The sequence below is a fragment of the Silurus aristotelis genome (genome assembly GCF_946808225.1).
Source record: "Silurus aristotelis genome assembly, chromosome: 4".
Taxonomy (NCBI): Eukaryota; Metazoa; Chordata; class Actinopteri; order Siluriformes; family Siluridae; genus Silurus; species Silurus aristotelis.
This window is the reverse complement of record NC_139577.1, coordinates 17,829,269-17,901,357: the sequence shown is the minus strand read 5'-3', so window position 1 is coordinate 17,901,357 and position 72,089 is coordinate 17,829,269. Positions and strand designations below refer to the sequence as shown.

The 72,089-nt window shown below is 36.7% G+C and overlaps 2 protein-coding genes across 6 annotated transcripts in view; both read right to left on the bottom strand.

Annotated features, from left to right (window-relative positions):
* The window catches only part of crtac1b (cartilage acidic protein 1b), an 18,969-nt gene extending 18,817 nt beyond the window's left edge, over positions 1-152 (bottom strand). For 2 of the 5 annotated variants that reach the window (XM_083539700.1, XM_083539704.1), the window contains exon 1: positions 1-124. This exon is cut by the window's left edge and continues 77 nt beyond it. In XM_083539700.1, coding sequence (XP_083395826.1) covers positions 1-10 — 10 coding nt within the window. In that variant the 5' untranslated portion in view covers positions 11-124. The other 3 variants (XM_083539701.1, XM_083539705.1, XM_083539702.1) reach the window with 3 other exon arrangements.
* Positions 153-13,888: 13,736 nt separating this feature from the next.
* Positions 13,889-32,773, bottom strand: loxl4 (lysyl oxidase-like 4). Its single transcript, XM_083540583.1, has 15 exons — positions 32,688-32,773; positions 31,440-31,738; positions 30,445-30,713; positions 29,867-30,081; positions 24,723-24,761; positions 24,343-24,556; positions 23,988-24,168; positions 20,860-21,014; positions 20,224-20,391; positions 19,546-19,708; positions 17,994-18,237; positions 16,965-17,080; positions 16,747-16,883; positions 15,803-15,914; positions 13,889-15,697 (listed from the first exon to the last, which is right to left on the bottom strand). Exons 2-15 carry the CDS (start codon positions 31,723-31,725, stop codon positions 15,627-15,629), a joined length of 2,370 nt encoding a protein of 789 aa, XP_083396709.1. The 5' UTR covers positions 31,726-31,738; positions 32,688-32,773; the 3' UTR covers positions 13,889-15,626.
* Positions 32,774-72,089: the final 39,316 nt, after the last annotated feature.

Here is a 72,089-nt window from a genome sequence, read left to right as displayed (position 1 = left end):
TCACACACATGCATGAACAAGACGTTGTCACTCAGATAAACGAGTTCCTCCGATGCGATTCCCAGCGGATGTCGTGGGACCGATCTCGTGTGCTAGACTAGAGAACACTCTCTCCCTCTCTCTCTCTTTCTTTCTTTTTTTACTTACACAACTTAATACGTATCTGAGTTTATGAAAGCAGTTGTGTAAGAATCTGGCCAATAATAAGAGCTTAGAGTGAATACATAAACAGATAGCCAATGACGCGCTCCGAGGGCTGGGCTTAAGCCTGCGGCAGGAGATCTTCTGCGCTTTTCCTCTGATCTGAGATCAGGACTAGATCACTTTCCTTTAAGACGATATATAAAACGAGTTGAATTATGCTGCTAAAACCATTAGTAAAAAAATAACTAAATAAAATCCAGTTGACATCCGGATATCTTTTGTCATAGTTTTTTAGAATTATGTTGAATAATTCATGCACTATAACATTTCATGTGCGCAGGTAAGTTATGTGCATACTGTATGTGCAAATAATACCTAACCTTCTTATAACTGTTGTTCCAGGCGTACTTTAGCTAAGTGTTATATTTTGAAATTATTTTATAAAATTTACAATTGCTTACTGATTAGTATTTAACATGAAATAAAACTGATTATATAATTGTAAAAGAAAAAATAAGTGCGCAGTACTTTTTGCGCAGTAATTGCGCTATAATGATGCCTATAAAGGTTTAACGAGGTGCTTGTGCATGCATATAATAATTTTTAATTGGCTGCAGCTGTTTTAGGTATTGGCAAGATTAACCAATCATTGTTGTCCCTGTTTCGCTGAAGCTTGTCAATAAAACTTTCTCAGAGCAATTGTATTGCTCACAGGTCGCTTTGATGAACTTGTGGTGGTGATTATATTTGGTTTATGATACACACATGATAGTAATGAGAATAAAATAAAGAATTGGAATTAACTAACTTTTCTTTTATTACAGCACTTGAGTATTTAGTTTACTGTCATTGTAATATTATTAAATCATAGTGAATGCTGAAGAAAAAAAAAACATTCAACTTCACTACATTTGTCAGCAGCAGAGAAGTCTGTAATTTGGGAATTGTTGTACAGGTGTTCTAAACTGCCATGACATTTATTTTTAAAAAAGCGGAACCCGTTTATGTCGATGTCCTAGGGGGTTGCCAAAAAGCATCGAGATAACCGATGATCGAGATCAATATGGCGGCAATATATTAACGTGCTTGAAATTTCTTTATGTACATGATGTGCGCTATTATATGAGAATGTGCATGCACGTGTTTTTGGAGGGTTTTTTACACAACAGCGTTGCCGCGATTTGTTTGATGAAGGCATGCTATAAAAATACATACAGTACATGTTTATCTGTCAGGAATCCCCCTGCCAAGCCCCCTTCAGCGCCCCCTTCAGCGTGTCAGGTGCTTTCTCGGCCGCTTTCTCTGAAGCTCCCTGCTTCAATCGCGCACATATGGTGCTCGTTTAGCATCATCACCAGCTCCTATTTAAACTTCCACACTCTCACCGTCCGTTATTGTTGGTATATGTTGGTCCACGGCGGTTGTTGTTATCGCTCATGCGTATCCCGGTACGTGTCTTCCCACCGGCACTCTCTCAACGGCTGCTCTTTTCTTCCCAAAGCGCATCGCGGATCCCCCCCCCATCCTGCCGGTGTTCATTCTATGCTTTTGCTGCTCATCCCACGTTCCGCGCTGCGCTCCTACCAAGCGCACCTTTCGCCTCCCGTTCATCGCATAACATTTAACAACAAAAGGCATATGTGCACTAACTAACAGCAGAGATTTACCAGTATACAATACAACACCTGTAGCATCTGTAAGGTTTGATTTTTCCGCCACTTTTGCGAGTTCTTCTGTGGCTGCACAGTGACGATCGAGATAACTGACGTTAAATGGCAAAATTTCCCCCCTTGTGCTCGAGATATCAGGGTTCGGCGACATAAAAAAGTCATATATTTATTTATATTTTTATTTATATCTATATATAAACAAAGTTAGCAAAGGACCTATCTGCTGAGACACCTAAACATTTTGGTAAGTAATACTATAGATTGTATATACAACCGAAAAATTTGTGATTTTCTTATAAACCCATATTGTATTTAGAATAGAACATAGAAAACATATCAATTGAAAAGTTCAAACTAAGAAATGTTTCATTTGAAAGAAAAGAATGAGGTAATTTTATATTTACAAAACATCTAAAAATGTTGGGAAGTGGCAAGAAAAATTGGAAAAGTAAGTTTTACTAAAAATACCATTTTGCAAATAATCTGGGTTTTTTTTTTTTTTTTTACAACAGGCCAGTAGCATGATTGGGTATAAAAAGTGTATCTTAAAGAGGCAGAGTCTCTCAGAAGTAAAGATGGGCAGAGGTTCACCAATTTGCAAAAGATAATTTATTTATAAATAATAAATAAAATAATCTGTGTTTACAAAGTGTGAAACAATATAGAAATAATGTTTCTAGAATAGAAAAAATCTGGAGAAATATCGGATGCCTGTGAGTTTGGGGCACTGCATTAAAAACAGGTATAATTCTTTAATGAAAATCTCTGTATATATTTAAAAAAAACACCTGAATTTTACAGATATTATTGTCTGTGAAAACAGTTTACCATGTCATTAACAAATACATTTAAAGCTCTTAGGCAAATTAGAAGCCATATGTAAAAATGATATAGAAATGCTGCCGTCATGCAGATGGTCAAATGAGCCAAAGCTTATTTAAAATAGTTTTGGTTTTGGAAACCATGGATGCTGCATCCTCAGGAGTAAGGAGGAGAGGGATCATCTGCTGGTTAGTGCTCAGTTATAAAAAAAAATTATATTTCAGACAAGATATGCATGTGACAATATTCCTCTCCCCAAACTATGGCAATTGGTTTCCTCAGTTCCCAGATGTATACAGACTGTTCCTAGATGTATAGTGGATGGTACACTGGGGTAAACGTGTTGTGGCCACCAAATTAATATATTACCTTATTTTTCTTTTTTAAATTGTAATAATTTTTTTTCACATTAAACATTTGCTATGCTTCTTTGTTTTGCTGTGCATAAAATCTGGGTTTATAAGATTTGCTTTGGCTCATCCACAATTAATAACAGCTGGTCCACATATCTAGAAAGCGATACAGATAGATTTCTTGGCTGTGCTGTGATTACTGCCATGTAAAACTTTACAGCTAATGAGGAAATTCAGCTGAATATGTTGCAAAAGCTCTACCTGGCAAGTTGAATACAATTCACACAACAAAGTCCCCCTAACTGCTGTCTTCATATGATAACTAAAACGTTAATTAGCAGTTAAAATTGCTGTGTTATCTGTGTATTCTTTATACAATATTATCTTCTCAACATATTCTTTCAGTCTGTGTCCTGTGAATCAGTATCAGGATGTATTTATTGATAGAGACTTTATAGTTCTTCTGTTAAGTTGTTCTGAATAAAGGAATTAGCCAAATGCCAGACAGATTTGACCTGGGATTTTCTTTTGTCTTTACTTGAGGCTAAAATTGCTTAATGAACATTACTCTACATTGCATTATCTTTTTACTTAAATCTATTTAAATCTATAACAATTGCAATGCTTGGCAAATGTGCATTAACTAATACAGTAAGTATTTGTGCACTTTTGTTATTGTGTCTACTATTTAAATTTAAGCGTTTATTTAAGTCAGCTCTAAACATTCGCCTAAAAGCGCTCAAAAATTGCAAAAAATAAACTCATTAACAAAAAAATCATCAGTAAACCTCAGTAGCCACCAGGAACATTTTGTTTGTGTCACTTAGATTTAGGAAAATGTTCCATGCTGTATGTGAATAGATCAAAAGTGTTAACTTTGCAATTCAATTATTATTTTTGGTGGTATATTTTGTGGTGTATATTATATCATTGTAATTGTTGCTTCCTTAGTTCCCCATATCTACAAATACACTGGATTGTTTTAACAGTAGATGCAAACTCTTGCGAGTCTAAGCTCAGAGAGTAGTAGAGAAAATTTTTTGGGATTTTGGTTTATTGCTAGGTCTATACATCACTGAAGTCTGGCAGCACACTAAAACGTCCTTGGCAGAGTCTCTCTTCCACTTGCTTCTTCTGCCTGCCTGCCTAGCTTCTGATGGATGCTGTCATATTTCTCCCGCCCTCCTGAAGTGCACCCATCATCGTTGGTCCTTATAATGTGCGACATAATCCTCTACTATAGATGCTGATAGGTTTTGTGCAATGAATGAACCCTGTTCATTGCTTCAGCACCTTTGTTTTTATTTATTTATATACCTGGTATCAGTTTTTATGTACAGGTATTGAGAACATTGCCATTCTAAAGATTTTATTCAGCTCTAGTGTCTCGCTTTAGGTTTAGATCAGCAACCACTCTTTTTGTTATAGTTCAGGTGTCAGTCTCCAGTCCTAAAGGGCCACGTTAATGCACATTTTATAATTCTAACTCATTCAACACTCAATTCACCTAGTGAGCTAATTATCAGGACTTTCAGAGAGTAGTCTGCTCAAAAATACAAAACTAAATTTCTGTTGCTGTCCTCTAGCACTGCAAGCTGACATGCAACTATGTTATAAGGTTTGTCAGTATGTCAAATTCCCATTAAGATCCACCTTTAGGCATAATGATGTTTGGATTATTTTCAGAGGCTCCTTATTTAGCCCATATTACTTAATGTTATCTCTGCTAAAAATATAGGCAAGTTTAGAAAGTAAATACAAGCATGCATACATTCTTTTGGTGAAATGTACGCACCTTTAAAGTAGAGGTATGGTTGAATCATTGCTTTTTTTGTCTTTTTTGTTTGCTAGTTTGTTTTTTGTATTGTCCTTGTGAGAAATAATTCGGAGCATCCACATTTTATAACATAAAACAAAAATATTTGTTTGTTTGTTTGTTTGTGTTTGTTATAAGCCATTTGAGTTTTACATGTCAAACATTTCTTGTAGAAGCATTATAATTATTATGCTTACACTTTGTCCTTTCTCTCTCACACTAATACAGTAGATAGTTTATAGATGTAAATGACATGATCTGCAGTGTGTGACAGCAGTTGAATTTGTTTATCTACAGTTTCTCATTAGATGTTTCTTAGTGCTCTTCTTGCAATTCATCATAGAGGGCCACACACAAATAATCAGACGATACAAAATTTAGTACAGAGAGTATGAAACAATATTGGAGTATATGCAATTGTGCTGTCCATTAAATGACATAATAATTGCTTATTATGTCTCTGCTTAGCAACCAAAACATAATGATAAAAACTGCATAGTGCTCCATAATTATCAGTAAAAAAAAAGTTTTTTATTGAACACAATTTTATATATATATAAATATATATATATATATATATATATATATATATATATATATATATATATATATATATATATATATATATATATATATATATATATATATATAACCATTTTATAAAAGCTATACACTTCTTGAAGGCATGCATTACAGTGATTTCATCACAGGTAAGGGAGTTGGCAATGACATTTTCCTGAAACAAACTCACTGTAGCGTACACTCTCAGGTGGATTATTGCTCTATTCATTCATTATTTATTATTCTAACAGCATTATTCTGTTCAGAGTATTTGTCCCGATTTTCTTTCACACATTCACATTTGAAAGATGTAGAAATCCACATAATCTAGACACTAACCCCTAGTTAAGTCAACATTTGTAAATGTGTATGCACGCACGCACGCACACACACACACACACACACACACACACACACACACACACACACACAATATATATATATATATATATATATATATATATATATATATATATATATATATATATATATATATATATATATATATCATTTTTATTTATCTAACTTCAAAACGTTGAGTCCTTTAGAGCCTTTCCTCACCAGCTTCCTGAATATTTTTTTTTTACTTGAACCAGTAGTTTTAAAACCACCTTTTATACCTACTTTCTCACCCCACTATATGTCACTCTTTAATTTGATGTATGAATATATGAGTTATGCGTCAGTTGAAGGACGCATAAATCTGTTTTGTGTTTGGGAGCAATAATGGCATTTATGTTCCTTGTATTGATTGATATCCTTAATAGTGTTTGTTCTTTATGATCTGAGAAAATAAAGGAATTCTGTAGTTTAATTCCACATGAACATTCACAGTGAGCACTGTGATGGTTAGGGTCTGTATGTTTATAAGTTCTTTACATTATTATACATTATGCTAAAATATACTTTTTTGTTTAAAAATCTAAAATATCATTTGAAGAATGTGTAAATTGAATATCATGTTAATTTATCTTGTAATTATTGCTTTTGGCTCAGTAATGGACTGGCATTCTGTCTATAGTGTATTCTCACTTCACCCATGCTTTCTGAGCTGAGAATATGGTCCTGTGGTTACTGAAGATGAATGAATGAATGACTCATTGTTTTGTTTGTGCTGTTTTAACAAGAAACTAAACTAAAATATTGCACAGCATATCTGAATACGAGACATATGTAAAGTTTAATATAACAGTATAGATTGTGAAAGAGCAAGTGACATTTTTCCTGTTTTGTCTTGTCCAGTTTTGGCAAGTCTCTGCCTACTGTAGCATCAGATTTCTGTTTTTTGTTGATCGGAATAGACTCAATGTGGCATTTTTTTTGTATACCATCCACCTCATGGTGTGGCATGTTCTGGGATGCTTTTCTGCACACCACATTTGTCAATTTGTTTATTATTTTAGCAGGCTAGTAGTTTCTAATGTGAAATGTAAAAGCATATACATTTTAATTCATAAATAATATTACTCATCTCTGTAAATAATGCATTCTATTCTTCTGTAGACAAGAATCTTAAGATATAATTATGCCAGTGATGAATGAAACATTACAACTTACATTTATTTCAAAGTTTTTCATGGGAGAGAAAGAAAGGCAGAAACCTGTAATATAGCTCTGTCTACCTTCAGCTTTAAACCATATATTACTTCAAATATGGGCTATAATAAGAACATAAAATGCTTTTAAACATTCAGAAGATATGTACGAAACCCAAGAACTCATCCATCATGACAGATCTGACACATGACTTTCATGTCCCCAGGATTTGTCAAGTCAATAAAGGAAATCAAACAGTGATTTTTTTTAACCATTTCGGCTTGTACAGGCTTTTTTATGGAGCATGTCCCAATTGTCTTTACAAATCAGTGTCAGATTGTCAGCCAGAAATGTCTTTAAATTAAATCCACTACATATAATTTGCCACAATTCAGTGGTGAATTTGCATGTTTTTCTATTATTGTGTCATGTGCAGAATGTGTGAATGTCTCCTCCGGTGTGGACTGGGTGCTAAAAAATGAGGAGGAGTAGGACAAATAATTCAAAACAGTTACATCTGAGATTTAAACTGACAGTTTACAAAAATTGCTTTGCTGAGATAAAAAGGCATGTCAGTCCAAGGTGCTTAACTCTCACTTCTGTCATATTTATCATTCTCTCAAATTAATTACAAATCGATTCCCAGAACTCTTATAAAAGCATAGAGAGAACCTGTCTGTCTATGGTGATGGGGGTGTGAGGTAGGGACCGGATGCCAGCATGGATATGTTTAGCAGGATAAGTTTCTCTGCAATTAATCTCTGCAACATTCCTCTAAAAGTATAATTGCTTTTAGCCATTTTTCCACAATACAATCAAAATCTCCTACGGTATACACGTTAGATGGCAGGATGCATTACTTGCATTCTTGATTTAAATGTTGCAACTCGGTCACTATAGCATTTGTTTCTTCTTCGGAGCAATTTATTTTATCTGTTAAGGCCTACTAATGCACCATTACACCTCGTGCGGAATGCAAAGCCACAGTGACTCACATGATAAGAATTTATTTTGCACTGAATCTAAAGGCTGGGATAAAGCTGGTGCTATTCCCAAACTAATGGACTATTGATTTAAAAGAAAGTGGTCAAGTAGGATCTCACAAAACAGATCTTCAACCTCAGCACACTGTTTTCTGCACCTTCAGTAATTCAGTGTGTAAAATTGATTGTTTGGTCAGCTAGGGTTTTTAAGTAAGCTACATAAGCTCATACTTACTTAAAACATAAGTTATTCAAAGTATGGACTAAATGGGATCAATATGACAATAGTACTATTAAACATTTGTGAAACTGTGTAATTCTAAGAGATTTCTTTTCACACAGAATAGAATTAATCAAGCTAGCATCTCACTCAAAGTTAGACATTTAGAGTCTCAGTATTACTTTTAATGATGTCTAGCTGTCTCTAGTCTGCAGGCTAAATTTATGATAATTCATCCAGGTAACTCCTGCCACCCATGAGTATGGCCAGCTGAGGAAATGCACTTTTTTTTTTTTTGCTTTAATTTAAGAAATATTGATCCCAGAGGGGGTTTACCACCGTATGACATTAATAATCACAACAACAGTGTGACAGAGTAGATAAATAACAAGGGAGCATCAAGGAGGGGGCATGCCACAGAGAGAGCTGGGGGTAATTTTTCATACCACTGTATTAATTATACATTTCCTTGACCTTGATTGATTTCTCCTAACACCTATAAATTCCTTTTTTGTAAACTTCTATGACTTCTGTTTGTTGAACATCACTTGAGCAAATTGAAATTCCGCTTTAATAAATCAGAATACTTTTGTAATTACATAAAGTATCAGCAAGCCATGATGACAAACAGATATTTAACACCTTCCACATAAGGTTCACTTCACTAGACACTGAGGCATAGGCTGACTCTCTAGTGGGGAGTGGTAGGTCAGTGTTTAAGGTGCTGGGTAACTGATCGGAAGGTTGAGCGTTCAAGCCCCTGTATTGACAAGCTGCCACTTTTGGGTCCTTGAGCTTAACCCTCTGTGTTCCAGGGGTGCTGCATCATGGCTGACCCTGTGCTCTGTCCCCAGCTTCCAAACAAGCTGGGATATGTAAAGAATATCAATTCACTTTTCTGTAATGTATGTATGACAAATAAAGGCTATTCTAATCGCTTGTTAAATCCTAAATATTATTAGGCTAGACAATTGTTCAAATGTGCCCATTTTGTTCTTCTCAAGAATAGACTTGAGCTGAGTGGTGTGAAGTTAAAGAGCAATGCTCAGAGGACTAAAATGTCATTGGAGCTCTGTTCTCCAGTATGGTAGAGTTATATATGTGTGTGAGCTTTGAAAAGCCTTGTTCAGGATTTATTTATTGTGCAGTAAAACCTGGCAGCAACTACTGATATGTCTCTGCATTCAGTTTTGCATATAAAGTTCAGGGTTTATCTGCACCAAGGGTGAAAAGAGACACAGGACTTTACTTTATCTTTAGAGTCAGGAAACTGTTAACCTTGAAAAAAAGGTATATTGGACACCTTTTTGGACATTTCTTGCTAAGAGTCAGGATCTGGTTTAAAATTGGACATTCCAGAACATTTAAATAACGAATCAGTATATGTCAGTTTTTGACTTTTTATTTGATTAGCAAAGAAAAACTAGAAAACCAGAAAAGACAACATATCTACACCACCTACAGCATACAGTTTACTGTATTGGTCACATAATTTATACTAAACGTGTACCTGCCTTGGTCACATAATTTATACTAAACGTGTAATCTTTTTTTTTTTTAAACCATTAAACAGCTTCACGTTTTTTTATGAGGGTATTAGGTGGGTTTAATTGCTTGCTAATGTATTCAAGATTAATTATAGAATCATTTCTTTACAGGTGTAACACTTGCCAAATGGTAATTTGCACTAAAATGCATGATTAATAAAAACCTGCAATGCTGAGTGAACAACTGTAATGCTGAACAGAAATGTAGCTGAAAAATGAAGCATTCACTACCTAATCAAGATAGTGTTTGGCTGCTTTCAGAGCAATGCTCTGCACAAAGCCTCATAAACAGCACATAGTTGATGGAGAAGTTGGAGGTCATTTTATATAGTAAAAGGTTTAAAGTGTAAGAGATGATAAAAATTCAGGACCTTTTTATGTTGGATCACTCCCCTCATATATTCAGGCACAATATGGGCCATAGTAGAGGCAGAAATATTTAATTAAAATCACCATTGCAAGTAATTATATAAGTAGTTTAGCATACATCTGAATGTTGTGTTGAAAATGAATAGCAGTTAAAGCTATAAAGAACTTGTTAATAGGTTTTAGTAAATTTTACTAAATGTTTCATGCACACTTTATAGGATCTTTTGGTATAATTTTTTTAACTTGTCAAAGGACATCTTATCAACATAACCTGTTAAGAAAATCCGCTTTATGTAAGGATAATTTCAACTTTGATATGCGATCTTGGCTGTGTCTTTATGCAACTGCAATTCTGTCAATTCTGCAAGTCAGTGGCATGAGAACAAATATGTGATAAATGATTGAAAGACCAGCCGATATTTAATGTCCTATTTCTTTTGCCACAGGAAACAGTTTTACACATGAAAGGTGGTTAAGGGGAAATCTCTCCACTGTCCCGGTTTCCATTAACTTTTACACTGAGCACAAAGACAGGCCTATGTGTGAAGATGGAGTGATACCTTAAAGAACCTCCGGTGCAGTGTTAGATATCTGTGTGATTGCTGTTTGCACTGGAGCGAATGGACCTGAACAAGTCCTGACTCATGTAATTCAATACAGGGAAAGCCAGTTGCACAAATGACTAGAATGCAAGCATAAGCTAAAGCAAATGCAAGAATAATAAAATAAGAAAAAAATTACAAATATTTCTAGACCTTTAAATTTACCTTTGCTAAGCACGTTTTAAAGTTATATTACTCAAAATGGAGATTACTAAAATATAATTTTAAAATTTTAGCCTTTTTTTAATGTCTAGAAATAATGATAAAAAATTAAAATAATAATAATAGTATAATATCTCAGTGGAAGGCAGTGCATTTCACACCTAGGCCTTCAGTGGTGTCCTACCTCAGTCAATCCACCTCTTAATACCATCATTATGATATCACAGCTATAGAAATTATCAATATACTACACAATTGCATATAACAGATCGTTGAATTGCAGTGAGTATCAGTGCTATTACTAAAGCAGATAACCCAGTAAAAACAATTAAACAAGTCTGCTTTCACATGCAGTACATATATATGTGGTGTGTGAGGTAAGAGACTGGTTTTATGATATTTCTCTCTTGTTCCCAGTTTTTAAGATTTTCAGTTCTACCATGACCAGAAATAAGCAGTGCAATAAAGATAAATAAATTATAGTGATGCTCCAGTTCATGGTGTCCTCTGACTGGCATCCCAATCTGGTTGTATTTCCACATAAATCTCAGTGATCCTGAGATAAGGTCCAAAACCTCCTGGACACTAATCAGAATAAAGCAGTTTCTGAAAATGAGTGAGCGGGTAATGATGCTGCTTTCACATGACACCACTAGATGGAGACACATTTAAAATGATCTACAAGTTCCTGTAGGATTTTTATTTCTTTTTGCCAAATTACCTTAAAATGTTGTATTTTTGATCAAAGGAGACTAAATGATTTGGAAGGAGACTAAATAATATACTCTATATAATGCTACAAAATACATATATTGTATAGACGTACAAAACTGTAATTTATTAGAGAGACAGTGCATGTAGGACATTTTGGAGATAAGGTGAGGGAGGCGACATTGAGATGGTTTGGACATATGCAGAGGAGGGACATGGGGTATATCGGTAGGAGAATGCTGAGGATGGAGACACTAGGACGGAGGAAAAGAGGAAGACCAAGCAGGAGGTTCATGAATGTGATAATGTAGGACATGCAGGTAGTTGGTGTGAAAGAGGCAGGTGTAGAGGACAGGGGGGGTATGGAGATGGATGATCTGCTCTGGCAACCCCTAATGGGAGAAGCCAAAAGAAGAAGAAGAAGATGTACAAAACTGTACTAGGACAGCAACAGTAAACACTTCCTCCAAGGACACACTATAGCCTAAGATTATGGCTGCCATGGACTACACTTCCCAACAACAGACTTTGTCACATTCACATAATTTCTTATCATCTTCGAGTATCCACAGTACTGGGATTTATTATGGCTATAATGTTCCTATTATAATGTTTGTCACAAATCTGTTGCTTTACTCTCTATTTGCACTTCTTTCCCCCATTTCTTTATGTGACAGTGAAATTCACAGAATAAATGAGATTAGTTATTTGGTCTTAGGCCTGTACCTTCTCTTACTGCATTATTGAATATTAATCAGATAGATAGATAGATAGATAGATAGATAGATAGATAGATAGATAGATAGATAGATAGATAGATAGATAGATAGATAGATAGATAGATAGATAGAATCATACATACATACATACATACATACATATGGTTTAAATATTTCTGCCATTGCCCTGTCCGAAATTCTGTCTTTGCTTGTCTTATCTGTCCTGATTCCTCTTATCTAAAATGGTCTAAAGTGTAAATCATAAAAAGAAATATGTTCTGTTTGTAGGAAACTCTTCTAAGTAGTCAGATCCATAAAACTGCAAATCAGTCAAATTTAGTGAACACCTCTGCTGCCCTGTGCCAGCAAGATTTTTTTTTTTCATTCTAAGAGTACAGACTCTGTTCCCTTCACTGAGCCTCATGACCCTGCTAAATCCTTCCCTTTGCCATCGGCTCCTTCCCCAATCCACCCTATAATCAGCACTTTTAACAGCTCTCATTTTCTTCAGTGTATATATAGCTGTAATTGTTGGGACACCCTCCCAGGCCAGGGTGAAGCTATAAGAAGCAAGTTTTCTCTCTCTCTCTCTCTCTCTCTCTCTCTCTCTCTCTCTCTCTCTCTCTCTCTCTCTTCTCTCTTTCTCTCTCTCTCTTTCTCTCTCATACACACACCTTTAGACTCACACACCATATATGCACATGTATGCATTCAGTAGATGCATGTAGTTCATATAACAGTGGTCCGAATGCAAAAAAGGGTTTGATGCATGTATATCTGTACGTTAATCTTTACAACATAGTGGAATTAAAGATTTTAATGTTACTGTTTCTTTTAACTGCATTTATGATTATTACATTTTAATTATGCCACTCATGATTATTACATTTAATGCCCTTTATTTTAATGCTTATTACACAATTATTGCCCAATGAACAGCGTAGCACCCTAAAACCTCACACATACACTCAAACAGCATATGTCAGTCCACTGGATATTGAAAACAATTGAAAATGTGTACATTATATGAATTTAGTTTCATGCAAGCAAATGTGCAGGTTATTCTTTATTTGTTGGCTGTATAACAGTCTCATAGGATGGGAAAAAAGGGGGGAAAGGGTGTTTTTAGTAAGGTATTCATAGTCATATTATAAGAATGCAATTTTGTAACGAGTAATTTAGTGTACTAGGGTTTTTTTAAAAAAATAGTCCTTTTATTTTTTTAAGCTTCATGTGTTTATTTGCTGTGTGTATAGTCACGTAGTAGTTGAAGGTTTGTCGAGGAAGGGCAGGGTGGAGAGAATTTGGCATTCCATATGCAAACATGTTTGGAAACAGTACATACTTTTGGTTTGCACGGGTAAAAAGAGAACACAGTGGCTGTCAGTTTACTCCTGCGTGTTGATGCTCGGTGATAAGCACCACAGCAGTGAATCAACCAGGTGCTCAAATCCACCCACTTATTAGGAAGTTTTCTCAGCTATGCCCTTCAGTTAAACTCCCTGTTTTGCAATAGTAACTAAGGTAGCACAGACAATTAAACAATTATATTTGCATTAACAAATTTTTTTAAATGAATGCAAACCTAAGACAGTAAAGAGAATACATACAGTACATATCCATGCATCTTTTCGTAGCTTGTTGCCAATACAAAATAGGAACATACAGTTAGATCAAAAACATACTCATATATTTATTGATCATTTATTCATTTAGCTGACTTGCACCTGATTAGTTATTTCCATTCACATTAGAACACAGTCTTTGCATTAATTTTAATATTAGTACAATGACTACCAACCAGTGAGAAGCCACTTTTGTGGGAAAGAAAAAATCAGCACCCAGTTCTACAGCATCTGAAATGACCTGGATTATAAATTTCTAATCAATATCTGATCTGCTTTTGTATGCTTTAGAACCCTCAATAAAACCAATGTCACACAAACAGTTCATCCCTGAGAGCAAATGGGATAAAATAGTATTTGTTTAGACTGAGCTGAAGACAGAATATGGGTTTCAGGAACCATGTACATTGAGTATCAAATATAACCTTTGCCTAGCGACAGTTCACACAGCTTCCTTATAGTGGAAATACAGTATTGTGTGATGATGGCTTTTAAATAAACATCAACTGGAAAATAAAAAGATTCAGAGTACATTATAAAAGCATGTAAAAGTAAATAAGTAGAAAATATTTTCAGAATCCTAGAACACTCAATACACTAAGGAAAAAAAAACAGTAAGTCATTTTGCACCTTTTGAAACATGATAACTACAGTATGTTGTAAAAGTGTATCAAAATAGGCTTTTTTTTTTTAAATAAGCAGACATATAAGCTGGTGAAAAGCTCACTCAAATGTACACGTCTTTAAAGATAAAAATGTCATTGAGGTTACAGTTACAGTTCATGATCTAAAATGCTTATACAGTTAGTGGCTGCTAGTAAATTTCTTCAAAGGGAAGCTAATGAGGTAATAAACAGACCAAGGTGTCATAGCTGTGACATGATAACACAATACTCATCAATAAAGGTGTGTTTTCCATTAATAAATACATTAATGCTTCAGTCAAGCAAGTTGTTTTACTTTAAAGCAGATTTTTTTTCCCCCTCCATATTCAAATAAGCAAAGCTTTACTCTGTTTACTTGCACTTTTTCTCTTGCTTCAGGCTCCTGATGGTTCAAAAGATGAATACAAACATTATAAATGTTTATTAAATGTAAAGATTAATAAAAAATAACCTTTCCTAGATTCAAATATAAAATGAGCTCAACAAAGCATTAAATAAATTAATTAGCATTTTGTACTGTACAAATGACTGTAATAATATATAACCATTTCAGGAACTTCCCAAACACATTAGCTTGATGGAAAGGCAGAAAGACAAGAACAAAAGGGCAGGGAGGTATAGAGTTAAATACTGAATAAAACAAAAATAAAACAATAAAAACAATAAAAACAATAAAAAATAAAAACAACAAAGACCTCAATTCTGACCCTATGGTGAAGATAGGGCAATTTATCTATAAAGAATACTGATGGCCAACATGTAAAGTGCAACACTCAAAGAATATTACTGAATATATTGTAATAAAATTCACTGTGCTGGAGGTCAGCGAATAAAATGTAATCTATATATTCAGATAAAAAAAAAAGAGTAAATTATGTATATACCAAAATCTATCTATTCCGAGATATCGCTATATTAAAATTTTATATTGTTTACCTCCATTGACCACTAATTAATAAACTTATCAGCAAATATAAATAAATCTCCATCTCTTTTTGTCATTTTCAGTAACTGGTTAGCACTGAGGTGCTAACTGAACAGTTACTACATCTCCACTTATAAATGCATTTTGACTTTTTGAAATGATGGTTTATCCTCCGTAGTGGAACAGGTCACACAGCTCAGAGGAAGTTATTAGTGATCTGGCGCTGGTGTTCAAACAAGTCTTCAATCTCAGCACTATAGGCGTCCCCTGTGCAGGGAAAATTAGGCAATTTCACATTAGTGACATATAAATATAGTTTGTGAGATTAATTAATGAATGCTTGAGAGTTGGTGTACAATAATATGACCATACCTGCATGACAGCCGTACATAAAGACTCTGTGACCATCATATCTGCACCTACAGCGCATTACATTATTCATGAAGTCTGACTCTGCCATGTCCAGTGACGGATTTACTTCCACCTATGGTGACAAGTAATGAGGAAAAATCATTAATTTATTATTTAATAATTAATCATTATAATTATTTATAATTTATTATATAATTACACATTTAGCTCATTACCCCAACAAAGAAAATTAATGTGAAATATTAAGCATTAATTGTTTATGGTAGCATAGGATTTGGGCTACTGATCAGTGAGGTCTTTGAGAAAGACTAATAATTTACTTTTCACATGCACCCTTTATCAATTGTAAAAAATATATGCAACATACATACATACCAATAAGCATTTCAGAGCTTGTATGGGGCCTTTTAATACTCAATAATCTAAACAGACTAAATAAATTAAAAGTATTTTTGTCTTGCTATTTTTGGACCTATTGTGTATAGCGTTCAGGGTACAGGTTTATACTGTATCTATGATCCTATTGAGAAAGGAATGTGAAAAAACAACAACAAAAAATACTCTCCATTGACCAATTAGCTGTGTCAAATGAAGGGATATTGTTGACCCACCTTTTACTGCAGCAGTATGGGATGTATAAAAAAATTAGGTCCTAAAGTGGTCATGTAAATTTTGTAGTTTAAGTTATGTCTCACAACAGGGGTAAACAATCACAAGCTAAAAGGCAGTAATTTCAGTGGCTATAGACCATAAAGATTTTTCTTGATTAGCATGTAACTATGTTAATGACAGAGAGAAAGTGCTCAAAAAGTCTTGCCTTGACTGCAGGATGAGGGGAGGTTTAGGGTTTAAAGGCAGGCCCATCATGAATGGCTTTTCCAATTTTTACAGTACAATATTATAATACAATAAAAAAAACAGTATCCAAAGAATATAAAACTTACATGGAAGATATAATCTCCTGGCCTGACATCTGTGATATCTACCCATTGGCAGTCAATATCATGACGATATGTATCCCAACAACCCACTGAAATTCCTTGATCTCCATAGTTGTAACAGGAAAAGCGTTTCTGAAGTCCTAAAGGGAAAGATGGGAATTAACCTCACATCGATATGTAATGCTGAAGATTTAAATGGTTAAAATTTATGATGTATTTACCATCAGGACAAAATGTGTCCTCCAGACAAAAACTGGCTTTGTGTCCTTCTGCCACTTTGGTTCCGTTAAGTGTGAGAAGGTCATAGTGTGTAAACACTTCGATGCTGTGGTAGTGCCTGTGAACACACCATCAAATCAATCTGTCACTAATGACGTAAGTTGTAATTGATTACTTGCCGTATTCATTTAATAGAATTGTGTCTTGGAATTGTGTCTCATGGATTGAAACACTTTATCTTAAGGAAGCTTGGTATGTGAGTACAGAACACTGAGCCACTATAGAGTGTTTGTGAATGACCTCACTGCTGCAATATGAAGGTGTTGGCTGCAGGGTAACACCCCTTACTGAATGCTGTTGACGTCCTGGCAGAGTTGTGTTCGCAGCTCTGTTTATTCAGGTTGCCTGAATGGACTGCTTTGAAATGCATACCTCTGTGGTGTTTCTTTAAGAGATTAATGAATAAAGTATAGAAAAGGGCTATCCTGGTCCTGAACAGTTTACCTTGTTCCAACCGACTGGGTTGCTATTATTTTCAGATAGTATTCAGTTAAAGTTGTGTATTTACCAAAAAGAAAAAAAAAGAAAAAAGGTATTTAATTTATTGGCTGATTATAGATTTGACAATGTTAGTGACATTCTATAGCTGCTTGTACATTTGTATATGCACTTGAGTCTTTATTACTTTATTAGTTTAGTTGACTATTGTGAACAAAAATTATTTATATTTGTGTGGTAAACTTAATGGGAAATTGAAATGAGTATTTCTTTAATAAAAAAAATAAATAAAAAATGTCGATAGAGTCTGTCTAATAACTGGTATACAGCAACTGAGTAAAGAGTGAGCACTTGCAAACATTTGTTTGGATTAATATTAGATAATCTCCTACCTGAATACTTCTACAATGAAACAGGAGACCAGGGTGATCTTATATCAAAGCTTCCACTTGAAAATACCAATATCTTGTATAGCAACAACAAAACAATCTTGTTTTTTAAAACCAAAATTTGGTCTGGTTCCTAAGTCTTACCTATGGCATTGGTGCCATGTCCAGGATTCTCGTGAAGCTTTGGGCCTGAAGTCGGCTCTTCCCAGGTTCATGATACGGGAGGAAAAACGCAGCAGACGCCGGTGGCCATAAGGCCAGTTCATACTTCTGGCTGAAGAAGACAGGCAGTTCTCCTCATGAGCACAGGTGAGCAAGTGAAGTGGTCGATCCTCCAGATATGCTGATTCCTGCACCAGTTGTGAATCCAACACCAGGTCGGGGGCAACTAGAGCAGGTGCAAAAACAGAACATGTAAAGACAAGTTGTGTTACGATAGTTAATCTAGAACACTAAAACCAGAGATGAAACGTAATGAAGTACAAATACTTTGTTACTGTACTTAAGTAGATTTTCCTGGTACTTTACTTCACTATTTATTATTTAGACAACTTTTTACTTTCACTCATTCCTTTTTTTACACAAATATCTGTACTTTCTACTTTCAACATTTTTAAACAAGGCTCATTACTTTTGTAATAATCTATTTGGTGAGATGATCAATATTTTTCTCATTGCGCACCATTTTCAGCCAATCAGCCTGTTTCTTGTCATTGCTCAGCTTTTTCAATTTACCACTGGTGTATCATTCCTGGCTATCAGACACCACAGATTTAGGCTAGTTTACGAAGCTAACAACAAGCAGGGCAGAAGGCAACAAGAAGTATGTAGCTAACATGGATTAAAGAGAGAGAAAGTCAGCAATGTAAACATGACTGAGAACAGAGACATTCCTGATCACCTGATCATAATCATCTTTTCTTTGCTTGTGTTTTATATAGTGTTGTTCGGCCTGAATTAGATTACAACATTTGAAAATATTTTGTATTAATATATGAGTATGTTACCAGCATGACACTAAAACAGGAAGCAAAAAATTGATACTTTTTTAAGGAAAAGGTGTAGTCAGTACTTCAACTTTTACCAGAGTTTTTTAAAACATAAGTATCTGTACATATGATCTACAATAAAAGGCACCTTTTATGCTGTGGAAATCATTGATGCTTTGAGGCTGGTTTAAATCAGGAACATGACATCATGAATTCCACAGGTATTTGATCACTAAACCTTGTTGTCTCTACCAGGAGGTTAAATCTATATCATAATCAAAACAAAAATGCTTGTAGAGACAGAAAAACTGTTTGGTGAAGGCCTTCTCAAGTGTCTGGGTTTAAAGAGAACTGCCATAATGCACAAATTGATGAATAAAAAGGGGAGAGTGGAGCAACAACATATTCTGCATGGGAGAGTGGAATATTATCCTTCTACTAGTTTTGCCATTTGTGTTTGACTTAATGCTGTGATTATCTTCAGATTTTTTTTCCACAAAAAGGGAAATAAAGCACATTTGTAAAAAGTTTGATCATTTGTTAGTATAAGACTACACAGAGTGGTTGTCTGTTTAAGATCAAAACTTCACTTATTAAATTACTATGGGTCAGTAATTTTGGATTTTAATATGATACATTTTTGTTGGCTTTAAATCTTCAGTTAAACTTATATTGACTGGTCTTTTAGTCACTATAAGTTACATTACCTTCTGAGCAGGTGACTCCGGCTGCTTTGGTTCCTCCTCCACGGGGACAATATACATTGCTGTTTCGGCGACATTGCTGAATGGAGAGTTCAGTGCCCACGCAGTGAGTCCCACTCAGTAGCACTTCATGAGCATTAGGGTCCCCGGGCCAGTAATATGTGTCCTGTTCAGGTTCAGTTACTGTTCTTTAAATACTGAATAATTTGTATGGTACATTTTCCACAAACAACTACCAGCTATGATTACAGTGACCATTTATTTATTACAAATGTCCTGCTCAAAAGTTCTGCTCTACTTTCAGTATGAACAAAAGCCTGTGTGGCTGAATTAAATATAAACTTCATTATGACACAGATTGCTGTCAATTGCTACCTGGTTTTGCAGGAATTTGTTCTATAAGATTTCCAGAAGCATGACCAAAAAAAAATACAATTAACATCGTAATATGCACTTCAGAAAACCTGTGTCTTCCAATCCAACCCATTCTACATGACAGAACAACCAGTGTATAAAACGTACGTGTTTAAAAGTACACTTCCTCGAAAAATATGCACAACACAATCCACCCACAGACGTAACTGTGGCAATGTTTAGAAAGGAGAGAACAAGTAATGCATTCAGTGAATGCTGGGAAGTGTTGCATTCTTAATCAGTACCATGTGCTACATGTAAACTCACCTGATGGGCACGTGCAGCAAAGCCAAAGCCCAGCTGTCTGCACACTACCATTGCCTCGTTAATGCCCCAGTTCTCACTGCACACTGCTCCCCAGCGCTTCCTGCCCCCAACCTCCATTAGCACTTCCACCCGGCCTTCTGACACATCTCTGCCTCCTACTAACCGCACCTGACACACACACACACACACACACACACACACACACACACACACACACACACACACACACACACACAGAGATTTAATGTATACATATTGACAGACATATATTCACAATGAATCAACAAAAATCATTATTAAAGTGCAAATGCAAGGTGTTAAAATCAGCTATGGCCCATGCTTCAATGAATATTTTAACACTCTATTAAACTTTCCAGTAGCAAAGGAAAAACATACATAAATACCCCACATGAATTTAAAAGCAATACACAGACAATAAAACTTCTGCTGACCAGCAGTAGCTTAATAACTGCTATTTTTACTATCAGTCTTAATCACTGAAGGCTTTCATAATTCTACATTTGTCATGCTTAGGAATTTTTTAATTGTAAAATAAAGATACAGATTACTTTTTTTTACAAGCACCAGTACAAACATAATGTGACACCCAAGAAGTCTGGGAGAAAATGTACTCACTGTGGTTTCAAAGCCTGTCTTGGGAACATTACATTTGACAGATGCATCTTGGGTATGTTTGAATGTCCAGGGCTGAACTTGTTGGAAATGGCAATCCAAGATGGAGCGCTCTCTTCCTGTACATTGAACCGAGTTTATATGGATTGGCCCGGTTCCTGTAAAATATCAGAAAAGAAAAACTCAAATATGGTTTCCATCACTTTTGTGGATTCTCCCAGCCAGATTAGTAAAATCTTGTGCAGAGCTGGAAGACATATATAAAATAATAATCACTTATGTACTACTTAAATAATGAACTATTGCTGCTAGTACACTTTGCAATAAGAATGCGCTAAGATTCTACTGAATATACGTAAGAAGTGTTCAGGCATAAAGTCTATTCTGTATGATATTTGACAATAAAATAAAATGATCATGTGTGCACTTGAATTTGTTTAACAAGCTCCTTTTGTGTAAATCTTTGTGATCTTTATTTTATATCTATATACACATAAAGAAGATACGATATGAGAGATGAGTTCAACATTTGCCAGTTAAAGAGAAACAATGGCAGCCGATAATATTCTTCACATCTCTTGACATTCAGTTAGTATCATTTTATGTATATAAAGCAAACAATGTCTGCTTCTTCGTGTTAATCATTTTTGTTCTTTCAGAACTGTGCCTAATAAATAGTAAGTATCAGCTCAGTCTGTCGTCCATCTCCGTTATAACTCACAGATTATTTTCTTTATTGGTTTGCTTTTAACGAATACGTGGCTAGACAACCTTTTTAGAAGGTGGAGGTCTGAGAGTGGAAATCATCACAAGTTACATGGTGCAAATGAGGTGAGATGACTATGAATAAGATTAATGTGAGAGAGGCGTAATCATATGTTTTCTTTATCTTCCATTGCCGCAGAAGCAGTTAAAAAAAAATGCTGGTCAGAGCTATGGGGAGCGGCTATGGACAAAAGCGGTTGTCTCAAATTGCAGTATGGTGTGTTTTGTTAAATTCTACAACTCATCAAAAAACCATTTTCAACCCAGCCAGTGAAATCTCTACCAGTTGTTTACCTCCTGGGACAAACACAAGAACCACACTATCTAAATGGAGACTGCACAGAGACAAGTTTTTCCATAGTTCTGGGAAACCATTTGAGCAAGAAGGGAATCACAAGAAACCGGTTAAGGACTTGAGGTTACAACTGGATGTATACTTTATTGAGGAAATTACATAAGGACAAATATACACCATTGGTAAGAAGTGGAAACTGATTCTCATCCATTTTCCCTGTAATTTTGGCAATTGATGATGTAATTAAGAATAGCCTTATGAAGAATGTTTCCTCCAGTAACTTTACATGAATTTTACCTTAAAAATAATTAAGAAAAAAGTGATATCACAGCAAGGGATGATGATTGGATTCGAGAAATACATCACAAATTACTAAACAGTCCGAATAGTTGTTTTGTTCAACTTTAACCAATAATTCTGAAGAACAAACATGAAAATTTTTTCTATCTATAACCGTGAACAACTGGCATTCCGCTTCCAGTAATAGCTGAGTATACAAACTCTATACAAGTTGTGTTTCTTTTGAGTGAATGTCATGTTAAAACTGTTAAACTACACATTAGATTATATTTATTTTAAGATTATTTGAAGACTTTCTGTGGTTTGCTGGCATCAGAACCAGTAAGTAACAACTATGTAAGCATGTTATCCCAACTTTCACTTTCATCTTGAGACTCACCGCTACAGAGGGAGCTTTCTACAAAGTCCAAAATGTGTATGCACCAAAGAAAATGCTTGTGCAGTGCAACTGTTTACCTTTTATGAATGCAACTCAGAAAGACCAATTCATGAATCCACACCCAAACACTCACACCCACTTTTCCAATAATGACCACAATTGGTTAAATTTTGATTCAGTTATAGGCAGCTGAGTCAGACAAATCCAAACAAAATGACTAATTAATCCGTTACAGAAATACATCTTAACCTGCCTGTAGAAAATGTGAATGTGTTGGATCATTAATTGCAGAAATGGTGGCAATGTATTTTAAAATAATCACTTAATCTTTGGGCTACAGACTAGCCAACATTTTATCCTAATTAAAACCATGGTTTCTGAGAAAGAGTTATTTGAAAGTCATGGCTATTTTAGTGTAATATCTGTACAACACTATAAAGATCTGCTGAGTACAAATACCAAATTTAATAAATTGTTAAATTGTCAACAATTTTTATTTAGTTATATCGTTGTTAAAATAAATATGCCACATTTAGTTATTATATAATTATGTGTAAATTCAGTGCTAAGTAATAGCACTTAATTTTATTTCAATTGCTAATTTAGTTGGAGGCTGGAGTAGCTACAATCTCATTTTGGCTTTGTCTATGTGGTCTAGTCTTTTTATATTAATTTAGTTTATTTCATTTGCATTCCAATTTCAGCAATAATTATGTTCACAAAGGAGCCTAGAATACCCTAACCAGCAAAATAAAGGTGACAGTGGCATGGAAAAAAAATATCTCTGAAAGAGCACAATGTTAAAACTCATATACGCGTCAGTTTCTACATGGTTTCTACACGAAAATAACAATTCCACTACTGTGTTGCTCTAATTGGGTTGGATTGAGAAAACAAACAAAATGTGCAGCAACACAAATCACCTTTAAAAAAAAAAAAAAAAAAAAAAAAAGGTGGTTCATTTAATAGCCATGAAATGTTACCATTTGGATGACATAACTAAGAACTCCTTCTACAATAGCAATACACTAGTCAGGGTCATGGTGGACTGAAGGCCTGTTCAGTGCACATTGTGTATGATGTGGGAATATACCCTGGATGGGCATATACCTGGATTGACACATAGGAGCAAATGAATGTCATTTAACGGCATGTTTTTTTCAAAAGTGGGAAAACAACTTTCTGAATTGCTCCACCATTGTGTCACATTGTGTAGTAATAATAGAAAGTGGAAAAAGTGGTCATGATCTCAATGAAAATGTCATGAGCTCAAATCCCAAGCTGCCAGTACTGTGCACTTACCTCTAAACTGCTTATAGATTAAATATATGTATAAATGAATTCATCTAAAATATGATGCTACAAATGTCACTTTAAAACAAAATAGCTTACCTTGTCCCATGTAGGCTCCAGTTAGGGCTTCTTTGGCAGTACCAAAACCCAATTCTCTGCATACCACACTGGCAGAGACACGATCCCAAAGATGATCAACCACAGTTCCCCACTTTCCTTCACGCAAAACTTCCACCCTGCCTTCACCCAAGCGAGGTCCTGACTTCAACCGCACTGCCGGCTAGGACAAAATACACAATGCAGTATTTGTTTGTTATTACTTCCTTATTGAGAGTCATTATAATAACTCAGGCTTTGAGCTTTAGAATTATCCAAAAAACTAAAAAATTCCTCATTCTCACACCCTGTGTTTTACATAACATTTTACCCCAGAATGAAAGTAAAATAGGCATACCTTGATCAGATGTGAGGCTTGAGGTCTCCCTGAGGACATGCGTGAAAATTGTGGCCCAGGTTTGCAGTGGACCACGACATAGCGTCCATTCTTACATGGGGTAGTACCATGAGGAATGGAGAGCTGGGCACGGCACTCTGCCAGGCTGGGTTCTGTACCAAGGCAATGCATTTTCTCCACCCAAAAACTCTTCTTTTTGGCCATAAAACTTAGCCTGTGGGAAGTGCAAGGGAGCGGTCGAGTCTGGTTACAATGCGAAAAAGGTGCAGAGGCATGACATTTATAGATGTTAGTTAGTGCCCTGTGAGATTTAGCTCATTAAAACATATTTTTACTACCTTGGAAAGATAGAAACACCTATGAACTTAAAGAAGTCATACCTGGTTGATGGATCCTTGACTTTTTCATCCCATATTTTTCTGTAAGAACATAAAGACAATGTACTGTATACTGCAAGTCAGGGTGCCTTTATTTTGATTGTGCTGCTTACAATCACCCAAACAATAAAAAAAAAAAGGATTGTCACTAATTAAATGGATACATATATACATATACTCCCAAACAAAACCATCTAGGAATATGAAAGGATGTGTGGTTTTGTGGTAGACAAAGTATGTAGGTGCATGTGTGGTTTTGTGGCAGACAGCTTCAGTAAAGACATGTTGTTCTTGTGTCTTGACCAAGTCATTCCCAGTTATACTCTTTTATACAGGATATTTTTTGATACAGCCAAAATGTCCTGTGTTTGCATGAAAGGGTTTAAATAGGTTTTTGGAATTTTCAATGCCTAAGGTCACAAGTGCAAAACTATTAAATCTCTGTGTACATGTGGAACAACTGTCCATACCAACAGTTAGAAAAGTTTTTAACTCTCAGTTTACTCAAAGTCCCATATCCGCTCTGTACTTATCAAATGTTCAACTGTAAACCACATAAGTGTTATTTCTAGAAATGGCAGTTGAAACGGTAACACTTAGCAAGGATAAGATCAAGCAGTTTAGTTATGTTTATATTCACCTGAAAGAACAAACAGAACAATTCACTTTGCAAATATGGGTGTCACTGCTAGGAAATAGGATAATGTAAATACCATTTTATACCAATATACAGCCAAATAGACATATGCAGTTTTAGTCTACAAAATCGTTTGGTCTGGGAAAAACTTTGGTCTGAGAATGCTTTCAAAGTTGTTGATTGAAAAAACAGACATTTCTAGCAGCATGAGTGTCCTAGAATGGGAACGGCAAGACTGCCCACAAAACAAACTGACCTTCAATGAGTTTCAGATGACCGGATTTTAAGTGAAAAAAAAGAAATCACAAACAATCCTGTGTAAGGGAAAACTCCTTTTTAGAGAATCCGCTGCCAGTGCAATACACATCAGACACGCAGTGTGCGTCATAATTCTTTATTATCCTCTGGCCAGGAAAACTTTCTCTGTTATTGTGCTTTATATGATTTTATCATGTTTAATCTACTGACATTTTGTAGGACAAGTCACAAAAATGTATCAAATGCTGGTTAAAGTAGATATTGTCTGGTGCATGATAAAAAATAAGTATGCTACAGTCGATACTGGAGAGCCACAGAAAACCCATGGCTGCTAAATTTGCATTATTGGCAATAAAAATTAGGCATTATTGTAAATTTAGTTTTCAGGAGGCCTTTCAGTTAAATTATTCCTATAATATATTTCCTAGTTAAAACTGACTAGACAAATGAAGTTTACAGCTGCCAGAGTTTTTGGCAGAAAATCTCTAGGAAAAGTCTGTGATCTCTGAACAACATAGCCAAATGAATCAATCCCACACACACACACACACACACACACACACACACACACACACACACACACACACACACACACACACACACACACACACACACACACACACACACTCCCTCTGATTCCCTCTGATTGTTTGTTCACAAACTCACAAACTGCAACCTCCTTAAGTGTTAAGGCTTAAGGGTAATGTGAAGAGCTGAATGAACTATTCAGTCTACAGTCCACCAGACATATCTTCTCACAGGATTGTGTTTAAATTTGTTCTGACAGTCTTGTCCTTGAAAATACCCACCTGCTCATGTAATTAGTCTTAGAGTTACACCCTTACTTTATTACTGAACCAGCAAAGCTTAATGATAGGGAGGGCTAGTCTGTTTTGACGCAACAATCACGCTACTGTTTTTAGGCATCATTTGAAATACACTCACACTCTCTCTTCTTTACTGAATCTCACTTACATTGTCTGTTATTGCATGTATCACTGAATGTCTATTCTGAGAAAATCCTCTGTAAATGTTTAAACTGTAAATGTTTAAATATATGCATAAAATAAATTGATAATTTTATTTTTACATTTGATAGTTAGGCAGAAAATGTCTTATGTAATATCATATTGAGAAAAAAAAAATTCTGTAGCATGTTCTCACTGCAGTATCATAATTACCAAGCTGTTTTAGGCAAAGTAATAAGTAATGCAAATATCCAATGCAGCAGCCGTAACACTGGTAGAATTGTTGACCAGCTGTTAGAGTACATGATCATTACATCATGAGTGTTAGTCTCAGTATGTTGCCTATAGTTAAGTTATTGTAGACTCACCTCACTAACTGTTATATAATTTGCTGACAGCAGTCTTTCGAATTCAAATCCACAGTTGACAGCTACTTTAAAGCAGCACACAATGAGATACACATAACCCAAGAAATTTTAGCTTAAACCAATAGCATACTTTGATTTTAGGAAGGGACAAATCTTCCAGCTCAAAGTTATTGCCAGCCGAGCCATTTAAAAATATATACATACATTTATATACATATAAACAGTGCTTAATTCTTCTATATGCATCTAATTTGTACCCAAATAGATATCCTAGGCCTGAAATCATGAGTAAAAGGTATGACAGAATCCATTAAGTACTGCAAGCCTACAAGCAGACAGTATTGGCCAACAAAAATGTTAAATTGATACCTGACTATAAAAGAACTTAAGCAATAGGATAATTAAAGCAAACAGTGGTCTAAGTCTTTCAATCTCTATGTGGTGAAACCAAGAGTCTGGCGCTGACACAGCAGGCCATACAGCACAGCTATAATTGAATCTCCGTTTTCCCTGTACACGAGAATCTCAGAAATCCTCAGCTCCTTAACATGTAATTACAGTATCTTCAGCAAAGCACCCAACAGAAGGTGGGTGGAGCTACCTGGATTGAGACGCTGAGTGGGCGAATGAAGAATTTGCCCTGTCTGCCTTGGTCGAGTCTGGAGCTACGTGGTGTACAGACACGTACAACATGGTGAGGTCAGGAGGTGGGTGAATTTTATAATCCAAACTCAAGCAGTATAAATTGAGAATGCCATTAAAAAGTCAGCCATTTGTATAACTTTAGAATACATCAGATTTCACTGACCTCATCATAAGCTCTCATTGTAGATAAAACACTCCTGCCTTTCTAAAAGAAAGACATTTCATTATATCTGACTTAAAGTAAATCTTTGTCAGATATAAAATTAGTTTTTCCATACTTCTTTATTTAAAGAGAAGAATGCTTTAGGGTGCAAATTCAATGTAATAACTACATCCAAAATAAGACCCAAAATTACAAATGTCTAAACTCCAGTAGAAATAATCACAGTTTTCAAGAGAAAGTTAAGGGATATCCATCTTAACATAAAACACATAAGATCATCATATTTAACATATATTTATCTTTAACTTCTCTAATTGCAATAAGTATTGCTTAATTGTTGGAAATTACTGTATGATAGAGAATTCTATGAATAAATACTATTTAAAGTGTGGATATTTCTAAGAAAAAAAAGGCCCTGGCCTTCCTCAGCTGCACTTCTATCCTGTATTTATGTTCTAGAAAAGGGATCATTCTAAAGGCCTAAAAATACATTTCCTGTCCATGTGGCACTAAGAGTGGATTCTTGGGCCACCACACACTGCCATATATTGCCACTTAAGCTTTAACATATGTGCTCATGAACATATTAGACGTCCTTTAAAAATCCTAAATCACAAACCATTGCTCACAGAGATGTGCATATTGGTTTTTACCAGAGCCCAGATACTAAATTTAACCAATTATCTGTTTTTAATGTTTAGCAAGTACAGAGTTAATATATTGCCATTCCTTTTTGAACTCTAGCTGAAAACAAGAATCCTTGTTGAATCCTATGTGATGCTGTTGTATTATATTCCATACCAGCATTCTAAATGGCCCACGACAAAATGTAGCCACTGATACTTATCACTTTTTGCATACTCTAAATGACTCTACTCTTTTGTTAACTTTAAAGCCTTACCACAAAAATGATTGTGAAGAAAGAAACACTCAGTATGCTGATTTAGGCAAAAAGCTTATACTCTTACTAATGCTTTTATTTCCACAATTCCAGTTATCATCAACCATCCCTTTCTGTATATGAGCCAGCTAGATAATATAGTGTATGTCCTGTCACTTATGTTTCAGTCACATGCTTTAAGAATGATACAACCTTTGCAATTTCTAGGTTGCCAGAATGCTTGACTAATAACTTCAGCTGAACTTGCAGCTTTTCAATACTGCTGTGCACCATAAACTTTCAGTTGCAATTGTCAATTATAATGTACCTAAATGGACCATAATTACTTTTTAGAGTAAAGCTGTGAAGGTAAATTGACTTTAGGTAAAAGATGTGTACTACAGCCACAAAAGATATTCCCTTGAGGATAACATCGTGTGTGTGGGGGGTATTGGAAAATTCATCAGTTTTATTTCAAACTGATGGCTATAATGAATTCATACTAAAATGTGAATGTGGCTTGAAATATGATGTGTTCCTAAAGTCTATATATTATATATATAAAAGCATTATATCATAGTTCTGTGAGAACGGAAACAGCAGATTGCTGGCAAAGTAAATGCAGGTAAATATAAAGCTTGAATGTTTATTTTAGAATGAAAGTCAGGAGGGTCACAGCTAATAAAGCCATTAGTATAAGAAACAGATGCTCTATCTATTAAAAAACATTTTGTTGTATTAAATTGATTTTGTCCTGCACGAGCAATCGAGAAGGATATTAGGCCTTTCACCAAAAACCCCAAGGCTTATGCGAGACATTTTATCTCCAAAATTGGGTGCACAGATAACACCAGTAAATTTTAAACAACCTTTAAATCACTGCCTAAGTGTTCGTGTTTGTAAGAGGTGCCCAGAAAAAGGAGATAAGACAAACAAAAGACCTGCTCCGGTAAATAGAAGAGGTGACTTGAGGGCATGTTATGCAATACATCTTCTCTCCTTCTTTCCCTTAAGAGCATAGAACCATAATCAATACCTGTCTGGAAAACTTTCTGACAAGACAAGCGTATTTGAAGCAAATCCCTTTTGCACAACTTGTCACAATGAATTATTATTTTTTTTTAATTAACAATCATTAACCACCTAAAACACATTAACAACTGAGCAATAATATATTTAGTGTCAGCCTTCCTACACAAACATTAAGAAATATAAAAGATAAACCTACTTATATGCTTTTATGTTAGGCTGCAAAGCTTCAGGGAATCCCAGCATGCCACACACCACCCTGCTGCTGTTCAGACTCCAGCCTTTGTCACAGACCTGCCTCCATCTTCCAGCATGCTTTACTTCCACCACGCCCTGTGTCACTAATGCACGTTTCTTCGTTGCCATCAAAACTGGCCGCAGTCGAACTTCCTGAATCTTTACTTTACTGCTAGGCTGAAAACAAGGCAAATGGTTTGGAATGTTTTGAGGATGTTTTAAGATGCCAGTTATGGTAATTTAATAAGAAATATTTGAAACAGATAAAAAATATATAACTCATTACGTAGTTATACAAATTAAAAAATGACTGCCATGACAAGAATGTATTGTCTGCAATAATTTGAGGTACATATTACTTCAAGATTTCAGAAATGAGTTTGATAACAGACTAATCTGTGAAAACTGTCTAAACAGAAAATACATCTTCAAGATGAAAATAGGAATGTATGTCATTCCAACTCTTACTTCTCTTAAGATAGCACTTGCATTAAAGTTAATATGATGTGTAGAGATGCATCAGCCTCTCTGGCTACTTACCGGATCATGTGACTGGTGTCTGCCCTGCCCGGGGGCTCTTGAATTCGAGTAGATATCATGCCACTGGTTTGAGGTAGCAGCATTGCTTCTAGTAGAAGAGCTTCTTCTAGGCCCTCCAGAAACTATTTGGTCAAGTCTTCTCTCAGGATTACACACTACACCAAGGTCCTCTGAGTGTTTGCAGTCATGGACGCCCCATCCATTTGACTTGCACTCTTTCACTGATTTCTCTGAACCATCACAACGCACATTATCCATCCAAATAGGACCTGTTAGTGCAAAACAAAATGTCAGGAATGTATCTAGAAATAGCATCATTGGCATGACTGGACAGAAAATGTGGTGTTTTATGTGGACATTATATCGTGCAGAGCAAATACAAAAACCTGAGACACGTCTCTATAAACAATACATCAATAAAAGCAATGAAGGAGCATTCTCCTGAAGCTGTCTGAGAGAATGTAGAGTATTTGTTAGATGTGCAGAATGAAGCCTTTGTTTAGTTTTAATGATGGTGCTGCCTGGCCAAGTAGTGTTATACTTGCTTTGGTTTACTGGGGATCTTTATGGTAGCCTTTAAGTTAAATTATAGGGCAGAGTAGGTCAATGTAAAGAACAGCAAAGTTAGACTTTCACACCGGTGGGAGGAAAGTTGTCTTTAGAAGTGTTATAACGTTATATTTATGACAGTCATTCTGAAAGACTGTAAGTGGTAAGGCATGGCATCTGGACTTGTGGTATAATCTTAAATATGTTTCGCCACCCATCACAGATGCTTTGATTTGCTACTGTTTGCTGTTTTCTTACACTTCTACATAAAGCACTACAATCCCAAGAAGGATCTTCCAAGTTCTATCTATCTATCCATCTATCCATCTATCTATCTATCTATCTATCTATCTATCTATCTATCTATCTATCTATCTATCTATCTATAAATAATCATAAAAAAAACTGAGTCTAAGCAGATGTTAGCTTTGGTCCTCATTACTCACCATCTCCCTCTCCATATCTGGCGCTGTGTGCCCATGTGATGGCCCCTCGGAAGCCTAGTTCTCTACAAACCACATTTGCCAATTTAATGTCAACCTCGTCATCACACACAGTTCCCCATGTACTGTTGTGCAGCACTTCAATGCGACCTTCATTCTCTCTGTGCCCGTTTCCCACTAAACGTACTTTGGCAGATGATGTGTGGCCTAAGTTAGCAGGAGAGCGCGGGACTGCAAGAACAGTTACAAGAAACATGGAGCTCCAACAGAGACAGACAGCCAGTGCCATATTATCAGCACTCCTGAAAAAAAAAAGTATTCCAAGTAAATGGTGTTAATCTTATTAAGTTCATCATATTTGTTTTTTTTTTATTATTTTAATAGACATAACTGTCAGAATAGTATGAGGTTCTACATCCAACACAGTCTAGCAAGTGCTTATTACCATTCATTCATTCATTCAATAATTCATGGTCACAATGGACACTTCTGTATTTCTAATTCACCAATGTTAATTGTTTTGGAGGGTTTTTTTTACAGTGGGAGGAAACCAGGGAAATCTACATTAAAAAAATTTAAATAAAATAAAAACAACATAAACCCTTTACTAATATAAAAAACATATTTGATTGTTATTGGTATTACACATTATGCTGGAGTTTCAGGTGAAACATCACCAGATCATTTTAAATACAAGTCTGAATTAAGCCCCTCAATTTGTAACTTGTCTGTTTTTAAATTGCTAACTTTTTATAGTTTATTTATACAAATATATTGCATAACTTATTCAGCAGTAGGCTCTTTAACAAGTACAGTTCTACTCCATTTAAATTGTTTTTAAAACGTACTGCTCCCAGTATACATGTGTCTTTAAACCATCAAACAAAATGCCAACAACAGGGGTTTAAAAAACTGTCACCACAAACATGCTGGGAATTAAACCCACATAACTATCTATATATTTCATAACCCGCAGATGCAGGCAATAAAATTAGTAACACAAACATCTTTCTTTAGCCCCTGCTAAACAAACCCTGAAAGAGAAAGCCATGTGTAATAAGTGACTCTAGTAAATTGCAAGTGTAATGCTAATCAACAGGTTTATTAAACTTTGTGAATCCAAAATTTCAGTAAAGGATAAGAAAAAAATCCAAAAATGAGCAGTACAATGTGCAAAAAAACCTCACACATCCACTATGGCCAATATTGTTCACATTTCAAATTTAAAAAGCAAAGCAAAGGTTTTCTCACCTTGAAGACACACCAGAATCACATACGTCCCTGATCAGGATAATGTGAATGAAGAAAGGAGTGCACTACTAAAAAGAGGTCCTCACTCACTCTGTTCCTTTCCCTTCCTCCCTCCCTCTTTCCCTCCATCACCATTTGGTCCTCCCACACATGTCCCTTTCTCCAACTCACATTTCAGTCCAATTAAGCCAACCATCCATTTACTTGTAACTACATGGATTAAAATGAAGAACCTTCACTCTTGAAACTAGCAGGAATTATGGAATTAATGAGTAATAAAAAAATATCTTAATTTTTATGATGGTAGCTTAAATTCATTGCATCCAAATCCAAAAGTTCATTTAAATAAATATATATTTATATATATAGGTTTTGAAAGACGTGTAGGCAGTGACATTTTTCCAAATATATCACTTGTGATCAAGACATCAACATGAGCTGTTTGTTTTTTTTCCCTTCAAATTTTTTTTTTTTTTTTACATTTTCCCAGCAATATTTTCATTTTCATTAACTAAACACTACTGTTCCTCCAAAACATAGTTAATTAGTATGTCTTATTTGTTTCTCAAGGATAAGAGAGAAACTGTTCCAGCAATCAGATATTTGCTACCTGCTTTCAGACATTTATTTGTTTTAAAAAATATTTTTGCACATACCTGTTTTGAAAATAGCCAGCACTATATATTATTAAAACATATGAGTGAAAGGATTGTAGCTGAGTAAAGCCTTTGCTGTTGTTGTTAAAGTATTTCAGGTTTACAGAAAACCTCACTGGGACTCATTTAGAGAAACAGATGTATTCATAGCAATTACATTCCATCAGCTCAAACAAGGTGGGTGTAGAAGGTGAACAATATTTACTATGAAGACTTAATTCCACTCTGAGGCAGTAGGGCAAACAAAAAAATAATAAAATAAAATACCATGCTGTAAAAATGTTTCATCATTTATAATTTGGCAGGTTGTTAACTAATATCTACTAATCTACATGTTTTTGACCTAAGGTGGGAGTGACTATGCTTAAGTACATATCTCTCTTTTGCATAAACCAAAACAGGAAGTCGGGTTCCTATTAAAGAGCCCTAATCAAAGAGAAATCCTTTTTTATAACCAGGGAGGTGTGGGATCCAAAAATAATGTACTACCACCTCCAGGTTAACATGTTAGCAAGTTACTATGACAAACACACATACATACATCACCTGACTCTACCTTCATATATAATTCATTAATTAGATTAAAGGATATGTGCTTTTCTTTCAAATCATACAGAAGGAATTTCAGTAACTAAAGCTATCAGTGGGAGAGCAATCTTGATACTGATATGGATCATTGGCTTACATTAAGAATACATGCGCTGCTGGTTGAGCATGTGCGCATGTGCATGTGTTTGTGTAAGGGGTGGGTGAAATAAACTAGAACCACAGACTGGGCTTTTAAGAGGCACTGCTGTGGTGCACTGAAGCCTCTACCTCTGTAATTACCCTCCGAAGCCTGGATCAACCCCTAGCCACAATTTGAGGTGCTGTGAAATAAATACATGCTCTCCAACTAAAAACAACTGCCTTTTTAAAATTATAGCACCTCCTCCTGTTCACCCCCCACTCTGACCATAAGTCAGGAATTTTTCTAACATGGATATGGACAGATTAAAAAGATTTTAACTGCTTTTAAACCTAATAGAATACCTTTAGATAAAAAAATTTTCTTTAGCTGTACTGGTGAAATAGCTAACAGATAAAAGTGTAGAATCATGGGATGGACAGTTTAAAGACAACTTAGCAACAAAGCTGCTCAAGCTGTACTGTTTCAGACCAGAATCATGCTCACCAGCCTTGTACAGTATTTGTCTTTGCCATTATAATTTACCTGAATAATAATTTGACAGACAGTTATGAGTTAACATATGAGTGATATAATAATTCACAATTAACAAGTAACACTACATGTGAAGCATGGGCAACATGCATTCCCGGTCACTGTCAGTGGTTCCTTAACTAGTGCTCGATAAGAATCAGGGGTTTTTTTTAAATCCCCTTTGGCATCCCATTACTATGAGTAAAGCATCATATGAGATAAATTTGTTGGTAAATAAAATATTTGATCTTGACTTTAACCTACTTGTTTGTAGGTGAAATAAATAGCATGCTAATTGTTTTGTTTGTTTGTTTGTACATGCTTCATGATTAGTCTTAACCACAATGAGATATTATGTTACTGACCAGTGTACACAGTGTTATAATTAGTACAGTGGGAAAAAAAGTTTAAAGTAAGTAATCTACACTATATACCCAAACGTTTGTAGACACCTAACCATCACACCTTCTGTATTTTGACAATCACATTCCCCATTTTGCTGTCATAATAAACTATATTCTTCAACTTTCTTTCTTTTCTCTTTTTAATAAGTTGCTGATGTTTTTTTTTTCTTTTATTACAGCAATCATTACAAAGAATTCATCTTCTTCCTGCTCTTTAGGAACACCCACCCCACCCTCCTCGACCCTTCCTTCATCAGCACCATACTTGTGCGTCTGTGTCATTTGTCTGCACGTACCAGACTGTGCTTTCATTGTTTAGTCCCAAGCTTGGTATTTCCTAGTTATTTAGAGGTCAGAATTTTGTGCTTTTACGTTACGTTTTATATATATGGTCTACCATTTCAACAACATACAATCTGCAACTTCATACCAATACAGAATACTGTGTATATATATATATATATATATATATATATATATATATATATATATATATATATATATATATATATATATATATACATACATACGCAAAGCACATATATTGCATAAATGTTCATGTTTGGATTTCACAGATACTTGTATATAAATGCCACATATTTAAAAAAAAAAAAAAAAAGATAAAATGGCCGTTATTTCCAAATACACATATATATGACAGAAATTGTAGAGAATATTTTCATACATTAATGTTTATCCTATTATTTATATATATATATATATATATATATATATATATATATATATTTATATATATATATATATATATATATATATATATATATATATTTTATATATATATATATATATATATATATATATATATATATATATATATATATATATATATATATATATATATATATAAAACTCATCCAGAGTGAAGAAAAAGGCTAAGAAAATCACTTTGGACAACACACACCCAACCCACTCTCTCTTCGAACTGTTGCCTTCTGGTCGGCGCTACAGAGCACTGTCCACCAAAACAGCCATGCACAAAAACTGTTTTTTCCCACAGCCTATAATCATCATAAACAATTAAAATATTTATAACTACACATTGTCCATCATAACTGTCACATTTGTACATAAAATCCAAATGGTCCATTTCTTAACTGAACACTTGTAAATAGCATCTGTACATTTCTTTAACAACACTTTTACTCTGTATATATTGCATTATTTAACTGTCTGGTTTACAATTCTCATACAAAGCTCCTGACACCAAGTCAAATACCTTGTGTGTGTAAGCATACTTGGCAATAAAGCTATTTCTGATTCTAAATCTAATACACACACACACACACACACACACACACACACACACACACACACACACACACACACACACACACATACATACTAATATACAAAGGTGTTCCAAAAACAGGATGTTGGAGTTCCTCATAATGAGCAAAAATGTCAAGCTGTAATATCACAAAAAAGATTTTACAGTCTCATCGCACCTACATGGATATAAATCACATTTTAGCAGCTAGGTTGGCATTGTTAAGAGAATGTTTGTGGTGGTTGGAGGAAGGGGCAGAAATAGTAGCTCTTTCTCTACCACATCCCAACCACACACACATCGTTGTTCAGATGAATCCAGTCACAACGCATTAGTGGTTCCCTCATGAAATAAATGTTTCTTCAAGTTCCAATGTAAATGAATTACAGAGCTTTCCTGTTTCAATATCTTTAACGTATATAAGTGATTAATGCTTATGAGCACACAGATGTCACATTGACCATGCTACTACACTGCTAGTCGGCAATTCTCATTTAAAAAAGGGTTTCAGAAAAAGCTGTGCATTATACACAAAATTTTATATTTAAGAATGCAGAAACACACGTATACACACATACACACACACACACACACACACACACACACACACACACACACACACACACCTGCATTCATATATATATATATATATATATATATATATATATATATATATATATATATATATATATATATATATATATATATATATATTTTTTTTTTTTTTTTACACATAAACAAATATATATAGAACATTTGTAGTTTAGAACCATTGCTTAAAAAAACCCCACCACAATTAAACATGTTCAGCATTTATACTTCTAAGTGACTGTAAAAGACAGTAGAAAGAACATTACTCATAATCTTACATTCCAGTGCTCATGTTAGTTATCACTCTCCAGTGTTCTGTATTGTTCAAACATTTATAATCACTCTCTTGATATCACGGTTCCCCTTTTGAGTATGGTTCCTTTTAAGGTTTCTTCCTCATAACATCTAAGGGAGTTTTTCCTTGTCACCCATGGCTGCTCATCAGGGATAAATACACATCATTCACCTTAACTCTTAAATAAGTAAAGCTGCTTTAAGACAATGTATGTTGTGAGAAGCGCTATAGAAATAAACTTTCTATAAACTAGAAATAAACACCAACTAGACTAAGTATGGTGACCTCACTCATAAATTGTCCTTGAGACAATAGGAATTGGCCAATGCCACCTAGAATTCTAAATATTTAATCTCTGAGATTTTTAGCATTTTTGTTTAGGTTGTGTACACAAACTCTTAGCATAACACAACAAATGCTTACGACCGTGCACTAGTTACAGCATGATAAATCTGCCACTGCCACAGCAAAGATCATATAACATGAGATAGCATATAAACAAAAGGGCCTTTCATAACATACAGTAACTTGTAAAGTTGCTTCTGCTGAGAAACCTTGATGTAGCTATATGTGATGTAGCTAGTGTAGGCTCATATTGACACATGGTTATTCTACCAATCACCTGAAGGTTATTCAGACGTTTGCATTGCTGTCAATCGGCAAAACCATCTGCCATTATCCCTCATGTGTGTTGAGAATTTGAATGAGTATCATTTGAGGCTTCGCAGGTTACTTTCTATGTTCATCCCACATCTTGAATCTATTCCAGCAGGGGGATTGGCAACTCTAAATTGTATTTAGGTAATTGCTGCATGTGTGTGCACATGGTGTCCTGCTATGGAATAGTGTTTTATTTCGGGTGTTCCTGGTACAGTCTCCAGATTTGCTGCAATTCTGACTACCATGAAGAACGGCTATAGATTGGAAGGATGAATGAATCAAGGGATGGTTGGATAGATATAATCTCTCTGTTTCTGGTCTCTGCCTTGGTCTACTGCTGCTTGACCAGCATGGCATTGCTTCCACCCACTCAGTGTTTTTGCTTCTGCACCATTCTGGGCAAACTCTAGAGACTGTTGTGTGAAAAAACTCAGCATTTTCTGAAATATTCAAACTGTTTCATGCTATTCATGCTACAGTTACCTGTGATCTGCATCTGCATGCTTTTTGCATCGCACTGCTGTCACGATGGAAAACGGATTTGAAAACTGCATGAATGTAAAGTTGTACATTTGTTCCTAGTAATGTGGACATCGAGTTTATTTTCGGAATGTAAAATGTGCAGAAGGTTAGTTTATATTTTTATAAGCCCACTGAGACCACACACATAACAACAGCAGAAACTTCAGTAGCACTATGGAGGTTTATCTCAGGTCAACCCCATCTTTCACTTTGTTATCAGGAGGTTTTTTTTATTTATTTATTTTTATATACAATAAACCAAAGCCACAAACCACTGGCCCCAAGCCATAATAGCAGTCTTGTGGTAATGCACACATGTACATGTAAACATTGGTGGCTCTACCTACAGTATTTCCCAAGATAGTGGCAAGTTAGAATTTTCGTTAGAGTAGCATTTTCCCACAGATGCATTTTCCACACAACACACACAATTTGGTAGAGCTGCAAGTGCTCTTTTTGAAAAAATTCCAGTGGCCTACCAAAGCATCCTTTTATGTATCACTGATGACAGAGAAGCATCTTCTCCACATGAACATAAGTGATATGAATGGTGCAGAAAAAAATCACTCAGGCCAAAATAGCTGTGCCTTTAGAAACATTAACACAAATATATACATTATATACAGTGGGTACGGAAAGTATTTATACCCCCTTAAATTTTTCACTCTTTGTTATATTGCAGCCATTTGCTAAAATCATTTAGGTTCATTCTTCTTCCTCATGAATGTACACATAGCACCCCATACTGACAGAAAAACACAGAATTGTTGACATTGTTGCAGATTTATTAAAAAAGAAAAACTGAAATATCACATGGTCCTAAGTATTCAGACCCTTTGCTCAGTATTTAGTAGAAGCCCCCTTTTGATCTAATACAGCCAGGAGTCTTTTTGGGAAAGATGCAACAAGTCTTTCACACCTGGATTTGGGGATCCTCTGCCATTCCTCCTTGCAGATCCTCTCCAGTTCTGTCAGGTTGGATGGTAAACGTTGGTGGACAGCCATTTTTAGGTTTTTCCAGAGATGCTCAATTGGGTTTAAGTCAGGGCTCTGGCTGGGCCATTCAAGAACAGTCACGGAGTTGTTGTGAAGCCACTCCTTCGTTATTTTAGCTGTGTGCTTAGGGTCATTGTCTTGTTGGAAGGTAAACCTTCGGCCCAGTCTGAGGTCCAGAGCACTCTGGAGAAGGTTTTTGTCCAGGATATCCCTGTACTTGGCCGCATTCATCTTTCCCTCGATTGCAACCAGTCGTCCTGTCCCTGCAGCTGAAAAACACCCCCACAGCATGATGCTGCCACCACCATGCTTCACTGTTGGGACTGTATTGGACAGGTGATGAGCAGTGCCTGGTTTTCTCCACACATACCGCTTAGAATTAAGGCCAAAAAGTTCTATTTTGGTCTCATCAGACCAGAGAATCTTATTTCTCACCATCTTGGAGTCCTTTAGGTGTTTTTTAGCAAACGCCATGCGGGCTTTCATGTGTCTTACACTGAGGAGAGGCTTCCGTCGGGCCACTCTGCCATAAAGCCCCGACTGGTGGAGGGCTGCAGTGATGGTTGACTTTCTACAACTTTCTCCCATCTCCTGACTGCATCTCTGGAGCTCAGCCACAGTGATCTTTGGGTTCTTCTTTACCTCTCTCACCAAGCTTTTTCTCCCCTGATAGCTCAGTTTGGCCGGACGGCCAGCTCTAGGAAGGGTTCTGGTCATCCCAAACATCTTCCATTTGAGGATTATGAAGGCCACTGTGAACCTTAAGTGCAGCAGAAATCTTTTTGTAACCTTGGCCAGATCTGTGCCTTGCCACAATTCTGTCTCTGAGCTCTTCAGGCAGTTCCTTTGACCTCATGATTCTCATTTGCTCTGACATGCATTGTGATCTGGAAGGTCTTATATAGACAGGTGTGTGGCTTTCCTAATCAAGTCCAATCAGTATAATCAAACACAGCTGGACTCAAATGAAGGTGTAGAACCATCTCAAGGATGATCAGAAGAAATGGAAAGCACCTGAGTTAAATATATGAGTGTCACAGCAAAGGGTCTGAATACTTAGGACCATGTGATATTTCAGTTTTTCTTTTTTAATAAATCTGCAACAATGTCAACAATTCTGTGTTTTACTGTCAATATGGGGTGCTATGTGTACATTCATGAGGAAGAAGAATGAACCTAAATGATTTTAGCAAATGGCTGCAATATAACAAAGAGTGAAAAATTTAAGGTGGTCTGAATACTTTCCGTACCCACTGTGTGTGTGTATATATATATATATATATATATATATATATATATATATATATATATATATATATATATATATATATATATATATATATTCATACAGTGCAGGCAGCTGAGCAACTACTCCCCATAGTGATTAGCAGGGACACCTTCATTCAATTTATATATTCTTTAATCACAAACAAAACCCAAATCGCACAATGCTTCAAGTGACAATCAAGAATAGAGAATATACTTTTGGTAATTGCACATTATTCTGTATCATAGAGAGAAAAATTGGGAGAAAAAGCTAGACCCTCAAATCAGAACAGATTACTTTTCCCAACAGGCGCTCTCTAATTTAATCAGTCTAATTGTTTTTGTTGACATCAATCTTGAGCTTATTGATTTAATAGAATCTCAGCATAAATAGATAGCCTTATATATTAACTAAAATACAGCAACAATAATTATCACACTGCTATTAACAGCTAGATATAATTAAATTACTATAAATATTAGTACTAATAAAAATAAAAAAAAAACACTTAAATCTTGACAATTTTCTCTGATATTTTTTTATCATAGTAGTGTCTTTGTACAAGCTCAGTATCAAAATATTTTTAGGAAGGAAATAAAGCCACAGATCTTGGCCTTCTTATGTAATGCATGGATAAGACTTGAAAAACAGAACATCAGTAAACAGAACATTCACATGTGTCAGTTATACTGGGGCAATTTTTTACCAGTTGAAGAAAGTTCAATTATATATACATATAACCCAGCCATTAGGGTTGCACAAGTCAGTGCACTCTTAGTGTGGGCATCCAGCGTAAAACGTGCGAAAATCAAATATGCGGATCACAAAACTAAATTCCATACCGGATCGGTAGAGGCTCGGGTTACCAACGACCGCCACAGGTATTGTTAGCCAACAAAGTACCAGTGAAAATATGGCTACTGTTGGCCAAAAGAGAAGGAGAGGTGGAAGACGTCTGCAGAGACAGCAGGAAAAGGAGAAGTGTAGGAGAGTGGAGGTTCGGGTTGGTACTTTAAATGTTGGTACTATGACTGGTAAAGGGAGAGAGTTAGCTAATGTGAGGGAGAGGAGAAAGGTAGATATGTGTGTTTAGGAGACCAAGTGAAAAGAGAGTAAGGCCAGGAACGTTGGATTTAAACTGTTCTATCATGGTGTGAATGGAAAGAGAAATTGTGTAAGGGTGAAGAGTGTAGAAAAGGTGAAGAGAGTTTATGATGGGGAATAAATGTGAAGCTGGAAGTTGAAGGGGTGATGATAAATGACATTCTGTTACTGATATGAGTGACAATAACTGGTTCAGATCTCTGTGCTATTTTGGCGGTCAAACTTCCCCACTAGTGCTAATGCCCATATTACAGCTTCTATTATTAGTGTATATGTGCTGCCCTCAGAGTAGGAGTACTCAATATGTTCATATTACTGCTTCTATTATTAGTGTTTATGTGCTGCTCTCAGAGCAGGAGTACTTAACAAGCCTATATTACAGCTTTTATTATTAGTGTATATGTGCTGCTCTCAGAGCAGTAGTACTTAACATGTCCATATTACAGATTTTATTATTAGTGTATATGTGCTGCCTCAGAGCAGCAGTACTCAATATGCCCATATTACTGCTTCTATTATTAGTGTATATGTGCTGCCCTCAGAGCAGCAGTACTCAATATGCTCATATTACTGCACTATTATTAGTGTATGTTCGCTGCTCTCTGAGCAGCAGTACTCAATATGCTTATATTACTGTACTATTATTAGTGTATGTGCTCTACTTTTAGAGAAGGAGAGCTTAATATAAATTCATATTTCTAAGTGATGACGTTCTGTAAAATTTATTCAGGACATGTAGGCTTGTATGTTTAATTTGTATTTGGCTCCTAAATTTTTTTATTTTTCCTTTGAATTTTCTAGGTCAATGGAGAATATTTGGCTTGAAGAGATGAGATGAAAATTAAAGAAATTAAAGAATGTTAAAGTCATTTGCGAGGTCATGTGATTTTTTGGAGAGGAGACTGATTTTATGCAGAATTACCTTTAGAATTTGGAAGAGGAAGCAAAAGGCATCTTTAGGTCCCCTGTGTCATCCCAAAGACTATTTTTACTCTGCATTTTACTCTGCAGCCAAAGCAAGTGGAAAAAGCAAAGGAGAACTAACAAAGACAAGAGCTAATTCTTGCAATGCATATGTGTCATTTTAAATCCTCATGGTATCCAGATGGTAGTTTCACAGGTGCTGTGGTAAACAAAATTATTTAACACATTGGACATGATGTATGCATGAAAAGAGGGAATAAAAAAATCGCATTGACCCAGTGTTATTAAGCTTCTTTGAAATGTGGCTTGATCAAGGACTGTCAATTTCTGAAACACTTTTAAAATGTGTGGATTAGGCAGAGCGGCATGGACATATGGACAAATACAATCTGGCAGGGTGCAGGTAGTTGGACACAAGCAAGGCGCCAGCAAGGTATATATTTTAATTCTTTAATAACAAAAAACAATGTCCTTGCGGAACAAAAGGGCACCAAAGTGTCCAAAAACTTACAACTGCCAAGCTGAAATATGCCAAGTCCATGTATGAAAAAAAAAGGCGGACTGCCACAGGGTTGAGGACCTAGGATATAGGAAAAGGTCCAATAAAGCAAGAGGCTAGCCTCCTGCATGCGACCTTCAGGGTCAGGTCCCTGGTAGAATGCCAGATCCTCTGGCCGGGACCGTAAGCGGGTGCTGTCTGCGCCTGCGGTTGGCCCAGAGGGTATAGTAGTGGGGAGACCTGAAGAGAGCAGCCCGGGTTTTCCTCCAGGCACGGCGCAGCGACTGACCAAGGCACCTGCTGATGGTACCGAGGCCTCAACTTCTTGTGAGGAAAAAATGTGTGGGTGGTAACCATGAGCGGCCTGGAAAAGGGGAGAGGCCAGAGGCGGAGTTTTATTGGCATATTCATCCCATATCAATTGTGAAGCCCACAAGGCGTTGTCATCGGTGCAAAGGATGTGAATTTTGGGAGGAGGTATCAAGTGGGCCATCTTGGAAAACCGATCTATTACTAAGAGAATGGTGGTATGGCCAGCTGAGGGGTGCAGGCCGGTAACAAAATCTAAGGCTATATGGGACCATGGTCGATGAGGAATGGGAAGTGGACGGAGGAGACCTGCCGGGGAGTTTCTGGGGCTCTTGTGCTGAGCGCAAATAGGACAGGAGGCCACAAACTGCCGAACATCTTCCTTGATAGTGGGCCACCAAAAACATTACTGCAGGAGGGTCAAGGTGCGAGGAGTACCCACCCGGGTGGCAGAAAAGTCAAGAGCTGTGGCACCACTGGAGGATCTGGGAATGAAGCCGGTAGGAAAAATAGAGTCTTTCCCACAGACAGCCATCCGGGGTGGGCTGCCCCAAAGTAGCTCTGTGCACCTTGCGTTCAATATCCAAGCAAAGGGCTGAGACGGAAAAGGACGGACGAAGGATATGGCTCGGGTCTTCCCCTCCCTCCTCATCGTGGGAACCCAGTCGGGACAGGACATCCGATTTGCTATTTTTTGGAGCCCAGATGGTAGGAAAGGGTAAAGCAAAATCGTCCAAAAAAATAGATGCTTGGCTGCTCCATTAAAGCGATGCCTCTCCTTCGTGCTAGTGGAGAGGTGGTGGCGGCCAATCTCCATGGGCTGCGGAGGTAGGGTTGGTGGAGTCTTGAAGGCGAGGTGGGTCAGGAGGTGGACCACGTTGCCATGGTCTAAGGCAACCGCACACCGAGGTGCCGATGGGCATGATGCATGAGCAGTGGGGGTTTCTAAAGCAGAGGCCTGAGCTACAGGAGCTTAGTTGTGCTGAAGGGCCAATTCACAAATTGCATTTGCCAGTTCCTGTATCTGTTGGTGATGATAGATCTAATCTGCACCAGAGAGAAAAGCCAGATTGTACTGTCAGGGTGCAGGTAGTTGGACCCAAATGCAGGACACCAGCAAGGTTTTTAATAACAATAATACAATTTCAGGCAAAACACAATGTCCTTGAAGAACAAAAGCGCACAAAACCAAAGTGTCCGAAAAACCTACGACCGCCAGGCTGAAATATTCCACATAAGGAAAAAACACAAAAACAATGCCTCCGAAAACTTACAACCACACCGCACCACACAGGGTTAAGGCCGAGTGAGAGGACCAGTCTGTGTCTTAAAAATAGAAAGATTAAAAACAAACCGCGACTGGCAGCAAGGCACGAATCCGAGAAAAGTGAAACCAAACGATATGGGAAGCAAAATGAGATGCAGGAAAGTCTCAAACGGAACAGGAAGCTAACGAGACGATCTGGCAGAGAACACGAAGAATCCACGCCAATTTCCGCAGTGGGAAGATGGTGGCCGGGACGGTTGCAAGTTCGTGCTACCCCAGAAGCGGGAGCTGTGGAAGTGGAAGAACCGGAAGTGCGCACGTCACTGGCTGACAACAATCGCAGATATTATGTTACACGGAAGATATAAGAATAGTTAAGAAAATGTCAGTGTTCTCAGTTTTCCTGATGTGAAAGACTCATCATTCTCATAGTCACATCAGAGCTGCAGGAAAACATTTGTTACTACCAGCCATTGAGCAAAAATCAACCATTATTATTGTAGTGCAAACACCTTAGCAAAAAAAAATGTTCAGAGAACATTCACATGCCATGGTATTCATGGATGCTACTTACAAAGCCATGACATCATATGGCTACGCATATTATGCACTTCTTTTGATAAACAGTATTGGGAGAGCAGTCCCATTTGCTTACTTTATTATCAGTCAGGAATCAGCAAAAATGCTTGCTCTTTGCTTGAAAAAGCTTGCAATACACAACATTGGATTTCTTACTAGGTCAGAAGTTAAAAGAAAAGGGCTGTCAAATTTTGGCAACAATGTTTGCTAATGTACTGATGTAAACTTTGTTTTTACACAAGCGATGCATTTTGCCCAACACTATATGCCAACATGCTTAGTGCTTGATGTATCTGAATTTCTTCTCAATTCTTCATCGTGTAGGTAAATAATTATTGACCGTGACTTTAAGGAATGTTCAATAAGAAGAGTTTTTCCAACAACCAAAGTTCTTCTTTGCTGTAGTACATAAGCCAGCAAAGTTCTTCTTTGCTGCTTTCTCTCAGGTAGGTTTATTACATCTTTAAGTACTAAAAAAAAAAAAATAATTTAATGAAGGATTGTTTCACTTGTCACAGACTTAATACATTTGAACAAATAATTAGTCCAGGGGTCACCACCAGGTCACCCGCAAGGACCACATGAGTCGCCCGTGAGCCTTTTCTAAAAATAGCTATTTCCTACCTTGTTAAATCATTGTTGATAATTATTGTGAGAAATCATTAACATTATCAGTGTCTTCACATAGATCAGGCGTGTCAAACTCAGTGTCAAATCAGGCCCGCGAGATGATTTTATATAGATCTATTAATTATTGTTATTAACAGAGGTGGCAAAAGTACACACATCCATTTCCTAAGTAGAAGTACAGATACTAATGTTTTAAAATACTCTGGTAAAAGTTGAAGTACTGATTATACCTTTTTACTTAAGTTAAAGTAAAAAGGTCATCATATTAATATTAGATAGATAGATAGATAGATAGATAGATAGATAGATAGATAGATAGATAGATAGATAGATAGATAGATAGATAGATAGATAGATAGATAGATAGATAAAACTTTATTGTCATTGCATAGTACAGGTACACAGCAACAAAATTCAGTTTGCCATCTACCAGAAGTGCAAAAAGGAGCAATTGTGCAAATAGTACAGATAAATATGTAGCATGTGTACGGCATGTGATATATATATTCAAGCATATGTACAGTGATTAAATATAAAGGCTATAACAGTGCAGAGATGTGTGGACATCATTAAGAGCCTTTGCTATGTTTACACACGGACAATTAATGAGGTGATACCGGAGAAAGTGCACCTCTTCAAGTCAAGTGAAGAAGCTTTTATATATAATCATTTTGCAGATTTGAATGATGTATTATTTTTATCTCTACGATCAATAAAGACAGTAATTTAAGTTCGTTTTTCCATTATGGGGAAAAACCCACAAAACGCCACCCAGAGGGTAAATTTTGTGAATCATGGCGGATTTGGTGTTTGATTTGAGACTTGGCGCAGAAATAAAACTAAAGTTTACTGATTAAAAATATTTTTTGGTGGAATTTATTTATTTATTTTATATCTACGTAAAGAAGGGACGTCGTGAATAGGTGTATGTTTTGCTGGTTTTAATTTCACCTCTTTTATATTTGGTTATTTATTTATGTATTTACATTTTTTTATATATAAAAATGGTAAAACAGAAATGCCCGCTGAATTGATTAATAAAATTTAGTGCCGTTTAAAACAATTCAAATTTTGACAGCCAAATATATATATATATATATATACAAAACGAATTAAAAAATACTTACTGCCTTCTGCCTGCTGATTCTTATCTTCGTAAAGAGTGAGAGTCAGGACTTTATACACCAGCGGATTAAAAAAGACGCGCAGTAACAGGAAATCGGTTGTTCAGCTGAAATTATTTTTCACCAAATCAATGGATTAAAACTAAAGTAACGAGCGTGTTTTAAAAATGTAAGAAGTAAAAAGTACAGATATTTGTACAAAAATGTAATAAGTAAATGTAAAAAGTTGTCTGAAAAATAAATAGTGGAATAAAGTACTGATACCAGAAAAATCTACTTAAGTACAGTAACGAAGTATTTGTACTACGAAGTATTTGAACTTCCCACCTCTGGTTATTAATGTCGCGGCGATATGAAGCGCTGATAAACACAAACTACAGATCCCATAATGCAGCGCTTCAGCTGCCTTACCGAAATCTAGACTACCTGGGAACATTCCAGCCATGGGCGTAAATTCCCCTCTCCATTATATATATTGCACTCTCCATTATATATATTCTCTATTATAGGAAAAATACATGTATGTATACCTAAAATAATTGTGTAAGTAGAAAAAAAAGACGCAAAAACTGCATTTAGAAACAGTTGAGTTCTCCCTCCCCTTCCTCACAGTGGTTTGACCCACTGCCTGCGTTCCCAGTTCATCTCACCTACTTTGCACACACGAGTCAGGTGTGTGGCTGCGGTTCAATTAATGTTCAACTCCATTAAGTAGGGTATTTTATTCACTTTAAATAAAGCGATTCTCTTTAATGTAGTTGATGCAGACTTATTCATAAATTAAAATGCTGATTACCGATGGAATTCTCCATGAATCTGCTATATTAGCGATTAAAATATGACTTATCTAGTTAACGTTAGCTTGTTTACAATAGCTTGTAGCATAGTTCACTGCAGCTAACACACCAAAGCCGTTTCCCATGCAGTGTTTTATTTGGGACGACTTGGCATAATGTTAACTTACATTAACGGCCACAATTAGCATATTGTTTAGCTGTGCATTTACTAAATGATCACTGTGCTACGTCCCAATCAACCCCACGGTATTTTTTTGCATAATCAATTTCTATTCTGTTCTTAAGTGTCTTCATTAATTTGTAAATAAAATATTAAACATTTTTTTAATTCCTTTTTTTTATTGTTGTGATTATTTTTTTTATGATAGTTTTACTTTATTTATGTAAATCAGTTTGAATTATCATTGTAATTGATGTATTGTAATCTCCATGCTACAATAATAATGATAGAAACAAAGTTTTTCACTGTGGGGACATATCTTTATACTGTAAGTACAATTTTATTGTATTATTTGTGTCCCCCTTCAAAAATTGCTCATGAGAAATTTTATATTTATTGTCCCCCCCCCAACTGTTAAATGAAATTTACACCCATGATTCCAGCGTCAATCAAGTCGAGCTTCTGTTGATGTATTTAACACTATTGTACAGTTATTGTGAAGCCCCTCACAATGGTGAAGAGAAACGTTGATTCTGAAAACAGAGCCTTTTAAAACCGATGTGATTCTGTGTATATGTTTACTGACACTGCCGGTAAACTTGTGTCTTATATGTGGAGCGAATGTGGCTGTAATTAAGGAATTGAATCTAGGACGGAACTACAAAACAAAACATCAGGAGAAGCTACAGATACAGAAGATACAGAAAGTAGAAGAGTTAAAGAAGAATCTGACATTTCAGCAAACGTTTTTCACCAAAGCAAAATCACTAAGTGAAGCTGGTGTAAAAACAGGAGAAATCAGAGGCACATCAGCCGGTTATTTACAGAGGGAGCGTTTCTGAAGAGCTGCATGATGAAGGTGTGAGATGTCTTGTGTTTCACAGGAGATATTTTTATGGAGAGCAAAATATTTTAAATTATTTAAAGTTTAAGATAATTTTTTATAAAATAGCATAAGAGCAAGAAATCTGATTGTTTTGATTTGTTGTTGTTTTAACGTTAATTTAAAAGCACAATTTTTATTTATTTGTTTAGGATTTTTTTGCAGCATGTTCATATTTCTAACTTGTATAATGTTGACAGGAGAAATTTTTATGGAGAGCAAAGTATTTTAAGTTATTCAAAGCTTAAGTTTATTTATTCTGGAATAATATTCCTGTCTGTTTTTATTCATATTTATGTTCAAAAAACATTGTTTTAGTGTGTTCAATAAATGTTTATCCTGTTCGGCCCCCGACCTAAAGTGTGCTTTGAGTTTTGGCCCCATGTGCAATTGAGTTTGACACCCCTGATATAGATGAATATCATTAATTGTTAATAATAACATATAATTAAAGGTAAATTGAGCAAATTTGTTATTTCAGAATTGTGTATCAAACTGGTAGCCCTTCACATTAGTCGGTACTTAAGAAGTAGCTCTCGGTGTCAAAAGGTTTGGTGACCCCTGAATTAGACCTTTACAAAAACTTTCTTCCGTTAGGGGTCGCCACAGCAGACCATCTGCATGTTTGATTTGTCACATGTTTTTTACGCTGGATGCCCTTCCTAACGCAACCCTCCCCATTTATCCGGCCTTGGGACCGGCACTAAGGCTTGTGCAACCCTAATGGCTGGGGTTGGTTCCCTGACCAGGGATCGAACCCGGGCCGCAGTGGGGAGAGCGCCGCATCCTAACCACTAGACCACTAGTGAATAATTACACTCTTCCAAAGTCATATAAAAATTTTAACATAATGACTAGCTTTTGATCATTTAAATGTTTTTGTAGGCCGTGCATAGGTGGATGGTTAAAAGAGATGGAGAGAACTTGCCAATGAATAAAAGAAATATTGTGATTTAAGTAATGGTGTCAATGAAATCCTAATTAACGGTAATATTTTTTAATACCATAAATCACTTTATTCTTTAGAAATTATTTTCTTCTTCTTTAATATCATGAACAGCAGCTACGCTAATTCCTCTCCACTGCTTCTCTTTCTCTCCCCATCCCGAGGCATCCTGAGGTTTGGCCAGCTCCAGTCACGTCCCACCTCGTGAAGATTATGGACCTATGGATGATCATGGAGAAGTAGATGCCGAGTGTTTAAAGGCCCTGGCATGGAGAAGCTGATGCTGGATCTATGATGATCACAAATTGTTCTGTATTGTTGAAAGATTTATGACCAAACTTTTGATGTCACCCATATGAGGATGGGTTCCCCTTTGAGTCTGGTTCCTCTCAAGGTTTCTTCCTCATATCATCTAAGGGAGTTTTTCCTTGCCACTGTCGCCACGGCTTGCTCATCAGGGACAAACGCACACCATTCACCTTCACTGTTGTTTTCTGTAAAGCTGCTTTGAGACAATGTCTGTTGTGAAAAGCGCTATACAAATAAACTTGACTTGACTTGACTTGACTTCTTCTTCTTTCGGCTGCTCCCATTAGGGGTCGCCACAGCGGATCATCTGTCGCCATACCACCCTGTCCTTTACATCTGCCTCTTTTACACAAACTACCTGCATGTCTTCCCTCACCACATCCATGAACCTCCTCCTTGGCCTTCCTCTTTTCCTCCTACCTGGTGGCTCCATCCTCAGCATTCTTCTACCAATATAATTCATGTCCCTCCTCTGCACATGTCCAAACCATCTCAATCTCGCCTCCCTCACCTTTTCACCAAAACATCCCACATGCGCTGTCCCTTTAATAAACTAATTTCTAATCTTATCCATCCTCGTCACTCCCAACGAAAACCTCAACATCTTCAGCTCTGCTACCTCCAGCTCCACCTCCTGTCTTTTACTCAATGCCACTGTCTCTAATCCATACAACATCGCAGGTCTCACCACAGACCTATAAACATTCCCTTTCATTTTTGCAGATACCCTACTATCACAAATCACTCCTGTCACTCTTCTCCACCCACTCCACCCTGCCTGTACTCTTTTCTTAACTTCTCTAACACACTCTTCATTACTTTGCACTGTTGACCCCAGGTACCTGAATTCTCTCAGCCTGGCTTCCACTACTCTTACTCTTTCCCATAACTTCATAGTGTGACTGATCAACTTAATTCCCCTGTAGTTACTGCAAGACTGCACATCTCCTTTATGCTTTAGGATCGGTACCAGCACACGTTTTCTCCATTCCTCAGGCATCTTCTCACCTTCCAAAATCCTGTTAAACAATCTGGTCAAAAACTCCACTGCCATCTCTCCTAAACATCTCCACGCTTCTACCGGTATGTCATCTGGTCCAACCGACTTTCCACTCTTCATCCTCTTAATCGCTGCTCTCACTTCCTCCTTACTAATCCTATCCACTTCCTGCTTCACCAACTCCACATCATCCAACCTTCTCTCTCTGATTTTCCTCATTCATCAGCTGCTCAAAATACTCCCTCCACCTTCTCAACACACTCTTCTCACTGGTCAACACATTTCCCTCTCCATCCTTTACTGCTCTAACTTGCATTACATCCTTCCCAGCTCGGTCCCTCTGCCTGGCCAATCGGTACAAATCCTTTTCTCCTTCCTTAGTGTCCAACCTCTCATACAGCTCCTCATATGCCTTTTCCTTGGCTTTCGCCACATCCCTCTTAACCTGCTGCCGCATCTCCTTGTACTCCTGCCTACTTTTCTCATCACTCTGTCTATCACACTTCTGTTTTGCCAACCTCTTTCTCCTTATGCTCTCCTGCACTTCCTCATTCCACCACCATGTCTCCTTGTCTTGCTTTCTATTTCCAGATGTTACACCAAGTACTTTTCTAGCTGCCTCCCTCATCACTCCTGCAGTAGTTGCCCATTTATCCAACACCTCCTTAACACCACTGAGCCTCTGTCTGACCTCTTCCCTGAACCCCACACTACACTCTTCCTCCTTCAGTTTCCACCATCTTATTCTTCTTTCAGTCCTCACTCTCCTCCTCTTCTTCGCCTCCAAAACCATCCTACAGACCACCATCCGATGCTGTCTAGCTACACTGTCCCCTGCCAACACCTTACAGTCTCCAATCTCCTTTAGGTTGCATCTCCTGCATAGCACATCCTCCACTCTTATACGTCACCCTATGATCCTCCTTCTTCTTAAAATAAGTGTTTGCCACTGCCATTTCCATCCTTTCAGCAAAATCCACCACCATCTGCCCTTCCACATTCCTCTCCCTAAAACCATACCTACCCATCACCTCCTCATCACCTCTGTTCCCTTCACCTACATGCCCATTAAAGTCTGCCCCAATCACCAATCATTCTTTCCTAGGTACACCATCTACCACTTCATCTAATTCACTCCAGAATCTTTCCTTCTCCTCCATCTCACAGCCAACTTGTGGAGCATAGGCACTGATGACATTTATCATCATCCCTTCAACTTCCACCTTCACGATCATCACCCTATCAGAAACTCTCTTCACCTCCACTACACTCTTACTGTACTCTTCCTTCAGAATCACCCCTACACCATTTCTCTTTCCATCCACACCATGATAAAACAGTTTAAACCCACCTCCAATGTTCCTGGCCTTACTCCCTTTCCACTTGGTCTCCTGAACACACAACATATCTACCTTTCTCCTCTCCATCATATCAGCTACCTCTCTCCCTTTACCTGTCATAGTACCAACATTTAAAGTACCAACCCGAACCTCCACTCTCCTGCACTGCTCCTTTCCCTGCCGTCTCTGTAGACATCTTCCTCCTCTCATTCTCCTCCTTCGGCCAACAGTAGCCCAATTTCCACCGGTACCCTGTCGGCTAACGATACCTGTGGCGGTCGTTTTTAACCTGGGCCTCGACCGATCCGGTATGAAATTCTCATTTGTGATCCGCATATTTGATTTGGCACAAGTTTTACACTGGATGCCCTTCCTAACGCAACCCTCCCCATTTACCCGGGCTTGGGACCGGCACTAAGAGTGCACTGGCTTGTGCATCCATAATGGCTGGGTTCTTCTTTAGAAATTATTTTATTACATGCAAACTATGGATTTAATGGGATTGGTCAAGTTTATAAATTGTCTAATCTTGTTGTGTGTGAAATAAATGTTATAATTCTTTTAAATAGAGAATCTAAAAGCCAGTAGACAATAGAATCTAAAAGTCAGTCCTACTGAAGAAATAAAGTCATATATGTTTGAATTGACATGAGGGTGAAGGAATGATCACAGAAGATCCCAAATAAGTTTTAACACAAAATGACAATTTTCAACTTAAGGTGAACTACCCCTTAAATGTGTGTTAATATAAACTGGCGTAAATTTACAATGTTGTTTTTCTTTACAGGAAGAGGAGTTTGATAGCATGTCAGCTAGAAAGTGCAAAGAGCTTGATACTTGTCTGTGCAGTTCATATGTATCTATCTACCTCAAAAATTAGTGGATTTGTTTGGGAGATTCGTGGTGCAGAACAAATATTATATCAATATCAATAACATTAAGATTGTTCTACCTTCCTTATCTTTTGTACACAGGTTTTTTTCTCACAATGAAGTATCAATTACTGAAGGGAAGGGTGAATAGCAGGATTAATCAGCTTCTTCGCTTGTTGTGTATTACAGGTAAATTTATGTTCATTGTATAACTTTTGTTATGGTGCAAAATTGTAATTACAAACTACACAAATCATTTGGCCAAGCTCTTTTTATATAGGTCAGATAAATCAATCAGTCATTAAATTATGACCAGCTGTCTATGTCAGGGAGCGTGAGAGGAAATGCAGTCTTTTAAATAGAAAAAACAAAGTAATAATACAAACTGTCCCCCTTAAATAGGAGCACCAAAAGACAGACAGCAGGAAAAGGCAAAAACTAAGCAACAAACCAGAAGCAGGGCAGAAGAGACAGGAAGCAGACTGAAAAATAACAAACAAATGTCCAAGAACCGGCAAAAGAAAAATTTAAAACTGCCGGCCGAATCCGGGAAAAACGCTAGTCTGAAAAAAAAAACGAGAGATCCAAAATAAAAGAAAAAATAATCCACAGGGAAAAACGGCAGAAAGGTCCCAAAAACAAACCCCGGTCAGAAAGGATGTCACAAGGGAGGCAGACAGAAAAGGTGCAGGAGAAGGAGCGCAGCGGTCTCCTTAGCTGAAGGCAGTTCGGCTAGGGGAATGTAATGTACTATTTTCGAGAACCAGTCCACCACGGTAAGAATGTCTGTGCTTTTGGCAAAGGGAGGGAGTCCAGTAACAAAATCCAGAGCAATGTGAGACCAGGGACGTTTAAGCAAAAGGAATGGACGTAGTAACCCCACTAAACGGCTCTTAGGATTCTTGTGTTGCGTGCAGGTAGGACAGGCGGCTACAAATTCACAGACATCTCTCTGGACAGTGGGCCACCAGAACCGCTGCCAGAGGAGTAACAGAGTACGGGGATCCTCAGGGTGGTAAAACAGAGGTGAGCCATGACACCACTGGAGGACCTGGGACCGCAGCTGCTCAGGAACAAAAAGTCTCTTAGCAGGGCAACCCTCAGGAACCGGCTGGTCCACAGTGGCAAGTTTAACCTTTGCCTCAAGGTCAAAGTCCAGGGCACGCACGGTAAGAAAGGAGAAAGTATGGATGTGAAGGTGGGGTCTCCTTCATCCACAGGGGAGTGTAACCTGGAAAGAGTGTCAGGCTTTCCATTCATAGATCCCAGGCGGTAGGAGAGGGAGAAATTGGACCTGCCGAAAAAAAGTGCCCAGCGAGCCTGGCGAGGGTTGTGGTGCTTGGCAGTGCGCAATTACTCCAGGTTGCGGTGATCTGTCCAGACCAAGAAAGGCGTCTCCGCCCCCCCTCTAACCAGTGACGCCATTCTTCCAGGGCAAGCTTGAAATCATTAAAAAACAGGACTGGGGCAGAGGCGAAGAGGTCTTTGAGTCTGATGAAAGCTTGCTCCGCCTCGAGAGGCCACCAGAAATACCGGCGAGAAGAACGTCAGTTGGTGAAGAGGGGCAGCAACAGAACTGTAGCTTCGAATAAACCGCTCAAAAAAATAGGCGAACGACCGGAACCTCTGCAGCTGCTTCCCAGAGGAGGGTGTGGGCAAATCTTTGACTGCTCTGATCCTGGCTGGATACTACGTATACACATTTCTCAGCTTTGACGTACAGACCATTCTGGAGGAGGCGCTGGAGTACCAAACAAACGTGGCCGACATGCTTATCCAGAGATCAGGGAAAACACCAACATGTCGTCCACAAATACAAAAACGTGATGTTCAAAATATCTCGCAGCACGTCGTTAATGAGAGTTTGGAAAACCGCTGGTGTGTTGGTGAGGCCAAACGGCATGACCAAATACTCATAATGACCCAACGGGGTGTTGAAAGCCGTCTTTCATTCATCCCCTTTCCAAATACGAACGAGATGGTCGGCATTCCTTAGGTCCAGTTTTGTGAAAACGGAAGCTCCTTGGAGCTGTTCAAAAACCGTGTCCATTAAGGGAAGCGGATAGTGGTTCTTGATAGTAATAGTATTGAGACCACGATAATCGATGCAGGGGCGTAAAGTCCCATCCTTCTTCTCTACAAAAAAGAACCCCGCACCGGCAGGGGAGGAGGAAGGGCGAATAAGGTCAGTGGCAAGCGGTTCCTAAATGGACTGCGTCATGGCTTTTTGCTCGGGGCCTGACAGTTAGTACAAACACCCCCCGGAGGGGCGAGGACCCGGGTAGGAGGTCGATGGCACAGTCACATTGCCAATGAGCAGGTAAGGAGGAAGCTCAGGCCTTGCTGAATACTTGACCTAGGTCTTGATAAACCGAGGGAATTGAGTCGAGGTCCAGGGTCCCAAGAGAACCAGAGGCAGATGGCCTCTGGAGTTAAACAGTGGGAATGGCAGAAGGCTCCCCACTCTAAGACTTTACCCGTGGACCAATCCAGGTGGGGGTTGTGTTTCTGCAGCCAGGGAAAGCAGAGCATGACAGGGGTGTGAGGGGATGAAATAACCAAAAAGGATAGCCAATCCTGATGTTGATCAGCAATGGTGACAGAGGGGCTTTGTGTGACAGGTCGCTTGATAAAGGGGATGGCCATCGAGAGCTTGAACTTGAAGGATGGCTGGCAATGGTTTGGTCTCAATCATTAACTGCTGAACTAGATCCTGATCCAGAAATTCTGAGTCTGCCCCTGAATCCACAGAAGCCTCAAGCTGGTACTCCTCCCCCCAGAGAGGATGCAGATGTCTAGAAGTGGTTTGGAGAGGGCAGGAAGGATTTGGTTTGGCGAGGGCCTCCCCATCAGCGACGAGCCCAGTCTTTTACTGGGCAGGAAATCGCCATGTGTCCAGCCTCCACGCAGTAGAGACACAAGCTTCTGGAGCAACGCCTCTTTTTTTCATTTGGGGATAGGTGTCGGCGGCCGATTTTCATAGGACAGGGTGGAGAGTGGGGTTCTGGAACGGTAATGTCGCAAGGGAGTGTTCAATGGCGGTATTGCAGCGGAGAGTGGCAACACTCGGAGCGGCGAGGGGTGTGCTCTGCACGACGCTCCTGCAGGCGACTGTCTATTAGTGTTGCAAGGACAATGAGGTCATCTAAGTCAGGTGGAAGTTCCTGGGTGGCTAACTCATCTTTAACCTCAGCAGCCAAAACCCGATTGAAAACGTCATAGAGGGCAGTGGGGTTCGATCCTCTATCCATGATGGCGGTGCAAAACTCAGCAGCGAAATCAGCCACGGAACACCTACCTTGAGTGGCAGAAAACAGCAAGCGAGCTGCATCGTGACAGGGAGAGACAGAGTCGTATATCTTCCAGAGAAGGAGGAAAAGAACAAGCAGTGGGGGGTCTGTTTCTTCCACTCCGCGGTGGCCCACTGGAGAGCGGGACCTGATAGCAGAAAATCACATAGGCCACCTTGGATACTTCAGTGGAAAAATAAAGTGTTGAAGTTGAAAGATAATGCCGCACTGAGTCAGGAAAGAGGGGCAGTGTCCTGGTTCCCCGGAGATTTGTGGAGGTTGCATCAGGTGAGGTTCACGGGAACTAATTATGACCAGAGTGGGTTCCATCACGGTCGGTGGTGCAGGTGAGGCGACGGGTGTGGCTACAGCCGAGGTACTGTGGCTTTGACCCACGCACTGCATGAAATCTTGAAGTGCCGAACCAATCTCACGTAGCTCACGCCGTCGGTTGACAGTCTAATATTGTGTTGGTCTTTTCCTGCTAAAACAGTCCTGACTCCAGTAAAAGTGTCTGACACCAATATGTTAGCAGCAGATCTTTTAATTAAGTTCTGTAAGTTGCTCCATGGATCGAACTTGTTGGTCCAATACATCCCACAGATGCTCGATTGTATTGAGATATGAGGAATTTGGAGTCATAAAGGAATAGTAGGTCATAAAGGGACAACATTTTGCACATGTCTTGCAAATAGTATGTGTATGTATATTAGTTCACAACATTCTGTACACATCATCTTGTGAGATTATATCTGATGATTCACACTGCTTAAAGTTCATTGAGAAAAAGAAAGTGGCACTGCAAAGCATGCTCATAGATCTTCAAGAGTGAAGCCAATCAGAAAAATTCATTGAAAATAATTAAGTGTACAGTTTAGTACAGAGAGCACACAGTTTTTTTCAGAGAAAGGTTACACGGTCAAAATGAAGAAAAAACAAGGTTAATCTTGTAGAGAGGTAAATGTCTTGTTGAGGAAACAATCACTACTAGCTACAGGTTTTGCCTAGCTAAAATAAAATTTCTTTGTTGCTGCTACCTTTTCTGTAAATGACTGTTGTACAGATGCTTTGTATAAAAAAACTCATAAAATTAACAAAATTAATGAACAAATAATGATTATTTACAATTATTTCACTAAATGATTTTATCGAATTGCCTATTCTTGGCAACATTCTCACATTACAATAAAATATTAAAATACAATTAGGATTATCTTTTTGTAGTAAGGAACAGAATCAAAATACAAATTCAATTAAAAATTATAAAACAATAACAAATCCCATGAATTAAAGGTACTGTATGTATCTGCAGTCATAAACATTCCGTTTGTACTAGGTCATGTCCACAAGGTGGCGCCTTCACAATTAAATGTTTATTTATTTCGTTTTTTTTGTTGTTAGTTTAACTTCTTTATTTTTATAATTTAACAATTTTTAGAATGTGTATATTTGACTGGTAGCCTAAATACGTTTTTGATTTTCCAAGATTTATGTGATATCACAAGTTTGGGTTATATTAATAGTATCCCATTATACTTGGTGGTACGGGTCACTTCCTGTTCACTGCATGCAAGAAAGCCACGATAAGTATTGAAAGCTCCAATGCTTATTGTAAAGTAAGATGTGTTCAATGAAAATATAGGTTTGTGCAAGAAGTTACTACTCTTAGTCCACAAGTAGGCAAAGTGGTATGTAGTTTTATTTTCTGTTTTATGTCTAAATATAATGTTGTGTCTTTCTTTGTAACTGAATGTATTTGTGTATATTTTTTTCCCTTTGTTCAGTTCTACGGTGTTGATGTCAAGTGTAATAAACATCAGAAAAAGAACCTCTGCCTTTGGATTGTGACTAAGGGCGGCATACTGTATCTATAAAACTCTTCAGTTTACATGTCTTTCATTAGGGATATGTGTTTTATTTTTTCTTTTAGACATGAGTCAAATAACCCAAATGTGCCCCCCATTAAACCAGGCCCAAGGCCATGGGTCGCCTGTTCAAATATCTCCCAGCTGCTCCTTAATGTGGCGAGAAGTGTTTGTAATGTTTTCCTGCAATTGAATTACATAAAGCATATAGTTTCAATTTGCATAATCATTAAAAAAAGAATTACCGTATTTTTCGGACTATAAGCCACTACTTTTTTCCTTTGTTTTGAACCTCGCGGCTTAAACAACGAAGCGGCTTACTTATGAATTTTTCCTGGGTTTTTCCAGGTTTCACAAACTTCAAGCCAAAAACCGAGCCCCATAACATTAGACCAATTAAATTTCTGAACGTAAACGAAAAAATGCACCTCACCTGTGTTCTGAGCTGCACGGCATCGGGAGAAAAATTTTTTTTTTATACGCACGACGATGCCAAAAGATAAACTCTCGAGAGAAATAGTTGTGAAAGGAAGATGGAAGACAGTGAACAATGACTTACTTGGTCAGCTACTGTTTAGATACAAGCCGTTGTAACGCGTTGAGTCAGGGTGAAGGGAGAGCGCGCTAACTCCAGTTGCAACAGAAATCATATAAGCACAGACAGGTTTCCAAAACTCGTGCTTTTTTATTTTTCTTCGCAACAGAGTTAAGGGTTAGTCAAAGAAACTTAGAAATCAGCATCAGAAAATAATAAGGACATAATCCTCGGTCTCCACACATGCAGTAATGCAGTCCCGGGAAAAATGAAGTGGAATGCTATTCCCAAAATACCGCTATGCTCCTAAAGGCAGCGCAACATATTTCACCTGTTACACCGTGTGTAACGTGTCTTTCGTAAAAGCCTGTGTAAAGTACATTAGTGTAGACACGGCTTATAGACAGGTGCGGCTTGTTTATGTTAAAAAATAAAAATATTTGTAAAATAAATCTTCACCTAGTGAAAGGCTGACACTCTCAGTACCAGGAAGGCCTCTGTAAAGATGACAAAAAAACTTTCTAAAATAGGATTAACATAAATGTGGTATTATAGATATGTTTTGTTCATAAACATTAACCGTATCTCTTGCCAAATTTCTATTTATACATTTTTAAAAGTAGAGGTTGAAACACAGAATGGTAATCACTTTTACACCCGCTATGGTGATAGTGACTTCTGGAGTGACTCCTGGAGCTCATCATCACTCCACCCTGCTTCTACATAAGCTTCTCACTCTCACTTCCTCCCTTGTTCGTTATTAAATGTGTGGGTTCTATGTATGTGTTGGACTCTACATGCGGTCTATGTTTTCGTGCTTCGGTTTTCACACAGGACTGTATTTTTCCGTTCCATTCGGACTCCACAATCCCGTCCCGGCTGCGCTTCTCCTCTCCGTGCATCTCGGATCAGCTACGCTTCTCCCAAAGCGCACCTCGGACTCTCTCAACCGAAGGACTGCCGTGTGCGTTTGTGTGCACGTATGTGTGTGTGCTCGTGTGTATTTCTCCCCCTCACACTTGTCATTAAAACCCCAGCGAGTTGTACTCCGGTTTCCGCCTTCTGTTTCGCTCGTACCCTGACACTATCACACAATGATTACCATACAAGTTGCCAACCCCTGTTTTAACTCCTGATATATTTATGTCTTTCTTTAATGAAGTTTGGGAGATTTTGTCTCTTTGTAAGGAATCTCTAATTCTCTCTAAGAGGGATAATTTGCTTAACTTTTCCACCACTTACTCATTTATGCATTTAGCAGTCTCTGCAAAGACAATGTAGACAAAATACAAATAACTAAAGTAAATAAAGAATTATATAATAATAATAATAACAAAAATAATAATAATAAATACAAATGTATATACCAGAGCTCCAAAATGTACTTTGAAAGGTCAGATTATCCCAATGAAATTAACAGTGGGTCCCAACATTTGAATTTCTGATTCGTGATCCGCATATTTGATTTGGCACATGTTTTACACTGGATGCCCTTCATAAAACAATCCTTCTAATTTATCTGGGCTTGGGACCGGCATTAAGTTCGATGTTTTTAAGCAATGCAATGCTTTTGCTCAAAATCAAAGAGTTGTAAAGGCATGATGGAATAAAAGGCATACATTTGGATCATGGGTAGTTGGTTTAGGTCTAAATTCTGCAACATGATTTTCCATAAATACATTTTGTCTTACCTTCTTGTTTTCTTTATGTTCTGATGTTGTATCACTTTGTACTTAAAATATAAAGAAAACAACAGAAACAGAACATGTAAATAAGTACGTTATAATTGAACATTTATTTAATAATTTCTTCTTCTTCCTTTTTTTAACACCATCACAAATTCTATGACTATGTTCTTAGTTAGAACTAGATTCAGTTATTTAAAAATAAAACTAGTAAAGGTTTATTTTTTTTTTCGGAAAACCTTCAAACTAAATTTAGATTTACTTGAACAAAACTATTAATAGAATAAAACTTATTCTTACTGGGGTAGCAGTATTACATTCCAGTAAAATATGTGTAATGGACAGTGGAATAACTCAAAGATTTCTCCTGATAATAAAAAATGTGTATGTGTGTGTCTCAAATTTCCTTTGTCCCATCATTTACACATGAATTGAGATTAATTTTATCAAAATGTATTTAATCATAATCATTACCTTTTTTTTTAGGTTTTTTATTTAACCTCAAGTTGTTTAAAACCTGTATACAATTTTTCTGTTCTTTTAAACTATAAAAGAAAGATATTTAGGAGAATGTGGGAAACTAAAAAGTTCTAGGATACCGATGACGTTGGTGGTATTTTTTTCCTACTATGCAAGTCAATGGTGTCCCAGAATAACTTGGTAAAAAAAAATTTTTTTTTTTATATATTTACCTTTGTGTTCAGCACAACAAAGAAATGTATACAGTTTGGAACAACATAAGGATGAATAAAGTAAGTAATGGTATTTCTTTAACAGCAGCAAATTAGCATACATAATTCTAGATTATTTTCACATGTGCATATGTGCATATGTAAATTATCTTAAAATTAGCAATACATATTTGTAACAAAAACACCACTATAATTTGGAAATTAAATGTAATCTTTAGAAAATATTTTTGTGTGTTTTATATGATTTTAATATTATACCACAGCTGTAAAAAATGCCACAGGAAATGTTATCTCTCTGAATGGCATGCAAATGGCATGCAAATGTGGGATTTTCCCTGGAAACCCATTTGCTGTGGCAAATATCCTGTTGAGATACCAAGACAGGTTAGATTGAATATAGTTAAAATGTGAACTTTTTATACATACCCCTATTCTATATACAAACTTTTTATTTACATACCCCCAGTTCTCATCTATTTCTGCTCACCAAGTGAATTTAGATACGTTATTGTTCTACCCACAAAATGGAAATAAATTGGATCAAAGTTATATCAAACTCTGCTAGTGTCACAGATACACCAGGTGTCAGAAACCCTGAGTAAAACAAGGCGTCATTTATTGATCTTTGACAAGCAAAACACAAGAGAGTAAGAAACAGGAGTGCATAAAATAAATAGACTTAACTGAGGCGTGCTTCACAAGAAGTGTAGCGAGAAGCATAGGCAACTTGAGAGATCACAGGAGCAGTAGGTAGTCCAGATGATTTAAGGTAAGTTCACGGTAGATCGGACGGGTAAATGTAAAACAGGTGTAGGTGATTAAGTAGGAGGGAGAGGATGAGCAAGAGTGTTGAGCGTTGGAGGAAGGCGTGACTGGTGGCTCTCTGACAGCTAGATAATGTTTTAGTGTATTGCTCTTTAACAGTGTTGTGGTATTCTAAGCAATGCATGTTTCCACTCTTGACCACAATACTTAATTTTGAATACATAAAACAGCAATACAATTCTCAGCTTAAAACTAGAGGAACTTGCAAAGAAAGTCCAGCGATTCCCTTCCTCCATCTGCTTTTTCAAGGATGCAGCAAAGGAATAGCAAAACTAATTTTGATCAATTTTATTTGTCATGTGCACATCACTGCAATAGAACCACCACTATTGATATACTAAGTACTACTGCTCTGTGAGCAGCACATATACACTATAGTATTGCAGTAATATGAGCATATTGAGTACTGCTGGTCTGAGAGCAGCACATATACACTAATAATAGTGCAGTAATATGAGCATATTGAGTGCTGCTGCTCTGAGAGCAGCACATATACACTAATAACACTACAGTAATATGAGCATAATGAGTACTGCTACTCTGAGAGCAGCACATATAAAATGATAATAGAAGCAATAATATGAACATGTTAAGTACTGCTGCTTTAGGAGCAGCACATATACACTAATAATAGTGCAGTAGTATGGAGCATATTGAGTAGGCCTGCTCTGAGAGCCCAGTGTTGGGTTACCGATCAGAAGGACAGGGATTAGAGCCCACCGCAGGGATAGCTCAGTGGGTAAGGTGTTGGTTTACCGATTAGCAGGATCCCGCAAGGTCGGGGGTTCATGGCCCAGTGTCGCCAAGGTAAATTTTTTCTTTTTCTTTTGAAAACACCAACACCTTACCCACTAAGCTTTCCTGTCACCCTTGTGCAGGAAAGGATGGCTTCTTTTCCTATACTTCAACACCATATAACATTAAAAGTAGATTTACGGTTTAATGTCACAAAGGAGACAAATTATTAGATTTCAAAAGAAAAAGAAAACATTTATCTTGGCAACACCAGGATTTAAACCTACAACCTTGCAGGACGCTGCTGATTGGTAAACCAACACCTTACCCACTGAGCTATCTTGTTACCCTTGTGAATGCAGTCTATAGGCCCAATGAACGAACAAGGCTTTTTTTTTTCCTATACTTCAACACCGTGTAACTCATATTAAAAGTAGGCCAAGCAAGTCTTTAAAAAAAGACCAAGAAATAAAGCAATCTTTTAAATAGATCTATTTAATTAACAAATAGATTTACAGTTTAATGTCACAAAGTAGACAAACTATTAGATTTCAAAAGAAAATTGTTACCTTGGCAACAGCCCGATTTGAGAACTCTGTGAGAACCTGCTGATTGGTAAACCAAAACCTCACCCACTGAGCTATCTCGTCACCCTAGTTTAAGCAGTCAATAGGCCCAATAAACCAACACGGCTTTGTTTCATATACTTCAACATCATATAACTTTAAAACTAGGCCAGACAAGTCTTTGAAAAAATAAATAATATATCTATAAAACAAGTCTCTTGAATTAACACATAAATTTACAGTTTAATCTCACAAATGAGACAAACTATTAGATAAAAAAAAAAAAGAAAAATGTTACATTGGCAAAACCATGATTTGAACTAACAACCTTGTGCGACGCTGCTGATTGGTAAACCAACAACTGACCCACTGAACTATCTTGTCACTCTTGTGCCTGCAGTCAATAGGCCCAATGAACCAACATGGCTTCTTTCCCTATACTTTAAAACCATATAACATATTAAAAGTAGGCCAGACAAGTCTTTCAAAAAAGACAAGGAAATAAAATTATCTATTAAAATGGTCTCTTGAATTAATAAATAGATTTAGTTTAATGTCACAAAGGAGACAAACTATTAGATTTCAAAAGAAAAATTTTAACTTGGCGACAACAGGATTTGAACCTACAACCTTGTGGGAATCTGCTGATCGATAAAACAACACGTTACCCAATAAACCAACATGGCTTCTTTCTTTATACTTCAACACCATATAACATATTAAAAGTAGGCCAAACAAGTCTTTCAAAAAAGACCAAAAAATAAAACAATCTTTTAAACAGGTCTCTTTAATTAACAAATATATTTACAGTTTAATGTCACAACGTAGACAAACTATAAGATTTCAAAAGAAAAAGAAAAAATTTACCATGGCAACATCAGGATTTGAACCCACAACCTTGTGGGAAACTGCTGATTGGTAAACCAACACTTTACCCACTGAGCTATCTTGGCACCCTTGTGCATGAGGTCAATAAGCCTAATGAACCAACATGGCTTCTTTTCCTATAGTTCAACACCATGTAACTCATATTAAAAGTAGGCCAAACAAGATTTTCAAAAAATACCAAAAAAAAAGCAATCTTTTAAACAGGTCTTTTTAATTAACAAATGTATGTACAGTTTAATGTCACAACGTAGACAAACTATAAGATAAAAAAAAAAAAAGAAAAAATGTACCTTGGCGACATCAGAATTTGAACCCACAACCTTATGGGAAGCTGTTGATTGGTACACCAACGCCTTACCCACTGAGCTATCTTGGCACCCTTGTTCATGCAGTCAATAGTCCAAATGAACCAACATGGCTTCTTTTCATATACTTCAACACCATGTAACTCATATTAAAAGTAGGCCAAAAAAGACTTTCAAAAAAAAGACTAAGAAAAAAAGCAATCTTTTAAACAGGTCTCTTTAATTAACAAATATATTTACAGTTCAATGTCACAACATAGACAAACTATAAGATTTAAAAAAAAAAAAGAAAGATTGTACCTTGGCGACACGAGGATTTGAACCTACAAACTTGTGGGAAGCTGTGGATTGGCAAACCAATGCCTTACCCACTGAGCTATCTTTGCACCCTGACTCATGCAGTCAATAGGCCTAATGAACCAACATGGCTTCTTTTCCTATACTTCAACACCATATAACATATTAAAAGTAGGCCAAACAAGTCTTTCAAAAAAGACCAAAAAATAAAACAATCTTTTAAACAGGTCTCTTTAATTAACAAATATATTTACAGTTTAATGTCACAACATAGACAAACTATAAGATTTCAAAAGAAAAAGAAAAAATTTACCATGGCAACATCAGGATTTGAACCCACAACCTTGTGGGAAACTGTTGATTGGTAAACCAACGCCTTATCCACTGAGCTATCTTGGCACCCTTGTGCATGCAGTCAATAGGCCTAATGAACCAACATGGCATCTTTTCATATACTTCAACACCATGTAACTCATATTAAAAGTAGGCCAAACAAGACTTTCAAAAAAGACCAAGAAAAAAAGCAATCTTTTAAACAGGTCTCTTTAATTAACAAATATATTTACAGTTAAATGTCACAACGTAGACAAACTATAAGATTTCAAAAGAAAAAGAAAAAACTTACCATGGCAACATCAGGATTTGAACCCACAACCTTGTGGGAAACTGCTGATTGGTAAACCAACGCCTTACCCACTGAGCTACGGTGGCACCCTTATGCATGCCGTCAATAGGCCTAATGAACCAACATGGCTTCTTTTCCTATACTTCAACACCATATAACATATTAAAAGTAGGCCAAACAAGTCTTCCAAAAAAGACCAAAAAATAAAGCATTCTTTTAAACAGGTCTCTTTAATTAACAAATATATTTACAGTTTAATGTCACAAAGGAGACAAACTATTAGATTTCCAAAAAAAAAAAAAAAAATTTCCTTCACAACAACTGGATTTGAACCCACAACCTTGTGGGAAACTGCTGATTGATAAACCAACGCCTTACCCACTGAGCTATCTTGGCACCCTTATGCATGCAGTTAATAGGCCTAATGAACCAACATGGCTTCTTTTCCTATACTTCAACACCATATAACATATTAAAAGTAGGCCAAACAAGTCTTTCAAAAAAGACCAAAAATAAAGCAATCTTTTAAACAGGTCTCTTTAATTAACAAATAATATTTACAGTTAAATGTCACAACGTAGACAAACTATAAGATTTCAAAAGAAAAAGAAAAAACTTACCATGGCAACATCAGGATTTGAACCCACAACCTTGTGGGAAACTGCTGATTGGTAAACCAACGCCTTACCCACTGAGCTACGGTGGCACCCTTATGCATGCCGTCAATAGGCCTAATGAACCAACATGGCTTCTTTTCCTATACTTCAACACCATATAACATATTAAAAGTAGGCCAAACAAGTCTTCCAAAAAAGACCAAAAAATAAAGCATTCTTTTAAACAGGTCTCTTTAATTAACAAATATATTTACAGTTTAATGTCACAAAGGAGACAAACTATTAGATTTCCAAAAAAAAAAAAAAAATTTTCCTTCACAACAACTGGATTTGAACCCACAAGCTTGTGGGAAACTGCTGATTGATAAACCAACGCCTTACCCACTGAGCTATCTTGGCACCCTTATGCATGCAGTTAATAGGCCTAATGAACCAACATGGCTTCTTTTCCTATACTTCAACACCATATAACATATTAAAAGTAGGCCAAACAAGTCTTTCAAAAAAGACCAAAAATAAAGCAATCTTTTAAACAGGTGTCTTTAATTAACAAATAATATTTACAGTTCAATGTCACAACGTAGACAAACTATAAGATTTTTTAAAAAAAAGAAAGATTGTACCGTGGCGACACGAGGATTTGAACCCACAAACTTGGGGGAAGCTGTTGATTGGTAAACCAAGACCTTACCCTCTGAGCTATCTTGGCACCCTTATCCATGCAGTCAATAGGCCTAATGAACCAACATGGCTTCTTTTCCTATACTTCAACACCATATAACATTATAAGTAGGCCAAACAAGACTTTCAAAAAAGAACAAGAAATAAAGCAATCTTTTAAACAGGTCTCTTTAATTAACAAATATATTTACAGTTTAATGTCACAAAGGAGACAAACTATTAGATTTCCAAAAAAATATATATATATTTTCCTTCGCAACAACTGGATTTGAACCCACAACCTTGAGGAAAACTGCTGATTGATAAACCAACGCCTTACCCACTGAGCTATCTTGTCACTCTTTTGCATGCAGTCAATAGGCCTAATGAACCAACATGGCTTCTTTTCCTATACTTCAACACCATGTAACTAATAATAAAAATAGGCCAAAGAAGTCTTCCAAAAAAGACCAAAAATAAAGCAATCTTTTAAACAGGTCTCTTTAATTAACAAATATATTTACAGTTCAATGTCACAACGTAGACAATCTATAAGATTTCAAAAGGAAAAGAAAAAAAAGACATCGGCAACACCAGGATTTGAACCCACAACCTTGTGGGAACCTGCTGATTGGTAAACCAATGCCTTACCCACTGAGCTATCTTGGCACCCTTATGCATGCAGTCAATATGCCTAATGAACCAACATGGCTTCTTTTCCTATACTTCAACACCATATAACATATTAAAAGTAGGCCAAACAAGTCTTTCAAAAAAGGACCAAAAAATAAAACAATCTTTCAAACAGGTCTCTTTAATTAACAAATATATTTACAGTTTAATGTCACAACATAGACAAAGTATAAGATTTCAAAAGAAAAAGAAAAAATTTACCAAGGCAAAATCAGGATTTAAACCCACAACCTTGTGGGAAACTGCTGATTGGTAAACCAACGCCTTACACACTGAGCTATGGTGGCACCCTTATGCATGCCGTCAATAGGCCTAATGAACCAACATGGCTATTTTTCCTATACTTCAACACCATATAACATATTAAAAGTAGGCCAAACAAGTCTTCCAAAAAAGACCAAAAAATAAAGCATTCTTTTAAACAGGTCTCTTTAATTAACAAATATATTTACAGTTTAATGTCACAAAGGAGACAAACTATTAGATTTCCAAAAAAAAAAAAAAAATTTTCCTTCACAACAACTGGATTTGAACCCACAACCTTGTGGGAAACTGCTGATTGATAAACCAACGCCTTACACACTGAGCTATCTTGGCAACCTTATGCATGCAGTTAATAGGCCTAATGAACCAACATGGCTTCTTTTCCTATACTTCAACACCATATAACTTTAAAAGTAGGCCAAACAAGTCTTTCAAAAAAGACCAAAAATAAAGCAATCTTTTAAACAGGTCTCTTTAATTAACAAATATATTTACAGTTCAATGTCACAACGTAGACAAACTATAAGATTTCAAAAAAAAAAGAAAGATTGTACCTTGGCGACACGAGGATTTGAACCCACAAACTTGTGAAGCTGCGGATTGGTAAACCAATGCCTTACCAACTGAGCTATCTTTGCACCCTGACTCATGCAGTCAATAGGCCTAATGAACCAACATGGCTTCTTTTCCTATACTTCAACAACATATAACATATTAAAAGTAGGCCAAACAAGTCTTCCAAAAAAGACCAAAAAATAAAGCAATCTTTTAAACAGGTCTCTTTAATTAACAAATATATTTACAGTTCAATGTCACAACGTAGACAAACGATAAGATTTCAAAAGGAAAAGAAAAACATTACCTTGGCGACACCAGGATTTGAACCCACAACCTTGTGGGAACCTGCTAACTGGCAAACCAACGCCTTACCCTCTGAGCTATCTTGGCAACCTCATCCATGCAGTCAATAGGCCTAATGAACCAACATGGCTTCTTTTCCTATACTTCAACACCATATAACATTATAAGTAGGCCAAACAAGACTTTCAAAAAAGAACAAGAAATAAAGCAATCTTTTAAACAGGTCTTTTTAATTAACAAATATATTTACAGTTTAATGTCACAAAGGAGACAAACTATTAAATTTCCAAAAAAAATATATATATATATTTTCCTTCGCAACAACTGGATTTGAACCCACAAACTTGAGGGAAACTGCTGATTGATAAACCAACGCCTTACCCAATGAGCTATCTTGTCACTCTTTTGCATGCAGTCAATAGGCCTAATGAACCAACATGGCTTCTTTTCCTATACTTCAACACCATGTAACTCATATTAAAAATAGGCCAAACAAGTCTTCCAAAAAAGACCAAAAAATAAAGCAATCTTTTAAACAGGTCTCTTTAATTAACAAATATATTTACAGTTCAATGTCACAACGTAGACAAACTATAAGATTTAAAAAAAAAAAAGAAAGATTGTACCTTGGCGACACAAGGATTTGAACCCACAAACTTGTGGGAAGCTGTGGATTGGTAAACCAATGCCTTACTCACTGAGCTATCTTTGCACCCTGACTCATGCAGTCAATAGGCCTAATGAACCAACATGGCTTCTTTTCCTATACTTCAACACCATATAACATATTAAAAGTAGGCCAAACAAGTCTTTCAAAAAAGACCAAAAAATAAAACAATCTTTTAAACAGGTTTCTTTAATTAACAAATATATTTACAGTTTAATGTCACAACATAGACAAACTATAAGATTTCAAAAGAAAAAGAAAAAATTTACCATGGCAACATCAGGATTTGAACCCACAACCTTGTGGGAAACTGTTGATTGGTAAACCAACGCCTTACCCACTGAGCTATCTTGGCACCCTTGTGCATGCAGTCAATAGGCCTAATGAACCAACATGGCATCTTTTCATATACTTCAACACCATGTAACTCATATTAAAAGTAGGCCAAACAATACTTTCAAAAAAGACCAAGAAAAAAAGCAATCTTTTAAACAGGTCTCTTTAATTAACAAATATATTTACAGTTAAATGTCACAACGTAGACAAACTATAAGATTTCAAAAGAAAAATAAAAAATTTACCATGGCAACATCAGGATTTGAACCCACAACCTTGTGGGAAACTGCTGATTGGTAAACCAACGCCTTACCCACTGAGCTATGGTGGCACCCTTATGCATGCCGTCAATAGGCCTAATGAACCAACATGGCTTCTTTTCCTATACTTCAACACCATATAACATATTAAAAGTAGGCCAAACAAGTCTTCCAAAAAAGACCAAAAAATAAAGCATTCTTTTAAACAGGTCTTTTTAATTAACAAATATATTTACAGTTTAATGTCACAAAGGAGACAAACTATTAAATTTCCAAAAAAAAATATATATATATTTTCCTTCGCAACAACTGGATTTGAACCCACAAACTTGAGGGAAACTGCTGATTGATAAACCAACGCCTTACCCAATGAGCTATCTTGTCACTCGTTTGCATGCAGTCAATAGGCCTAATGAACCAACATGGCTTCTTTTCCTATACTTCAACACCATGTAACTCATATCAAAAATAGGCCAAACAAGTCTTCCAAAAAAGACCAAAAAATAAAGCAATCTTTTAAACAGGTCTCTTTAATTAACAAATATATTTACAGTTCAATGTCACAACGTAGACAAACTATAAGATTTAAAAAAAAAAAGAAATATTGTACCTTGGCGACACAAGGATTTGAACCCACAAACTTGTGGGAAGCTGTGGATTGGTAAACCAATGCCTTACCCACTGAGCTATCTTTGCACCCTGACTCATGCAGTCAATAGGCCTAATGAACCAACATGGCTTCTTTTCCTATACTTCAACACCATATAACATATTAAAAGTAGGCCAAACAAGTCTTTCAAAAAAGACCAAAAAATAAAACAATCTTTTAAACAGGTCTCTTTAATTAACAAATATATTTACAGTTTAATGTCACAACATAGACAAACTATAAGATTTCAAAAGAAAAAGAAAAAATTTACCATGGCAACATCAGGATTTGAACCCACAACCTTGTGGGAAACTGTTAATTGGTAAACCAACGCCTTACCCACTGAGCTATGGTGGCACCCTTGTGCATGCAGTCAATAGGCCTAATGAACCAACATGGCATCTTTTCATATACTTCAACACCATGTAACTCATATTAAAAGTAGGCCAAACAAGACTTTCAAAAAAGACCAAGAAAAAAAGCAATCTTTTAAACAGGTCTCTTTAATTAACAAATATATTTACAGTTCAATGTCACAACGTAGACAAACTATAAGATTTCAAAAGAAAAAGAAAAAATTTACCATGGCAACATCAGGATTTGACCCCACAACCTTGTGGGAAACTGCTGATTGGTAAACCAACGCCTTACCCACTGAGCTATGGTGGCACCCTTATGCATGCCGTCAATAGGCCTAATGAACCAACATGGCTTCTTTTCCTATACTTCAACACCATATAACATTAAAAGTAGGCCAAACAAGTCTTCCAAAAAAGACCAAAAAATAAAGCATTCTTTTAAACAGGTCTCTTTAATTAACAAATATATTTACAGTTTAATGTCACAACATAGACAAACTATAAGATTTCAAAAGAAAAAGAAAAAATTTACCAAGGCAAAATCAGGATTTGAACCCACAACCTTGTGGGAAACTGCTGATTGGTAAACCAACGCCTTACCCACTGAGCTATGGTGGCACCCTTATGCATGCCGTCAATAGGCCTAATGAACCAACATGGCTATTTTTCCTATACTTCAACACCATATAACATATTATAAGTAGGCCAAACAAGTCTTCCAAAAAAGACCAAAAAATAAAGCATTCTTTTAAACAGGTCTCTTTAATTAACAAATATATTTACAGTTTAATGTCACAAAGGAGACAAACTATTAGATTTCCAAAAAAAAATAAAAAATTTTCCTTCACAACAACTGGATTTGAACCCACAACCTTGTGGGAAACCGCTGATTGATAAACCAACGCCTTACACACTGAGCTATCTTGGCAACCTTATGCATGCAGTTAATAGGCCTAATGAACCAACATGGCTTCTTTTCCTATACTTCAACACCATATAACATTAAAAGTAGGCCAAACAAGTCTTTCAAAAAAGAACAAAAATAAAGCAATCTTTTAAACAGGTCTCTTTAATTAACAAATATATTTACAGTTCAATGTCACAA

Excerpts from the sequence above, each read along its gene's own strand:
- loxl4 (XM_083540583.1), bottom strand. The coding sequence starts at position 31,725 with ATGGCACTGGCTGTCTGTCTCTGTTGGAGCTCCATGTTTCTTGTAACT. Across the intron at positions 24,169-24,342 it reads AAGCCTCACATCTGATCAAG|CCGGCAGTGCGGTTGAAGTC; the intron begins GTATGCCTATTT and ends ATTTTGTCCTAG. Across the intron at positions 17,081-17,993 it reads ACATGGCACCAATGCCATAG|GCACTACCACAGCATCGAAG; the intron begins GTAAGACTTAGG and ends GTGTGTTCACAG.